The 71,332-nt window shown below is 44.6% G+C and overlaps 2 protein-coding genes across 3 annotated transcripts in view; both read left to right on the top strand.

Annotated features, from left to right (window-relative positions):
* Positions 1-29,278: 29,278 nt before the first annotated feature.
* TERF2 (telomeric repeat binding factor 2) lies at positions 29,279-61,384 on the top strand. 2 transcript variants are annotated; one of them, XM_023210292.3, is made up of 10 exons: positions 29,279-29,694; positions 29,802-29,897; positions 30,563-30,693; positions 42,890-42,976; positions 44,608-44,754; positions 46,880-46,986; positions 48,172-48,564; positions 53,869-53,954; positions 59,699-59,739; positions 60,204-61,384. In XM_023210292.3, the coding sequence occupies exons 1-10, from the start codon at positions 29,316-29,318 to the stop codon at positions 60,360-60,362; spliced, it is 1,626 nt and encodes a 541-aa protein (XP_023066060.1). In that variant the 5' UTR covers positions 29,279-29,315; the 3' UTR covers positions 60,363-61,384. The 2 variants fall into 2 exon arrangements, with proteins under 2 accessions (XP_023066060.1, XP_023066059.1); XM_023210291.1 differs by having other exon boundaries at positions 29,316-29,694; positions 59,696-59,739.
* A 3,039-nt stretch (positions 61,385-64,423) lies between these two features.
* TMED6 (transmembrane p24 trafficking protein 6) overlaps positions 64,424-71,332 on the top strand; it is an 8,493-nt gene continuing 1,584 nt past the window's right edge. The window contains exons 1-3 of the mRNA XM_023210290.1: positions 64,424-65,361; positions 67,319-67,445; positions 68,966-69,114. Coding sequence (XP_023066058.1) covers positions 65,149-65,361; positions 67,319-67,445; positions 68,966-69,114 — 489 coding nt within the window. The 5' untranslated portion in view covers positions 64,424-65,148. The remainder of the gene's footprint in view (positions 65,362-67,318; positions 67,446-68,965; positions 69,115-71,332) is intronic.

Below are 71,332 nucleotides of genomic sequence, written 5' to 3'. Positions count from 1 at the left end.
TATTTTATTTTATTTTATTTTATTTTTATTTTTGAAACAGAGTCTTACACTGTCGCCCAGGCTAGAGTGCAATGGCTCAGTCTTGGCTCACTGCAACCTCTGCCTCCCAGTCTCAAGCGGATCTCTATCCTGCCTCAGCCTCCCAAGTAACTGGAACTACAGGCACACGCCACCACGCCTGGCTAACTTTTGTATTTTTAGCAGAGGACCGGGTTCCACCATGTTGGCCAGGCTGGTCTCTAACTCCTGACCTCAGCCTCCCAAAGTCCTGGGATTACAGGCATGAGCCACCACGCCTGATCATTTACTGTACTTTAAAAAATCACTTTATTAAGATATCATTTTTTGGCCGGGCATGGTGGCTCATGCCTGTAATCCCAGGACTTTGGGAAGCCAAGGCGGGTGAATCACCTGAGGTCAGGAGTTCAAGATCAGCCTGACCAACATGGTGAAACCCAGTCTCTACTAAATACAAAAAATTAGGCCGAGTACGGTCACTCACACCTGTAATCCCAACACTTTGGGAGGCCGAGGCGGGTGGATCACAAGGTCAGGATTTCGAGACCAGCCTGGCCAATAGAGTGACATCCCGTCTCTACTAAAAGTACAAAAGTTAACTGGGCGTGTTGGCACACACCTGTAAACCCAGCTACTTGGGAGGCTGAGACAGGAAAATCACTTGAACTCGGGAGGTGGAGGTTGCAGTGAGCGAGATTGTGCCACTGCACTCTAGTCTGGGCAACAGAGCGAGACTCCACCTCAGAAATCAATCAATCAATCAATCAAACTCCACAGCTGGCCAAAATTACCCTTAAAACTAGGGGTAAGGTGAAGTGTTAAAAATTGGAGGCAGGCCGGGCGCGGTGGCCCAGCACTTTGGGAGGCTAAGGCGGGCAGATCACCTGAGGTTGGGAATTCGAGGCCAGTCTGACCAACATGGTGAAACCCCATCTCTACTAAAAATACAAAATTAGCCGAGTGTGGTGGCGCATGCCTGTAATCCCAACTACTCAGGAGGCTGAGGCAGGAAAATTGCTTGAACCCAGGAGGCGGAGGTTGCAGTGAGCCAAGATCGCGCCATTGCTCTCCAGCCTGGGCAACAGGAGTGAATCTCTGGCTCAAAAAAAAAAAAAAAAAATCTGGAGGCAGTATGTTGTACCGCCACCAGGCTTTTAGAGATGTTTACTGTAAGCCCCTTAAGGCAATGGATCCTTAAAGCCAGTCACATAGGCTTTGGATGTACTATGTCAAGCAGAACCTGCATCAGATCCTCATAGAAAAGGGAAAATAAGCTAGGACCTCCCCTTTCGTTCTTTCTCCTCTCCCTTTAAATAAAACAAGGAGCTGGGCGTAGTGGCTCATGCCTGTAATCCCAGAACTTTGGGAGGCCAAGGCAGGAAGATCGCCTGAGCTCAGGAGTCTGAGACCAATCTGGGCAACACGGAGAGATCCCACCTCTTCAAACATTTTTAAAATTAGCTGAATGCGGTGGCACAAGCCAGTGGGCCCAGCTCCTTCGGGAACCGTGGCAGGAGGATTGCTGGAGCCCAAGAGGTTGCGGCTGCAGTGAGCCATGTTCACGACACTGCACTCCAGCCTGGGCAACAGAGCAAGACCTTGTCTCCAAACAAAAAAGCAAAAAACAAAACAAGGGTTTGTGAACACTGGACTTGAGTGCACAGAGCGCCTACCTTCCTTTACCAGGAGCAAAACACTGAGTGGTCTTTGTAACCTCGGCCTCCCAAAGTTCTGGGATTACAGGCGTGAGCCACGGTGCCTGACTGTAACAGTCTACACATCTAACCTTTTGCACTGTCAGATCCAAAGGGAAAAAACCTGATGAGTTGTGATGAGTTGTTTGGGGAAGTGGCATGGGCAGACCACTCACTGTAGAGGGCCCAGCATATCACAGAGGACTGAAGGGTCCAAGGCAAGGGAGAGGTTGGGCGGAAATGTGTTACACACCAATCCCTCAACTCTGGTGAGTCTGTGCCTTTTCTGATACCACCAGCAGAAAGTCACAGTCCTTTCCTTGCAAATAACGTTTTAGAAATGTCCTGGCTGGTGTGGTGGCTCACCCCAGTAATCCCAGCACTTTGGGAGGCTGAGGCAGGAGGATCACTTGAGGCCAGGAGTTCGAGACCAGCCTGGGCAACATGATAAGACCCCGTCTCTACCAAAAAAAATTCAAAAATTAGCCAGACATGGTGGCAGTTGCCTATGGTCCCAGCTACTCAGGAGGCTGAGGCAGGAGGATTGCTTGAGATCACTTGAACCCAGGAGGTTGAGGCTGCAGTGAGCTGTGTTCATGCCTCTGCACTCCAGCCTGAGCAACACAGCAAGACTCTGTCTCAAAAAAAAAAGGAAAAGAAAAAGAAAAAGCAATTAACTTCTGGAGCTCACTCCCACCCCCAATCCACTCGGGCATCTTGTGTTTCGAGTCAAGGTTGTAGCAGGCCCCGCCCCACTCTGGAGCACAGATCCGGTGCAGCCTTTTGAGAGGCATCTTCAGTGCTTCCACACCGCTGAAGCCCATACCCATGGAGCACATACCATTAGTGAGCACGATGGCACCTGCAGTTCTGCGCAACAGCTTCATAGCCTTTTGTTTGAAGTGCTGCCATAATGACGTTCACATTATTGTAACGCCGATGATTCAGATATGGCCTTGTCTCCTTTCCAACGCACACAACTTGTGTTTTTCATTTTAGGTTCCAGGGAGGGCTAGAAACATCCCCCTCTTCCCTCCTGAGGAAGAAAGTAAGCTTCGCAGTCTTTTCAGGATTTCTGAGGTTCACCTTATTCTCTAGTGTCCGTGTTTTATACTTTGTCACTGGGAGAAAAGGTTGGAAACAAAAGGGAATGAAATCCACCTCCACTTTCTTCTTAATAGAAAAACAACTTTGGGATTAGTTTATTTTGCCACCACTGTCAACGTGCAGAGTTTTAGAAAATCATAGAAAATGTGAAGCCTTGTTTCCTTTTTCTCACTCTCTCCCTCCCACCCTCCTCCAAAAAAAATACAATTTTGCTGTATTTTCCTCTCGGAAAATGCCAACCAGGCCTCAAGGTAGGAGGACCAAACAGAATCGGTCATGTTGCTCCTTTTCTTCCATTTCTTTCAAACTTCCATGACACCAGCTTAAGAGAGAAGGCCTGGGTGGTGGATAAAAATGCAATATTCAAGCAGCTATCAAGGGGTGTTGGGATGGTGAGCCACGCTGGGGCGTCAGGGGCAGCCCTCCATCACTTGAGTATGGTGGAGGCCCACGGGGCTCTGGTCAAGGTGGGCACAGCTCCTTCAGAAAGTGAGGACACCTGCCCCCTTACGCTGAGCCTGAAATCAGCGGCTGTCACTAGCCAGCATATGTGTCTCCAAAATGGCTTAATTTCTTTTTATTTTTATTTATTTATTTTTTGAAATGGAGTTTTGCTCTCGTTGCCCAGGCTGGAGTACAATGGCAGGATCTCGGCTCACCGCAACCTCTGCCTTCTGGGTTCAAGCAATTCTCCTGCCTCAGCCTCCTGAGTAGCTGGGATTACAGGTATGTACCACCATGCCCAGGTTTCACCATGTTGGTCAGGCTGGTCTTGAATTCTTGGGTGATCCGCCTACCTCAGCCTCCCAAAGTGCTTTGATGACAGGTATGAGCCACCACACCCGGCCTCAGGATGGCTTAATTTCTATATGTCAAGCACAGGCCTGTCTTGGAGGATTTTCCCTCTGCCGGAATGGTCTCCCCAACCCCTGCTTCACATTACAGACCTTATTCCAATGTCAGTTTAAACGTCATTGCCTACCTGAGATCATGGCTCACCATTTCCTCCTAAGTGGTTACCCAGTGTCTCTCTAACACATCATTCTGTTTTCTTTATTCTCCATTTGCTCATGGCTACATGACACTTTCTTTTTCTTTTTCTTTTCTTTCTTTCTTTCTTTCTTTTTTTTTTTTTTTTGAGATGGAGTCTCACTCTGTTGCCCAGGCTAGAGTGCAGTGGCGCAATCTCAGTTCACTGCAACCTCTGCCTCCCAGGTTCAAGCGATTCTCCTGCCTCAGCCTCCCAAGTAGCTAGGATCACAGGCACCCACCACCATGCTCGGCTAATTTTTGTATTTTTTGTAGAGATGGGTTTCATCATATCGACCAGGCTGGTCTCAAACTCCTCACCTCAAGTGATCCTCCCACTTTGGCCTCCCAAAGTGCTGGGATTATAGGCATGAGCCACCGCACCCAGCCTACATGACATTTTCTGATTTGTGTGTTGATTGATCTGTATGCTTTCTGTGTCCTCTGTCCAACATCATGCATTGCACACAGTAGGTGCTTGATAACTATCTGCTAAATAGATAAATGCTCAGCTTCTGGGGTAAGGAAAAAGGGGTAAAGCTTCTAAACAGGGTTTTTTTGAAGTCGGAGTGTGGGAAAGGAATTTGGCCTTGCCGCTGGGTTGAGAATGCCTACAGGCAGCTCCAAACCTCGATGCTTTCTTCTTAAAGCATTTTAACTTTGTGCTAACTTGAGCAGTGGACATGAGACCCACCCCCGGTTAAGTTCAGGTTAGGTTTGGGACACTGGGATATTTTCTTTCATCCATAATCACTGGATCAAGTCCTATAAATCAAACAGTTGAAACACAAAACACAAACAAGGTCGTAATTTGTTTCTTCCTGCCCTCTGTTTTTCTTGGCGTGGAAAAACTCAAGCTTTTCCTGACTAAGGATGGGTAATGACATTGAGGGGTGATTCATTAAAAGTGGCCTAAGTAACTGGCCTTTTATTTCTTCTCATTCTTTCCCCATATTGTCCCAAATTCTGTAAGGAAACACATTGAATAAAATAATTCTTCTGTTGATAAAGAACTTTCCCTTGACTCTTTGTTCACTTGCAGCTGTATGTTCCCAGAATCAAATCCTTTGAATTGGAGAGGCCAGTGTGAGTACGGGTAAATGTGATGGGTATTTCTCTGGTAGAGAAAAAAAGGCCAAGAGCCCTGGCTTATGGAAGCCACTTCTCTTACCACCTTTTCTTTCTTTCTTTTCTTTTCTTTCTTTCTTTTTTTTTTTTTTTGAGACAGAGTCTTGCTCTGTTACCAGGCTGGAGTGCAGTGGCATGATCTCAGCTCACTGCAACCTTCAACTCCCTGGTACAAGCGATTCTCCTGCCTCAGCCTCCCATGTAGCTCAGATTACAGGCACGCGCCACCATGCCCAGCTAATTTTTGTATTTTTTAGTGGAGATGGGGTTTCACCATGTTGGCCAGGATGTTCTCGATCTCCTGACCTTGTGATCCGCCCGCCTCAGCCTCCCAAAGTGCTGGGATTACAGGCATGAGCTACCGCGCCCAGCCTCTTACCGCCTTTTCTTAACCAAGCTGCCTATTAAGTAAAGAAATTGTTCCTGTCCCCAGGGATCCTGGACACCCAACCAAGAGTGGGGTGTTGCTGTGGCTGAGTCTGGGAGCCTCAGTTCCTCAACTCTACAACGGATGTCATAATATGAGTACCTTCTTCTCACATGAGTGCCATTTCTTTCTTTTCTTTTCTTTTCTTTTGACAGAGCGTCTGGCTCTGTCTCCCAGGCTGGAGTGCGAGTGTAGTGGCATGATCTCAACTCACGGCAACCTCCACCTCCCAGGCTCAAGCCATCCTCCTACCTCAGCCTCCTGAATAGCTGGGACTATGGACACAAACCCTCACACCTGGCTAATTTTTTGTATTTTTTGTAGTGATGGGGTTTCACTGTGCTGCCGAGGCTGGTCTTGAACTCCTGAGCTCAAGCACCTACCACCTTGGCCTCCCAAAGTGCTGGGATTACAGGCATGAGCCACCTCGCCCAGCCATGTGTGCCGGTATTTCAACCATTCCTGAGGCCAGGAAAGAGAAAAGGACGTGGTGACAACAACAAAAATTCCATGTAATAATGCAACTACATCATAATATTAGGAGAAATAGCAGAATAAACCATTTTCATCTTCTACATTATGCGCTTCTATATTATTTGAGCTACTTTTATAAAATTTTTAAGGAATATGATGAAATTTTAAAATATGTACAGAAAAAAGGCTGAACAGTAATAAACTCAAAGGTTAACAATAGCTATCTCAGAGTTGAGGGCTTGGAGCTGACTTTAACTTTTATCTTTATACTTTTCTATGCTTCTCTATATCTTTGTTTAGTTACTTCAAAGATTGTATATTACTTTTATAATGAAAAAGTAATAATAATAAAATACTGTGTTATTTAAACTGGTGTGTATGCACCGAACTCGTGCTTCTCTCTGTGGAAGTGGAACAATCTATTTTCCAAGAAGTGGGCGTAAAAGGATACAAGTGGGTTGGGCGAGATGGGGGACAGATGTGACTGTGGTCCCAGTCAGGGTGAGGCTGTGGAAAAATACCAGGGATGCCACACCCTGCACGTGGTTCTGATGAAGTCCACTATTAAATCGTTGCTCCGTTGTTCCCCGCCCTGCTCCATGTGATATAATCCATTTCCTCTCACCTGCAGTTGTAAGTAAATCTAACTTTTCTACCTTTCTCGTAATTTCCCTCTGAGGCTACTTCTAGCCCTCCACTATCTCTGTGGATTCCCAAGGAGAACAGCTTCTTCTCCTGGGGCTGGGAACACAGCAAGGAGGGGGAGAGGTGAGAGGATGAATCTATGGGTCCCTGATCCTCTAAGTTGGTGGTTCTTGATAACCTTTGAGAAGGGATTCAATAAATAGCAGACTCAGCCTGGCCAACATGGCAAAACCCCATCTCTACTAAAAATACAAAAATTAGCCAGACGTGGTGGCGCACGCCTGTAGTCCCAGGTACTTGGAAGGCTGAGGCAGGAGGATCACTTGAACCCTGGAGGTGGAGGTTGCAGTGAGCCAAGATGGCTCCACTTTACTCCAGCCTGGGTGACAGACTGAGACACTGTCTCAAAAAAAAAAAAAAATATATATATATATATATATATATATGTATGTATGTAAGTATCTCACACTTCCTCCCTACTCAGGCTCTAAATCAATTGAGGGGGCAAAAAAAAAGTCAGAAGATGGATAATCTTCTGATAAAGTGATAAAGGCTATAGGCTGGAGAATGTGGCTGAGTGTGTCCTTGTATCCTAATAAGACAGACTATCCCATCAGTCCCAAGCAGTAGTGGACCGGAGCACCCTCCCATGTGGAAGGAGAGAATTTATGCTCCCTTCTTGGTCCTCAGATACCAGGAAGAGGAAGACACTGCAACTCATGCCCAGTTTCTCCTAATGCTCTCCTTTCCCAATGTGCAGGAGTAAGGACTGAAGAGGAGGCTGGAGCGTTATGGTAGTTGATGGCCCTCCACACCGAAAGAAATTTCTGGAGTGGGAAGAAGCATTTTCTTCTCCAAAAATTCTTAAAAAAAAAAAAAAAAAAGCCCTTGCTTTGTCACCTAGGCTGGACGGCAGTGCAGTGGTGCAATCTGAGCTTACTGCAACCGCCGCCTCCCCGGTTGAAGCGATTCTCCTGCCTCAGCCTCCCAAATAGCTGGGATCATAGGCACCTGCCACCATGCTCGGCTAATTTTTGTATTTTTAGTAGAGATGGGGTTTCACCATGTTGGCCATGCTGGTCGTGAACTCCTGACCTCAAGTGATCCGCCCACCTCGGCCTCCCAAAGTGCTGGGATTACAGGCATGAGCCACCGCGCCTGGCCCCAAAATTCTTACTATTTATTGGATTATACAATAATTTTGAGTATGTGAAGCAAGCTATGAACCACCATCCAAGGAAAATGCACATAGGTCTTCTCATGGACTTTTGTATCCCTTTCCGTCTTCTGATTTCTGTAGCTCCAATTTTTCTTTTAGGAACTGCTCCTCTTCCATTCTATGTGAAGTAGTGGTGCTGCCAATCAGTATGCTCCACCTCCCAGTGATGACAAGGGTTGGGCATATGATCCACTCTGTCTAATCAGAGAAGCCTATTTTCCTGGCCCTATTGTTTCCTGAATAGGCAGGTGATTTAAAGCAGCCAATGAGGGAAAGACAATCCAGGGAGGCCTGACATAACTTTCCTCAAGAATACTAACCCAGCAGGGCACGATAGCTCACGCCTGTAATCCCAGCACTTTGGGAGCCGCAGGAGGGCAGATCACGAGGCCAGGAGTTCGAGACCAGCCTGGCCAACATGGTGAAACCTCATCTCTACTAAAAATACAAAGTTGCCCGGGTGCGATGGTATACACCTGTAGTTCCAGCTACTCAGGAGGCTGAGGCAGGAAAATCGGTTGTACCCGGGAGGTGGAGGTTGTAGTGAGCGGAGATCATGCCACTGCACTCCAGCCTGGGCAGCCGAGAGAGACTCCATCTCAAATAAATAAATAAATAAATAAATAGGACTGGGCGCAGTGGCTCAAGCCTGTAATCCCAGCACTTTGGGAGGCTGAGGTGGGTGAATCACCTGAGGTCGGGAGTTCGAGACCAGCCTGACCAACATGGAGAAACCCCATCTCTACTAAAAATATAAAATTAGCTGGGCGTTGTGGCACATGCCTGTAATCCCAGCTACTCAGGAGGCTGAGACAGGAGAATCGCTTGAACCCGGGAGGTGGAGGTTGCGATGAGACGAGATCATGCCATTGCACTCCAACCTGGGCAACAAGAGCAAAAACTCCATCTTAGAAAAAACAAAAACAACAACAACAACAAAAAAAAACTAACCTGGAGAAAAAGTAAAGCTTAGACTCTCTGTAGATGCTTTTTTCTGACAAGTAGAAAGAATCAGTCTGAAGAATGGAGCCCAATAAAGCAGAAATATGTCTAAGGATATTAGTGAACACTTGAATCTAGTCATCAATGAATCTGGTCTTCTGGTTACTTGAGCCACTAAATTCACCTTTGCTTTTGCCCAAGCTGCTGGAGATAGGCTCCTGTTCTTTGGTATGTGCACACACAGAACTCGGCCTCTACTTTCCAGAAGTGCTATGAGCCCAGACCTGCCTTGGATGTTAAGAGCCCCCTCTGTGAGCGGTGCCCGTTACGAATTTGAAATATGATCAACTATTCTAAAACATTCAAACACATCCTGCTGCTGCATTTGGGGCAGCAATACTTGCTTCTTCATGTTGGCACCGTTTGGCACCGTTTCTGCGTGTCAGCAACTTGAAAACCATACTGAAAATACAGGCCGGAGGGCATGTAGCTTAAGAGAAAACAAGTCTCATGGGTGTGTTACAATGTAGGAAATGCTCCCGAAAGTGTCTACCAGAGGATAGAGAGGTTATCTTAAAGTTCAGCCACCCTCTTTTTCTTTATATATATAATAGGTGAGAGTTGGAGGTGGGAAAGGGAGAAAGAGAATCCCACCCAAACCAAAGAGGATGTTTGGACAAGTTAACCTGTGGAAAGCTCTAGAAATTTGACACAGGGTGATGAAAAAGCTGTGGTATGATAGCATCTGGTGTTTGATTAAGCCTTTCCTCTAGGCTGGATGTCGTACTAAACACTTTACACACATTATAGCAATTCTAGTGGGTACTATTGTTATTCCCATTTTACAGATGGTGAAACTAACACTGAGAGGAGTTAGAAACTTGCCCAAGGGTCCTGCAGCTGGTAGAGCCAGGATTTGACATTGGGGCAGTCTGAACCCTATATTTGCTAACCACCATGCCCTTCCTTTCTAGCTAAAAACCTGAGTTTGAATCTAGCTCTGTCACTTGCTGGTTGAGTGACCTTGAGCAAATCAACCTCTTTGAATCTGTTGCCTTATGTAGAACATTCAGGGATTAGGCCAGGTGTGGTGACTCACGCCTGTAATCCCAGCACTTTGGGAGGCCGAGGCGGGCGGATCACGAGGTCAAGAGATCGAGACCATCCTGGCTAACCAACATGGTGAAACCCCGTCTCTACTAAAAATACAAAAATTAGCTGGGCATAGTGGCGCATGCCTGTAGTCCCAGCTACTCAGGAGGCTGAGGCAGGAGAATCACTTGAACCCGGGAGGCGGCGGTTGCAGTGAGCCAAGATCACGCCACTGCAGTCCAGCCCAGGCAACAGAACAAGACTCTGTCTGAAAAAAAAAGAAAGAAAAGAAAAGAAAGAAAGGAAAACTCAGGGATTATAGTAAGTAATTTGCTTTCTCTCTTTTAACTCTAACATTTCAAAAATTATAATACCCCCAATCTCCCAAACTAGGATTTGTATTCCTGGCTTGAACTTTTTTCACTCAAGACTCTCTAGATTGGTTTTCCCATGGATTTCGGATCAAAAGCCTCCTTTGGGTTATGTGTTCCTTTGAAACGGATTCAAAGGCAGGGGGATCTGTAAAGAATTCATCCTTGCTGAGTGAATCAGCATCCCGTGAGCACAGGTGACAAGTTCTGACCCATCCCTTCACTGTCTGATAAGCCCAAAGGTCATGCTCTGGACTCAAACCTGCTTTTCCTTCTTCCTGCCCATTTTGTGGGTTTTCTGATAAGGTGCTGCAAGTCAGCTAGCTGTCACACTGTTTTCTCTCCCTACAAACACAGTCCCCAGGGCATGCACTCTGCCTGCAAACTTCCCAGCTGCTTCCAGCTCTCCCTCTGCCCACGGCCCTTTATTGCTGCATTCCAACAAATTAGCCATGTGACAGATTATTTTTAACTTCAATAGAGCAGCTCCCTCTCTTTTAATATATCATGCTTGGCCCACATTCCCTCGGTGAAAAGGGCACCGTCGGCTGCTTCTGAGAACTTTTAATTACTCCAATTGTTTGCAAAACTCTCTTAGAAGCTTGGGAAAAAAATACTGTAAGCTACAGCTCTGATTAAAAAGAAGAAAAGAAAATACATTTCTTTCTCCGTTCCCTTCCAGTCCCCTTCCTCCCCAGTTTTCTTATTTAGTGGAGACCTGGGAATTTTCCAGGTCTTCCCAAATCCCCTCTACCCCCCTGCCACCCATTATCTAAGAGCAGGTTTTTTAAAGTGTAAATCCATCTCGGAAAAAAGCTAGAGAAAAAAAGTAATAAAGTGCAAATCTATTTGGGAAGAAGGGAGGGCAGGTTCCTGAGTAACAGAGACCCCCACCCCAATCCCACACAGAACCCCAGCAGGTGAAGGATGGCAGCTCCTGAAGCGCTGAATTCCAAGACTCTTCCTAAGTCTTGGAAGTCACCAAGAGAGTCCTGGAGGTTGAGCTTGACACTGAGGTTGAACCTTCTATCTTGAAGTAAACTGCACAGTAACAATGAGCATCTCAGTAACCACCACATGAGCCAAAGGCCCGTCTCCAATTTTTCTGAACTTTCTAAATCCCAGATACTTCTCTAATTTCTTTTTTTTTTTTTCTTTTTTGAGATGGAGTTTCGCTTTTGTCACCCAGGCTGGAGTGCAATGGTGCCATCTCAGCTCACTGCAACCTCTGCCTCCCAGGTTCAAGTGATTCTCCTGCCTCAGCCTACCGAGTAGCTGGGATTACAGGCACCCGCCACCACGCCCAGCTAATTTTTGTATTTTTAGTAGAGACGGGGCTTTCACCATGTTGGCCAGGCTGGTCTTAAACTCCTAACATCAGGTGACCCACCCACCTCGGCCTCCCAAAGTGCTGGGATTACAGGTGTGAGCCACCGCACCTGGCCCGTATAGTGTTCTATTGCTAATGTAAAATAAAATAAAGGAGGAAATAAAATATGTGTTATTTTATTTTAAAATCTTTTTTTGCAGACAATCTTATTCTGTCATCCAAGCTGGAGTGCAGTGGCATGATCTCAACTCACTGCAATTTCCACCTCCTGGGTTCAAGAGATTCTCATGCCTCAGCCTCCCAAGTGGCTGGGACTACAGGCATGCACCACCACACCTGGGTAATTTTTTGTATTTAGTAGAGACGGGGTTTCACTATGTTGGCCAGGCTGGTCTTGAACTCCTGAGCTCAGGCAATTTACCTCTGCCTCCTAAAGTGCTAGAATTACAGGCATGAGCCACTGTGCCGGGCCTGTAAAGACAAGCCTGGCCAACGTGGTGAAACCCTGTCTCTACTAAAAATATTTAAAAGTGATAGAACTGGGGAAGGGAACTGGGCAACTGGACAACATGCATGGGGAAACAAATTTCACTTTATACCTTTTGTATCCTCTGAATTTTTAAATTATGCGAATGCACAACCTAAGCCAGTATAATTACATTTTTTTTAAGTTGAAAGGAATATTTGGCAGTATTTCCAAGCACCTGGGCCCTTGAGTTATGAGAAACGCCCACCATTTATGAATTGGGGCAGGAGGAAAGGGCCAGATCCCAGCTGTCACTCACTGTAGTCATGAACCGAAGGCATAGCATCACTCTAGTAAGATAAAAGAGGTACCAGGAGGACAGGAGGAAACAAAATCAGTCTTGAGTCACATACGGGCATCATGGGTATTTATAAAAGGCTTACACGGTTCCTTCCTAAATTTGAATTTATGTCAAGAGAGAACCATTTCAGGAAGTGTGAGTTCCTCTCTTCAAACTGTTTTGGACAATCCCATTCTGACATGAGCTGCATAGAGCCAAGCTCATTTAAAGGGAACATCTGTGTGGGAGGAAGTGTGGGATGGGAGCGGGTAGAAAAGAAACCTCCTGAAGCTGAACTTGGACACCGCTTGTCTCTTTTCCTGGTTTCCCTTAAGCTATGCATTTGCTTGTTCATGTGACAAGGAAGGTCTATGAAACTTTTATGGTCCATTACATGGGTTTATGCATATAACATGGAAAAGTGACACGTGGAAGAGGAGCTTCACTGAAATCTGCACTCTTTTTGTGAATGTCTGTGTTCCAGAAGGTTCCTAGAGTTGTTGGATGATGGCTCTGATTACTGTCTCCTTGTGACCACTAGTCAGCCAAAATGAAAAAAAAAAAAAAAGTTTGGCTTTGAATAACAAGTTTATAATTACTCATCTTATTTCACAGTAAGTTACCCCTTTAAAATTCTACCATTATTTTTCTTGTATTTTTATTAGCATTTAATTACTAGTGAATATATGGTAATATATTCTAACTTTTTGAAAAAAATTGGAGAATTGTAGACAAAGTTTAGGTTCTCTTTAATCACTCCCCACAATGCCAGTTCCTTTCTCCCTTCCTCTCAAAAAAATCATTTCTAGGAGTTTTGAGGCTATCCTCACTGACTTCTCAGTATACTTTTACATACATATAAATGTACTCATAGAAAATAAATATGCAGTATTTTTATATGCATGTTTTTAAGAAAACAAATTATATTCTATATATTATTCTACAGTTTGATTCTTTTCACTTAATAATATAATATTGAACACTTTATACGATTTTTATAGATAGTCATTCTTTTTTTTTTTTTTTTTTTTGAGACAGGGTCTCCCTCTGTCACTCAGGCTGGAGTGCAGTAGCATGATGTTGGCTCACTTCATCCTCCACCTCCGGGGCATGAGTGACCCTCCTGCCTCAGCCTCCCAAGCAGCTGGAACCACAGTCACATGCCACCACACTCTGCTAATTTTTGTATTTTTTGCAGAGACAGGGTTTTGTCATGTTCGCCAAACTGGTCTCAAACTCCTGGGCTCAAGCAATCTGTCTGCCTTGGCCTCCCAAAATGGTGAGATTATAGGTGTGAGCCACTGTGCCTGGCCCTTTTTAACTTTTATACACTGTTCCATTGTGCTTGGCTATTTCTCTTTTGATAGGCATTTAGATTAATTCTAACCTTTGTCTACTATAGACAATACTTCAGTAAACATTCTTGTACAGTTCTCATCATACACACGTACAAGTCCCTTGTAGTCAATAAACATTCGGTAGTGCAAATAAAAAGCCAATATGCAATCTTAGAATGAAGTTCAGGGACAACGAAACTCTAAATTTACCAATTAAAAATTGTCATCATCGTGGGCATTTTGCACCTCTAGATTATTATGGTGTGGCCCTGAGGCTGGGGCTTGTGGAAGAACTGACTGAAGATGTTTCCTCAACCAGGGAGAGAGAAAGAGAGAGCTATAAAAGACCCTTGTGAAAGGTAGGGCTGGGATACTCAAGACTGTGCTATCTAACACAGTAGCCACTAGCTGCATGTGGTTATTTAATTTTAAACTTAAGTTTGTTCAAATTAAATCAAATTAAAAATCTGGTTCCTCAGTTATAGAAGTCGCATTGTAAGTGCTCAATAGCCACATATAGTCAGTGGCTACCATATTGAGTGCAAATACAGAACATGTCCATCATTAAAGAAAGTTCTGGCCGGGGGCAGTGGCTCATGCCTGTGATCCCAGCCCCTTGGGAGGCTGAGGCGGGAGGATCACCTAAGATCAGTAGTTCAAGACCAGCCTGGTCAACAAGGTGAAACCCTGTCACTACTAAAAATACAAAAATTAGGCCGGGCACGGTGGCTCACGCCTGTAATCCCAGCATTCTGGGCGGCCGAGACGGGCAGATCACGAGGTCAGCAGATCAAGACCACCCTGGCTAACATGGTGAAACCCCATCTCTACTAAAAAAATACAAAAAATTAGCTGGGCATAGTGGTGGGCGCCTGTAGTCCCAGCTACTCGGGAGGCTGAGGCAGGAGAACGGCGTGAACCTGGGAGGCAGAGCTTGCAGTAAGCCGAGATGGCGCCACTGCACTCCATGCACTCCAGCACTCCAGCCTGGGCAAGTGAGCAAGACTCCGTATAAAAAAAAAATTCAAAAATTAGCAGGGCATGGTGGCGGGCGCCTGTAATCCCAGCTACTCAGGAGGCTGAGGCTGAAGAATCGCTTGAACCTGGGTGTGGAGGTTACAGTGAGCCGAGATTGTGCCACCGTACTCCAGCCCGCGTGACAGAGTGAGACTCTATCTCAAAAAAAAGGAAAAAGAAAAAAAAAAGTTCAAGTCAGGCTCAGTAGCTCACGTCTGTAATCCCAGCACTTTGGGAGGTCACTTGGAAGGTTGAGGCAGGAAGATCACTTGAGCCCAGGAGTTCAAGCCTGCATTGAGCTATGATGGCACCAATGCACTCCATCTTGGGTGACAGAGTGAGACTTTGTCTCAAAAAGAAAAAGAAAAAGAAACTTCTATGGGACAGTACTATTCCAGAAGTTATTTTATAAGGTCTTATTTAGCAGCCAGCTTAAAATTTCCTTTCCTGAAATGTCATTACTTCCATTATTACTAAATCTTTGATAAAGTATTTTAAATAATAGTAACAGCTAATATCTATTGAATGTATGTATTGGTTAGTTTTCTTTGAAAAACAGATTTTACTCTTGCTAATTTAAGCACAAAAAGATTTATTAAGGGGTATGGATAGCTCGTGGAATCATTAGGGAAGTTGAAGAAATAGACCCTAGGATAAATATCCAGGAATGACTTTCAAAGTTACACTGTGGTTGGGCACAGGGGCTTATGCTTGTAAACCTAACACTTTGGGAGGCCAAAGCAGGAAGATCATTTGAAGCCACTAGTTTGAGGCTGCAGTGAGCTATGATTGTCCCACTGCACTCCAGCCTGGGTAACAGAATGAGACCCTGACTCAAAAAAAAAAAAAAAAAAAGAATTGCTAAGCAGCCACCACAGCTGTTGGCTCCAGAATAGCATTGCTTCTGCCCTGACCAGTGCCAGCAAAATGGATGCTTCCTGCTCTGTCTCTCCCTCCACGTGACTCATAGTTATCAAGTCTCACACAGTAGAATCTAAATCATAAACAGAACCAGAGCTGCAAGGGTGTTTGAGAAATGTCATATTTAGCTTTCCATCCTCTGCAGTCCAGGAAGTAAAGCTAGAAAGGGGTTGGGATGAGTTTTGAGTGACCCAGTCCAAAGCATCTGCCACAACTTGCCAGGTGCCAGGTCCTGGAAACATGCCTGATCTGATTTCATTCTTACAAGAATTCAGTGAGGCAGGGACTATCATCATCCCCATTTGACAGATGAGGACATGACAGTCATGGTGGGGTGCACAGTATGACCTTAGTTGTGCATTGGAGAATTAAAAGAGGACTGGCTGGGCACAGTGGCTCACAGCTGCAATCCTAGCACTTTGGGAAGCTGAGGCGAGAGGATCACTTGAAGCCAGGAGTTCAAGACCAACAACATAGCAAGACTCTGCCTCTATTTTATTTAAAAAGAAATAGGCTGGGTGTGGTAGCTCACACCTGAAATCCCAGCACTTTGGAAGGCCGAGGTGGGCGGATCACCTGAGGTCAGGAGTTCAAAACCAGCCTGGCCAACATAGTGAAACCCCATCTCTACTAAAAATACAAAACTTAGCTGGGCGTGGTGGCAGGCACCTGTAGTCCCAGCTACTTGGGAGGTTGAGGCAGGAGAATCGCTTGAACCCGGGAGGCAGAGGTTGCAATGAACTGAGATCGCACCACTGCACTCCAGCCTGGGCGACAGAATAAGACTCTGTCTCAAAAAAAAGAAAATAAAATAAAAGGAAAGGAAAGAAAAAGAAAAAAGATGGGCAACATAGCAAGATTCTGTCTCTATTTTATTTAAAAAGAAAAAAAAAAGAAGATCTTCTTGTCCACTCTTGGAGAGAAGTAACATAAAGAGAAGAGAAAGCTGCCTGGAGAAACTGAGATGACCCACAGGAAGAAAGCGTCGATCCCAAGGTGACAAAGGACAGCCAGGATGAATCTGGGCGCTCATGAGCAGTGCTGTTGAATGCGTTCACGCCAGACAGATTCCAGAGTCCCTGCTCTCTCCCTAAAACCATGCTGCCCCCAATGGAAAGAACCAGAACTTAGACACCCATAGCAAAGACAGAAGGACACGGGCCTGGCTGCATTCCCACAACTCCACTTGCATCTGTGGCACAGAACACAGTGCGAAAGTGAAAAAACTCAACAGGGTAGGCTTCCAGAAGGAGGTGAGTTGTCAGTCGCTTTTAGAAGAGAAGTGAAGTGTCAGGCTGTGAGAAAGCAGATAATTTCAGATGGAAGAATTCACATGCCCTCATGCCAGGACTCAGAAGCTGAGAGGGGCAGTCACTATAGCAAATCAAAGCAATGCCCTTGACTGAGGATAAAGGAAGTGAGTCAGTGTTTGGGAGAAAACAATAAATAAACTGGTGGGGAACAGGGGTGTGCAGCAGAATAAGATCACGTGAAACCCTTCCTGTGATTATAGTTTTATGAAAATATTAAACTATGTATTGAAATTCAGTTTGGAACAGAATGAAAATCTTGGAGACTGGGTCCTGGAAACTTTTTAACAAATGCCCCCAGGTGATTGGTTGCCTGTCTTGGCTGTCTTGATTTGCCTGTTCTGAGGTCTAGTCTCCATGTCAGCTCTCCTTCGATGGGACCTTGCCCAAGCTTTTGGGGCTTGGCAGGTGGGGCCTCTTTGCATCATTCTCTACCGAAGACATTCTAATATGATCAAAAGATAACTATCGGCTGGGTGGGATGTCTCACACCTGTAGTCCCAGCTGCTTGGGAGGCTGAGGTGGGAGGATCTCTTCAGCCTGAGAGGTCAAGGCTGCAGTGAGTCATGATCGAGCCACTGCACTCCAGCCTGGGCAGCAGAGCAAGCTCCTGTCTCAAAAAAGATAACCGGCCAGGCACAATGGCTCATGCCTGTAATCCCAGCACTTTGGGAAGTCGAGGCAGGAGGATCACGAAGTCAGGAGATCAAGACCATCCTGGCTAACATGGTGAAACCCCATCTCTACTAAAAATAGAAAAAATGAGCCAAGCGTCATGGCAGGCACCTGTAGTCCCAGCTACTTGGGAGGCTGAGGCAGGAGGCTGGCGTGAAACCAGGAGGCGGAGCTTGCAGTGAGCCGAGATTGCGCCACTGCACTCCAGTCTAGGTGACAGAGTGAGACTCTCTCTCTCAAAAAAAAAAAAAAAGATAACTATGTCAGGGGAAGAATACATTTCTTATAAAAATATAGGAAATGAATCTTTTGGTGCTGGAATATTCTGAATAATTTGAGAAGGGTTGTCTACACCCCAGAAATGTGGCAGTATGTATGATTCTTATTTTGCTTAAGCTTTATTAAACAATATTATTAACTCAACTTTTAACAAGTCTTTCCAGTTGCCAGGTCCCATGCTAAGCAATTTGATAATGCATGATATCATTTAACCCTCACAGCAATTAACAGTCTTAGAGGTTTTTGGTATCCCCATTTTACAGATGAGGAATCCCGAAGTGCTGGGATTACATGCATGAGCCACCATGCCCGGCTGATGTATATATTATAAAAGTAATAGATTAGTGCATTCTCAGAAGAGTCCTCTCGCTAGAGTAACCAGAGCTCTCTGACCTTCTCAAGGCCCCTCCTAGTGAGAAAGACTGAGCAGCAAGAACAGAGACTTGTTGTGGTTAAATGTTAACTTGTGTTTATTTCTCTACAACTGCCTGTTGTTTAATTTGGCCAAGTCAGTGAAGATTCTTTCGTAAGCCTGTATGTAATTTCTGAACACCAGACCCGCGACCTTTATACACATGCTAAACATTTATAGAGTGGGAGAGTTCTTTTTTCTCCATCAGTGAGTTAAGTAAATACCAACATCCTCCCCCTTGAAAAAAAGTATTCTTTGATCTACACCAAAGATAAACCAGCAATAATTCACTGACCAGCTGAGGGTTTTAAAGCAGATTATTTGATAAACCTGTTAATTTCAGAGGGCACTGGGGCTTGTTTCTTCCTGATGCTGGGTTTTAAGTCATAAAGTCTTAGCATTCCAGAGATGGAAAGAGAAATTTTAAAATGATCTCATCAAACCCCCTCAATTTAATGGATGAGAAAACTATGAACTCCAGAGAGAGAAAAGGCAGTTTAACTCATAGATGTGTTAACAAAGAACCATACAGAAATGTTTTCTTACACAACAATTCCTGCGGCATTTTAAGCCTTCTGTGGTTATTGCGTTTTGTTTCCTTTATGATCTGGTGATGCAAGGATAGTATTTGGGCCTGGAAATGGAAACCTGTGGACACTAATCCTCAGCTTTGTGCTGACGTCAGAGATATTTGAGAATCGTTGCTGCCCCCTGCTGGAAGTTTAAGATTTAACGGGCTCTCAAGATTATATGGAATTGGCCGGGCGCGATGGCTCACTCCTGTAATCCCAGCATTTTGGGAGGCCGAGGCGGGCGGATCACGAGGTCAAGAGATGGAGACCATCCTGGCTAACACGGTGAAACCCCGTCTCTACTAAAAATACCAAAAATTAGCAGGGTGCGGTGGCGGGAGTCCTGTAGTCCCAGCTACTTGGGAGGTTGAGGCAGGAGAATGGCGTGAACCCGGGAGGCAGAGCTTGCAGTGAGCCGAGATCACACCACCACACTTCAGCCTGGGAGACAGAGCAAGACTCCCTCTCAAAAAAGAAAAAAAAAATTATATGGAATTTTTAGGCCAGGTGTAGTGGCTCACACCTGTAATCCCAACACTTTGGGAGGGCTGAGGTGGGAGGATCAATTGAGGCCATGAGTTTGAAGCCAGCCAGGGCAATATAGCAAGACCCCCTCTCTACAAAAAATACATAAAAATAAAATAAAATAAAAATTTGAACCAGCCTGAAAGGTATAAAGAGAAAAGCAAAATCTTCCCTTCCTAGTTCCATTTTCTAGTTATATATTGCTAGCAATTTTTTAACATTCTTTCACAAATTTTCTATGAATGTATATCTATATGCATATGTATATAATTTTTGTCCATGAGTAGGATAATACTATATACCCTGTTTTGAAAGTTGCTTTTCTTACTTTCTTTCTTTCTTTCTTTCTTTTTTTTTTTTTTTTTGAGACAGAGTCTTGCTCTGTCACCCAGGCTGGAACGCAGTGGCGCAATATCTGCTCACTGCAACCTTCTCCTGGGTTCAAGCGATTCTCCTGTCTCAGCCTCCTGAGTAGCTGGAATTACAGGTGTGTGCCACCACACCTAGCTAATTTCTGTAATTTTAGTAGAGACAGGGTTTCACCATATTGGCCAGGCTGGTCTCGAACTCCTGGCCTCAAGTGATCTGCCTGCCTCCCCCTCCCAAAGTGCTGGGATTACAGGTGTGAGCCACTGCACCCAGCCAATACTAGCTTTTCTCTTTTTTCTTTATTTTATTTTCTTCATTTGGAATAGGTAATACATTCGAAAGATTCCTAAGTTTAAAAAATTGTCTTTTAAATCTTGTCAAAGCAGTATTTAGTGACAAACCTCATTCCTTTTGATGGAGACATAATATTCCATTGCTTGGGTGTATCATACATTATTTATTCAGTTCTCTTTTGATGGATTAAAAAGTACATCTCTGTAAGAATAGGGACTTTATTATAGATAATTGGTTTTTGCTATTCCTGGTAGTGGGACTATGTCAACAGAATGTGTCTAATGAATGAATAGATATTTGCCAACTCTCAAATATTTGTCCATTTCAAAAATGCTGCATTGTTGGGATCTCAAACCTAAGCAAAAGAAAAAAATTGCTGCCCTGAATATCTTTGTGCCTATATTGTTAGCATAGGATGGAGCTAGGAGAAAGCATAGGTTCAAAATGCATGTGAATTTTAAGTTTTAATAGATACTGCCAAATTGTTACTTTTGATAAGGAATATAGTAATTTGATCATTTCCTTACCTGACAGGGCATCAAAACCAGAATCTCCCAGAGAGTTTAATTTAAAATAGCTCCTTTCTGCACACCCCACTCCATGCTAATTCAGCAGGTAGGGGAGGAATCAGAATAGATTCCTAATTTGGCAGTTAGGAGAAGAATCAGAAATACACAAATTTCCCATCGCTGGGGAATCTGTATATATAACGACGCTCCCTCAGGACTGGGAAGGGCCGCATAATCTACCCATTTCTTGCCATGCAGTAGCAGATGGGAATGTGCTCATATAGCCTCATCTTAATAGGGTTACTTACATGTTATTCATTCTATGCTGACCGACTGCCTGCTGAGTGCAAGACCCTTTGCTCCCTCCCAGAGGCAAGACAGAACTGGGGGTGTGGTGTGGATTTCTCCACTCCCATGGGTGGCGATGCTGGGGTGAGTGAGTGAGTTGCTGTACCTGCTGGCCCCTGGCTGGGGGTTGGGAAGGAAGCAGTGTGTGGGTGAAACTCAGGAATCCTGCAGCACTCCAGTGCCCAGAATTTTTTAAAGGCCCAGCCCTGCTCTCAGGGACACGTATCCATGTCTAGCAGAAACGAAGCTGGCACCCCTGCTGGATCTTCTTGGGTGACTTCTACCAGGGGTTCCCTGAAAGCTGGTATGTGAGACAGGGCACAGACCTCTCCCTCTGGGCCCTACTAAACCAGTTAAAATATGCAGATAAAACCCACATGCAAAATGCGCCATCGACAGTCAACAGATGACACTCATAAAAAGAGATGACAGATTTCACCATCATTCACGACCCACCCAAATGTCACATCCTCTGGGCTCTTTCCAGGGCAGCTCCTGTTCCAAGTGGGTGTTGTTTCCATGCACTGCATGGCACTGGAAATACAACAACAAAAGAAAAAACATACTACCTCTGCTCCCAGAGGCTTACTATGTAAAGTGTCTCCTGGCTGCTTTACTGCATGATTCCATCTGATGCTCCCAACCAACAGTGCAGGAAACTCAGAGAATTTAAATAACCAGATAAAAGCCACGCAATTTGTTTAGTAGAGTGGTCTTCACATTTTTTTGCTTACATATTCCATCAAATAATTTTGAAAAACTCTATGTCCCTAGAAACAGGTCTACACATATACAGTTACTTAATTTATAACAAAGCTAGCCCTACAGAGAGTAGGGAAAAGAGTTATTTTTCATAAATGGTGCTAGGATAGCTGGATACCTATATAGAAAAAAAAATGAAATTGGACTCTGCTTCATATAATTTGCAAACATCAAATTCAGGTGGATAAAAGACTAATACGTGAAAGGCAAAAATCTACAACTTTTTAGAAGATAACATAAGCTAATATCTTCATGACTTCTGAATAAGAAAGGATTTGTTAAACAAGCAACTAATAGCACTCACAATGAAAGAAAATGATAGATTCAGCCGGGTGCAGTGGCTCATGCCCATAATCCCAGCACTTCAGGAGGTTGAAGCAGGAGGATCCCTTGAGCCCGGGAGGTTGAGGCTGCAACAACCCAAATGTCTATCAACAGGAGAATGAGTAAATCAATTGTGGCTTTTTTTTTTTTTTTTTTTTTTTGAGATGGAGTTTCGCTCTTGTTGCCCAAGCTGGAGTGCAATGGCACGATCTTGGCTCACTGCAACCTCTACCCAGGTTCAAGTGATCCTTCTGCCTCAGCCTCCTGAGTAGCTGGCATTACAGGAACGCACTACTGCACCCGGCTAATTTTTTTTTTTATTTTTAGTAGAAACAGGGTTTCACCATGTTAGCCAGGTTGGTCTCAAACTCCTGACTTCAGGTGATCTGCTGGCCTCGGCCTCACAAAGTGCTGGGATTACAGGTGTGAGCCACCACCCCCGGCCTAAATTGTGGATTTTTTATACAATGGAACACTACTCAGCTATAAAAAGGAACAACATAGATGAATCTCAAAAACAGTTATGCAAAAGAAGCCAGACACAAAGAGTACCTAGTGTATGATTCTGTTTCTGTGAAGTTCAAGAACAGACAAAACTAACCTAATCTCTGTCATTCTATCTTGGTTAATATCAAATAGATCTGGATTTTAAATCTGATTCAGGCACGTTGGGCGAGTCACTTAACTTTCTAAAGCCTCAGTTTTTTCTTCTCTAAAACTGGCACAATGGCCGGGTGTGGTGGCTCATGCCTATAATCCCAACACTTTGAGAGGCCTAGCCAGGTGGATCATTTAATTCCAGGAGTTCGAGACCAGCCTAGTTAACATGACAAAACCTCATCTCTACAAAATATACAAAAATTAGCTGGGTGCAGTGGCATACACCTGCGGTCCCAATTACTGGGGTTGGGGGGTGCTGAGGCAGGAGACTTGCTTGAACCCAGGAGGCGGAGGCTACAGTGAATCGAGATCATGCCACTGAACTCCAGCCTGGGCAATAGAGGGAGACAAAACAAAAGCTGGCACAGAATTACCTCTTTGTAGGATTTTGGTGCAGACTAAATGAAATAAAGGATGTAAGGCACCCCAGCACACAGTAAGTGATATATAATAAATGTTCTCACTCGCACTCGCTCTCTGCCTTTCTCTCTCTGTGTCCACACCCCCCGCCCCTGCGTGTGTGTGCGTGTATGTGTGTGTGTTTAAGGTAGGGTTTTGCTCTGTCACCCAGACTGGAGTGCAGTGGCGTAATCATAGCTCACTGTAACCTCAAAATCCTGGGCTCAAGCAATCCTCCTGCTTATCAGAACTGAAAAGGTCTGATAATAAAATTATTAAGTAAATCGTGGTTTGTTCATCTTAAGGAATTTTATTCTGTTATGAAGATTTTCCGACCAGCCTCTCAAGTAGCTAGGACTGCAGGCCACCACCATGCCTAGATAATTTTTTATTTAATTTTTTTTTTTTTTTGAGACGGAGTCTCGCTCTGTCGCCCAGGCTGGAGTGCAGTGGTGCGATCTCGGCTCACTACAAGCTCCGCCTCCCGGGTTCACACCATTCTCCTGCCTCAGCCTCCTGAGTAGCTGGGACTACAGGTGCCCGCCACTGCGCCCGACCAATTTTTTGTATTTTTAGTAGAGACGGGGTTTCACCGTGGTCTCGATCTCCTGACCTCGTGATCTGCCCGTCTCGGCCTCCCAAAGTGCTGGGATTACAGGCGTGAGCCACCGTGCCCGGCAATTTGTTAATTGTTTGTAGAGACAGGGTCTTGCTATGTTGTCTTGAACTCCTGGCCTCAAGGAATCCTCCTGCTTTGGCCTTCCAAAGTGCTGGGATTCTAGGTGTGAGCCACCACACCTTGCAAAGAATATATTTTATATAATATATAATTTTATATAATCGTTATTTGCATAAATTTGTGGTTACACCATTATGTTTCTATCTTTTTTCTCCTCTTATATCTTTTATATCTTTTTTATGCTCTTATTATATCTTAAGCATGGAATAATCTTTGGGTACATAGTTATGTATTTATTCTTACTGAGAGGAGAAAATCTTTATTTTATTTTTTTATTTTTATTTTTATTTATTTATTTTTGAGACGGAGTCTTGCTATGTCACTCAGGCTGGAGTGCAGTGGCCGGATCTCAGCTCACTGCAAGCTCCACCTCCTGGGTTCATGCCATTCTCCTGCCTCAGCCTCCCGAGTAACTGGGACTATAGGCTCCCGCCACCTCGCCCGGCTAGTTTTTTGTATTTTTTAGTAGAGACTAACCCGGTTTCACCGGGTTAGCCAGGATGGTCTCGATCTCCTGACCTCGTGATCCGCCCGTCTCAGCCTCCCAAAGTGCTGGGATTACAGGCTTGAGCCACCGCGCTCGGCCATTTTTATTTTTGAGACAGAGTCTCCCTCTGTTGCACAGGCTGGAGTGCAGTGGCACCATCTTGGTTCACTGCAGCCTTCACATCCTAGGTTCAAGCTATTCTTGTGTCTCAGCCTCCTGAGTATCTGGGATTACAGGTGTGCACAACAACTCCCAGCTAATTTTTATATTTTTAGTAGAGATGGCGTTTCCCCACATTAGCCAGGCTGATCTCGAACTCCTGACCTCAGGTGATCCACCCGTCTTGTCCTCCCAAAGTGTAAGCCCATTACAGGCATGAGGCACCACACCTTGTCAGAAAATCTTCATAACAGAATAAAATTTCTTAATATGAACAAACTATGATTTACTTAGTTATAATAAAATTAACTATTTAATAATAATAAAATTATTATCAGATCTTTTCAGTTCTAGTTTTTTCTACTTTATAAGTAATTATGTGATAAAAATCCTTGTACTTACAACTTGTTACTTATTTGTGATTATTCCTGCACGATGACTTTCTTAACAATGGAATTCTTATGGCTGTTGCTGATTTTTTTCTGGATTGCTCTTTAGAAAGGTTGTACTGATTTAACACTCCCACCAGCGCTGGCTGAAAGGGCCTGCTTCACAGTACCTTCCCTGACAATCGGGATTATTAACTTTTTTTTTTTTTTTTTGAGATGGTGTCCCACTTTGTCGCCCAGGCTGGAGTGCAGTGGCACAATCTCGGCTCGAGTCAAGCTCTGCCTCCTGGGTTCACACGTCTGGCCGATTATTAACTTTTAAAACCTTGCTAGTGGAGGCTGGGCACAGTGGCTCACGCCTGTAATCCCAGCGCTCTGGGAGGCCGAGGTGGGCAGATTGACTGAGGTCAGGAGTTCGAAACTAGCCTGACCAACATGGCAAAATCCCATATCTATTAAAAATATAAAAAATTAGCCGGGCGTGGTGGTGGACGCCTGTTTGAGACTCTGTCTCAAAAAAACAAAACAAAAAAACAAACAAACAAAAAAACCAAAAACCTTGCTAGTGGCCAGGTGCAGTGACTCACACCTGTAATCCCAGCACTCTGGGAGGCTGAGGCAGGTGGATCACCTAAGGTCAGGAGTTTGAGACCAGGCTCACCAATATGGTGAAAACCCGTACCTACTAAAAATACAAAATTAACTGAGCGTGGTGGTGCATGCCTGTAATCCTAGCTACTCAAGAGGCTGAGGCAGGAGAATCGCTTGAACCCAGGAGGTGGAGGTTGCAGTGAGCCGAGATCACACCATTGCACTCCAGCCTGGGCAACAAGAGCGAAACTCCGTCTCAAAAACAAAAACAGAAACAAAGAAAAAAGACAAAAAAAAAAAAAAAAAAAGCCTTGGCAGGCCGAGCTTGGTGGCTCGGACCTGTAATCTCAGCACTTTGGGAGGCCTAGATGGGAAGATCGCCTGAGCCCAGGAGTTTCAGACCAACCTGGCCAATATGGCAAAACCCTGTCTCTACAAAATAATAATAATAATAATCATTAGCCAGGTATGGTGGCATGTAACTGTAGTCCCGGCTACTCAGGAGGCTGAGGAAGGAGGATCGCTGGAGCCCAGGAGGTTGAAGGTCAAGGCTGCAGTGAGCCATGATCACACGACTGCACTCTAGCCTGGGTAACAGAGCAAGACCCTGTCACAAAAAAAAAAAAAACCTTGCTAGTTTGATTGGCATGTGTTAGGCAATTTTTTTTTTTTTCTTGAGACGGAGTTCCACTCTTTTCGCCCACGTTCTTGGCTCATTGCAACCTCCACCTTCTGGGTTCAAGCGATTCTCCTGCCTCAGCCTACCAAGTAGCCAGGATTACAGTTGCCCGCTACCATGCCCGGTTAATTTTGTATTTTTAGTAGTTATGCGGTTTTACCATGTTGGCCAGGCTGGTCTTGAATCCTGAACTCAGGTGATCCTCTCACCACAGCCTCCCAAAATGCTGGGATTACAGGCGTGACCCACCGTGCCCGGCCAATTGTTATTATTATTATTATTTTGAGACAGAGTCTCACTCTATCCAAGCTGGAGTGCAGTGGCACCATCTCAGCTTACTGCAACCTCTGCCTCCCAGTTTCAAGTGATTCTCATAGCTTAGCTTCCCAAAGTGCTGGGATTAAAGTCGTGAGCCACTGCACCCAGCACTGTCAGACGTTATTTACAGACCTTATTTCATCTTTATTTTTGAGACAGAGTCTGGCTCTGTTGCCCAGGCTGGAGTGCAGTGGCGCGATCTTGGCTCACTGCAACCTCTGCCTCCCAGGATCAAGCAAAGCAATTCTTCTGCCTCAGCCTCCTGAGTAGCTGGGATTACAGGCTTCCGCTACCACACCCAGCTAATTTTTGTATTTTTAGTAGAGACAGGGTTTCACCATGTTGGCCAGGTTGGTCTCCAACTCCTGACCTCAGGTTATCCACCCGCCTTGGCCTCCCAAAGTGTTGGGATTACAGGTGTCAGCCACAGCGCCCGGCTGGTGTAAGCTGTTTTTATTAACTCATCCAGGACCTGCCTAGAAAGTCTCCTACTCCCCTCTATCAAAACAAACAAACAAACAAACCCCCTCATTTTTCTTTTATTTTTTCAAAATTAAGGTATGACTTACATAAAGTGCACAAATCATAAGTATCCTGCTTGACGGATTTTCTCCTCATTTTTCAAAGTCCCATCATCCTCTGATTATCCCAAACTCATTCTCTTCTTTATCTACCACAAATACCCAACTGTCTCTTTAAGGGAACTTCTTTGAAAGCCGTAAGTGCTTCCTGCTTTTCTGTAATCCCAGCTACTTGGGAGGCTGAGGCAGGAGAATCAATTGAACCCAGGAGAGGAGGTTGCAGTGAGCCGAGATCGCACCATTGCACTCCAGCCTGGGCGACAAGAGCAAAACTCCGACTCAAAAAAACAAACACAAACAAACAAACAAAAAACAGCTTACACTTACTGAGCCATTACCACAAGCTGAGCTCTTCACTAAAGGCATTAGAAATAGCAATTCATTGACTTTTCATATAATTTCCAAGAGGTACCTTCATTATTTGTGCTTGACAGATGTGGAAAGAGGCACAGAGACAGTTAAGGGATTTGTTCAAGGTTACGCAGCTAGCAAGTAGAAGAGTTAGAATTGGCTGGGTTCAGTGGCTCATGCCTGTAACCCTAGCACTTTGGGAGGCTGAAGTGGGCGGATCACTTAAAGCCAGGAGTTCGAGACCAGCCTGGCCAATGTGGTGAAACCCCGTTTCTACTAAAAATACAAAAATTAGCCAGGTGTGGTGGCACACGTCTGTAATCCCAGCTACTCGGGAGGCTGAGGCAGGAGAATCACTTGAACCCGGGAGGCAGAGGTTGCAGTGAGCCATGATCGTGCCACTTCACTCCAGCCTGGGCAACAGAACAAGACTGTCTCAGAAAAAAAAAAGAAGTTAGAATTGAAAGGCAAGTGATTTGGCACCAGGCACAGTAGCTCAACCCTGAAGTCCCCAGCATTTTAGGAAACCAAGGTGGGAGGAGTGCTTGAGGCCAGAAGTTTGAGATCAGCCTGGGCAACACGGCAAGACCCCTAACTCTACAAAAAAAATTTCAAATTACCCAGGCATGGTGGCACATGCTGGTAATCTTAGCTACTTGGGAGGCTGAGGCAGGAGGATCACTTGAGCCCAGGAGTTCAAGGCTGCAGTGAGCATGATTGTGCCACTGCACTCCAACCTGCATTACAGAGTGAAACTGTCTCAAAAAAATTAAAATAAAGGCAGGTAATTTGGCTCCTGGTTAAGGCAAGCAGGCTGGAATGGAAAAGCAGCCATGATCACCAAAGATCAGTCAGACCTAGAGGCCTCTTCTCTCATCCTGGAACGTGGACCTCATGGAACTTTTGGCTTTCCAGGATACTATACATATTATGGTCCTGATATAATTAATTCAAAGGTTCAGCATGGGATTCACATCCTCAAGGACATGGCCATCTACCCTTCTGAGTTGTCTTTGAGTGGCCCCAAACTGGATCTTTGCTGGTTCCAGACTAGTGGGGCTGGTAGGACAACCTTTGAAGCTAGACCAGTTACTGGGCCTCTCAGGAAGAGGCACCCACAACCACCATCCTGAACTAAAGTCTGTGCTGGAGGTTCTCCATTTGGTCAAGTGCCCGTTGGTGAATTCCAAGAGTATCAGACATACCTGAAAGTGACTCAGACCCTCTATGGGACTATGGGTGGTCCTTTTGCTTATTTTTCTAATTGTTCTACAACAAAATGTGTTATTTTTGTGATTACAAAGAGTATATGTCTAGAGGTTTCTGGGTTGCCAGGTGCATTCTATTTCTTGGTATCACACTGGTCTTTGCTTTATAATTATAGTATTTGTTAAAATGCAAATTTGTTTAAAGACTTTCCTCTGTGTATGCTCTTTTCCACAATTTTCAAAGTGTTTAATAAGTTGCACATGTTTGTTTGTTTGTTTGTTTTCTTTTCTTTTTTTTGAGATGGAGTTTCGCTCTTGTTGCCCAGGCTGGAGTGCAATGGCGCGATCTCGGCTCACCGCAACCTCCGCCTCCTGGGTTCAAGCGATTCTCCTGCCTCAGCCTCCCGAGTAGCTCGGATTACAGGCATGCGCCACCACGCCGGCTAATTTTGTATTTTCAGTAAAGATGGGGTTTCTCCATGTTGGTCAGGTTGGTCTCGAACTCCCGATCTCAGGTGATCCACCCGCTTCAGCCTCCCAAAGTGCTGGGATTACAGGCGTGAGCCACTGAGCCCGGCCTGTTTTTCAGTCTCTAATACTCTGTTCCTCGTCCCTAGCATAGTAGCTGTTTTCTGTAAATTCGGAGCCAAGTTGACTGCAAACCCCGCCGGGTTCACGGGCCTGGGCGGCGTGGACTTCAAGCCCCAGGAGGCATTGCGGCCGGCACATCGGGAACTACGGCGTCTGAGAAGGGGGCCGGGCCCTCCGGTCCTTTCCCTCCCAGAAGCCCGCGGGCGGCTCGGAACGCTGTTCCTATCATGGCCGCGGGAGCCGGGACGGCGGGCCCCGCTTCCGGCCCGGGCGTCGTGCGTGACCCGGCGGCGTCACAGCCGAGGAAGCGGCCCGGCCGGGAGGGCGGGGAGGGCGCGCGGCGATCGGACGCGATGGCGGGAGGAGGCGGGAGCAGCGACGGCAGCGGGCGGGCAGCTGGCAGGCGGGCGTCCCGCAGTAGCGGGCGGGCCCGGCGGGGGCGCCACGAGCCGGGGCTGGGGGGCCCGGCGGAGCGCGGCGCGGGGGAGGCACGGCTGGAAGAGGCAGTCAATCGCTGGGTGCTCAAGTTCTACTTCCACGAGGCGCTGCGGGCCTTTCGGGGTAGCCGGTACGGGGACTTCAGACAGATCCGGGACATCATGCAGGGTGAGGGCCGGGCCGGGGGAAGGGGGTTGGAGCGCCGGGGAAGGGGGTCGGGGGGCCCCGAGGGTCGGGACTAGGGGTCGCCCAGCCAACGATGTCTTCTTTGCCAGCTTTGCTCGTCAGGCCCTTGGGGAAGGAGCACACCGTGTCCCGATTGCTGCGGGTTATGCAGTGTCTGTCGCGCATTGAAGAAGGGGAAAATTTAGGTATGGCTATTTTTGTGTTCTTCTCTGGGCTTACTTGCGTAGCGTTTTGTTTTCAAACTTATATCTGGAACTGAAGGATTCCAGGTTAAAGTGCGATAGTTTCCATCAGAGTGGTCTTTTCCATTCTACGATGGGTCTGTTTTCTGGCTCTAGTTTTCTCCGGTTAAGGTTGTCTTGGCTGCTTTTCTGTGTTTTTTTTTTTTTAATCTTCTCCCACCTGTTAATTGCTCACCCCAACTTTGCTCATATCTAAAGTGAGTTATGTTTATGTGGACATCTTTTTTCCCCCATGGTAGAGTGTTTTTCAGAGTAGAAGTACATTTTTCCCCTCTGAATTTAACTTGAAAGCTATTTAACTGTTGTCAGTTTCTTGCCACTCGTATCTGAGGAGGATGGGTGTATTCTGAATTTGAGAGGTAAATGCATGTATTTAAAAGTAATTTTTTTTGCCTGTCTTGACGGGTGTTAAAAAATGGTCACGTTAAATTCATTGATTTGAATTTGGACCCTTATCGTGTATGTCAACCTGTAGCAAATGTGTCAAAAAATTAAATGCAAATCTTACCATATTTGCATGCTCCAGTTCCATAAGTATATATAATTTTTGGACATAACTTTTTTGCTCTTAGAAAAGAGCTTAAAATGGAAACTGTGCTTTGTCCTAGACTGTTCCTTTGATATGGAGGCTGAGCTCACACCACTGGAATCAGCTATCAATGTGCTGGAGATGATTAAAACGGAATTTACACTGACAGAAGCAGTGGTCGAATCCAGTAGAAAACTGGTCAAGGAGGCTGTAAGGCTCTATTTTTATTTCTTTTTTCTTTGACCAAAAATCAGGGGTCTTTGAGGATACAGCACTTACTCTTTCCTGTGTGAGGTAGAGGAAAACAGGAATGGGGAGAGATTGAGCAAGCAAGAAAGCACACACACAGACGTTATCTCTTCAGGTGACCCCTTTCCCAGCCAGGCTTGGGAAGTAATGGCAGGTGCGCAGCTTTTGTGATTTGGGTGGTCTTCCTTGTGGCTTTGGCATTGAAGCACTGACATTTTGGAGGTTATTGCACCATTCGGGAGCACTCTGCAAGGGCCTTAAGTAACTCTGGCCTGGGGTTTGGTCACCCTTGTGTATAATAAACCAAGGAGATAAGCTGGGGCCTTGGAAAATGTGGTACTGACTTTGAGTTCTTTCTGTCTGCAGAAAGAGGGGCTTAGAGAACTTCCCTTTTGAACAGAAAGATTAGAATCAGAGGTGCTGAGATAATGAGCCAGCTAGCAAAATAGTAATGGTAGAAGAATGATAGAAGGTTGGCACAGGCAGTGTTCTTGAATTCAAGGAAAAAGCTAATGGAGTGTCTAGGAATTTGGGATTGTCACTGTGTTGTGGCTCAGGTAGCTTCAAATGGTAGAACTTACTTTAATTTAAAACATAGAAGTGGCTGTGGGAACCAGTCAGAAAAAGATTTTTCTTCCCCCAAAACCAAGGCTGGGGGGTGTGGAAGCAGATGCAGAGGTGAAGATGGAAAACATCAGCTAAGCATTGCCCTGGTGGTAGAAAATAGGGAAATGGTTAAGAAAAGAGCACCCCTAAAAGGATGGAATCCCAAAGATGGGGGTGGGGGAGGAAGAGAAAACCTTGCTTAGCAAGGAAGACTTTCTGTCTCTTGGCTGTGTACAAAGTACTTGGGTATCCTATTGAAAAACAACTGATGTGCATGAGGTGCACATAGTTTTATTTATTCAGTTAAGGACCTTGGGCAGATACTACTTTTATAAGCATTTCTTATAAAAAATGCTTAGATATTAGTCATTTCCAAAGAAGAATAATTCCAAGAATACATTTTTGGTATAGGAAATTCAGGTTTGGGTTTGGGGGGCATATGCCAGAAAAGACATTATCAAGGGAGGAGAAATTCATGCCAGCTTTCAGGATGGTTAAGGATCTTTTGAATGGATACCTGTTCAGAGTAATTCATTTCACTTCTATTAAGTACAGATTGAGTATCCCTCATCCAAAATGCTTGGGACCAGAAGCATTTTGGATTTCAGATTTTTTTCAGATTTTGGAATATTTGCATTAAATTTAGGTTGAGCATCCCAAATCCAAAAATCTGAAATCCAAATGCCCTCAAATCTGAAACTTTTTGAGTGCCAACATGGTGCTCAAAGGAAATGCTCATTGGAGCATTTCAGATTTTGGATTTTCAGATTTAGGATGCTCAACCTGTAGCAACTCCTTTAGACTCAAAGGCTGTAGATTTGCCATCTGACCCCTCTTCTGGAAGAGTCTTTGTGGGCTTTCATCTTTCAGCTGCATATTTTTTATTATTATTATTTACACTCATAGATCTCCTTATTTGGTTGGTTTATTAGGAAAAATCTATTAGAAAAATCTAAGCTCTCTTAAAGTAGTCAGCCATTTTCTTACGTTGACTCTGTTCTGCTTTTCCAATCTCCACCGGGTACTAGATCTTATGCTTATTGTTACTGGGGTGTAACAAATTACTCCAAGACTAAGCAGCTCAAAACAGTTAATATTATCTTTCAATTTCTGAGGATCAGGAGTCTGTTAGTGGTTTAACTGAGTGGTTCTGGCTCAGGGTTTCTCATGAGGTTACAGTCAAGCTGTCAGCTAGGTTTGCAGTCATTTCAAGACTCAACTGCTTCCATACTCACATGGTTGTTAACAAGACTCACTTTCTTACTGGCTGTTGGCTAGACACTTCAGCTCCTGGCCTCTCCACAGATGGGGCTGCTTGCAACATGGCAGCTTTCTTTTCCTAGAGCAAATCATGCAAGAGAGCAAGACCCCAAGGGTGAAGCCTCATTCTTGTATAGTCTCATCTTGGAAGTGACACATTATCTCTTCTGCCATATGCTCTTGGTCATACAGACTAGACTCACTCTGATAGTGTGTGTGAATGGGACTCCGCAAGAGGTGAGGCACATTGGGGGCTGCCTTTGAGGTTGGCAAACACAATTACCTTGATCTCCTAGTTGTTAAATGATATTATGTCATCCACCTCTTCAATTTACTTTGTATAAGTTTCTCATTTAGAGTCACAGAACCTGTTAGTGGTCGTCCTCCTCCTCGGGAAAATTCCACAGACGCCTAGGTTCAGTGAGCCTTATTGATGCATTTAAGCTTTGTAAAGTGCCAAAACAATTTATTTAAAAGTATATTGAATCTTTCGCAAAGTGTATCAAGGAAGTTATTTGTTAAGTTAGAACTCTCAGTGCGTGGTCTAGGGATCTCTGGAGGTCTCCAGGACCCTTTCAGAGAGGCCATGAGGTCAAAACTGTGTTCATAAACAGAACCAAAACATTATTTGACTTTTTCAGTTCATTGGCATTTGCATCGATGGTGCAAAAAGCAAGGATGAGTAAAATGGGTGATTACTTAGCATGATCAAGATGGTAGTAATTGTACTAGTAGTCATTTTATTCTTCACTGCCATAATTTTTTAAAAACCACCGATTTTAATTAAGAATGTTAGTTACAGTTGGCCGGGTGCGGTGGCTCAAGCCTATAATCCCAGTGCTTTGGGAGGCGGAGGCGGGTGGATCACGAGGTTAGGAGATCGAGACCATCCTGGCTAACGTGGTGAAACCCCGTCTCTACTAAAAATACAAAAAATTAGCTGGACGTGGTGGCGGGCGCCTGTAGTCCCAGCTATTCTGGAGGCCGAGGCAGGAGAATGGCGTGAACCTGGGAGGCGGAGCTTGCAGTGATCTGAGATCACGCCATTGCAGTCCAGCCTGGGCAACAGAGTGAGACTGTCTCAAAAAACACAAAAAACAAAAAGCACAAAGTGTTAGTCATAGTTGTTTAAAAGCCCAGAACTCCCATTAAAAAAAAATTTTTTTAAACAGAAAGAATGTCTGTGGTAAAGCGGCAAAAACTGGATTAATTTTATTAACGCTGGAGCCATGAGTAAACATCTTTTCAGTATTTTGTGTGATGAAGTAGAAAGTATGGGCCAGGTGCAGTAGCTTATACCTGTAATCCCAGCACTTTGGGAGGTTGATGTGAGCGGATTGCTTGAGCCTAGGAGTTCCAGACCAGCCTGGGTAACACAGTGAAACCCTGTCTCTACAAAATTACAAAAAATTAGCCAGGTGTGGTGGTGTGCACCTGTGGTGCCAGCTACTTGGGAAGCTGAGGCAGAAGGATCGCCTGAGCCCAGGAGATGGAGGTTGCAGTAAGCTGATATCACACCACTGTACTCGAGCCTGGACAACAGAGTGAAGACCCTGTCAAAAAAAAAAAAAAAAGAGGAAGTATGCCTAAAATGTTTCTGCCACATACCAAAACATGATGGTTACCAGGAAAAGTACTTGTGTTGTTATTAGAGTTGCATGCTGAACTAGCTGCTTTTTTTATGGAATACTATTTTACCTGAAAGAACAACTGACAAATTATAGTTGTTCACACTTGGGTATTTGGCAGTCATTTTCTTGAGAATGAGTAAAGCAAACCTATCACATAAAACAAGTGACAGTATTTGTTGCCAATGATAAAGTTTAAGCTTTCAAGTGAAAAATAGAATTTTGGAAAACTTGTATTTGTGTGCTTGATAGCTTCCCAATACTTAGTCTTTTCTGAAGATTGGCAATATTAACAACTGACATTTAAAAAATATTTTTAGACTGGGCATGGTGGCTCATGCCTGTAATCCCAGCACTTTGGGAGGCCAAGGTGGGTAGATCACCTGAGGTCAGGAGTTTGAGACCAGACTGGCCAACATGGTGAAACCTCATCTCTAGTAAAAATACAAAAAAAATTAGCCAGGCATGGTGATAGGCACCTGTAATCCCAGCTACTCGGGAGACTGAGACAGGAGAATTGCTTGAACCCGGGAGTGGGAGGTTGCCATGAGCCAAGATCGTGTCACTGCACTCCAGCCTGGGCGACAGTGAGACTTCATCTCAGAAAAAAAAAAAATTAATGAATGTGCCAACATTTGAAGATCTTCGTAACTCAGTGAACCGGTATTTTCCAGATGACCAATGCATGCTATTACAAAATCATTCATAGATGAAAGATCTATTTAAACTACAAGATAGACTGATGAATTTATTTTTTATTTTTTATTTTTTTTGTTTTGAGACGGCGTCTCTCTCTGTCACCCAGACTGGAGTACAGTGGCACGATCTTGGCTCACTGCAAGCTCTGCCTCCTAGATTCAAGCAGTTCTCCACCTCAGCCTCCCGAGTAGCTGGGATTACAGGCGCCCACCACCACACCTGGCTAAGTTTTGTATTTTTAGTAGAGATGGGTTTTCACCATCTTGGCCAGGCTGGTCTTGAACTCCTGACCTCATGATCTACCCACCTTGGCCTCCCAAAGTGCTGGGATTACAGGAGTGAGCCACCACACCCGGCTGACTGATGAATTTTAATGTGACAGATTAAGAAAAGTTTACTTACTACGGTTTTGTGTAGAATCAAACAAGAGTAGCCACTGTTTTCTGAAAAAGCTATTAAAGTACTCCTCCATTTTCAACTTCATATGTGTATAAAGCCAGATTTTTAAAAATGCCTTTACCACGGGTGGGGCATGGTGGCTCACGCCTGTAATCTCAGCAGTTTAGGAGGCTAAGATGGGTGGATTACTTGATGTCAGAAGTTTGAGGCCAGACTGGCCAATATGGTGAACCCTGTCACTACTAAAAATACAAAAATTAGCCAGGTGTGGTGGCACGAGTCTGTAATCCCAGCCTCTCGGGAGGCTGAGGCATGAAAATTGCTTGAACCCAGGAGGTGGGGAGGCTGCAGTGAGCTGAGATCACACCACTACACTCCAGCCTGGGCGACAGAGCAAAACTCTGTCTCAAAAAAAAAAAAAACCCTCTACCGAAACAACACATCACAACAGATTGAGTACAGAAGCAGTTATGAGAATCTAGCTATCTTCTATATTAAACCAGATATTAAAGAGATTTTCAAAATGAAAAACAATGCTACTCTTCTCATTAAACTTTTATCTTAGTAAATGCCGTAATTTTTCATAAAGATGTCATTTATGTTACCCTGTAATGAGTTATTGTTATTTTTTAATGAATTAATAAATATTTAAAATTTTCTGTTTTATGTTTCTAATACAGTGAATATCAACTAATATAACCTACATAAACAGAAAGCTCTTTGAAGGTCTGCATTAACATTTTAAGAGGAACATAAAAGAATCCTGAGACCAAAAATTTGAGACCTGCTTTTGCAAGCTGTTAATTATATCAAGACTATATTTGTTTTCTCTTCATAACTAAAGGAGAGATTGATCAATTAGGTTTCTTTGGAGAACAAGGGATAGCAACACATATAGCATGTCCATGAAGCATTTACTTGTTGCTTTTTACTGTGCAATATTCTCCCCTGCACCTTTGACAACAGCAGCTTGATGTTCTTTGAGGGCCTTACTGCATTTGGGGTGCTTGTATATCAGATACACTCTTTTAGAACTTTAATTTTTGAAACAAAAATATTTGTTGAGGCTTTTTAAACATTGCTACTTCCCAGAACAGCCTTGCTTCTTTTTGCATCTTTATTCTTCAGTTCTTTGAGTTTTGGTCGTCTTCTCTTCCTCTGTTAATATATGTGCTTTCTGTATTTCTTCCCAACATAAACCTACCTCACCTATTTTGAAAATCTTTTATTTAATTTACCCAGAGACCACTGATCTTGCTTATTCCTTAAAAACCTTAACAAATACGTAAGAGAAGAAACTATACTTAATCTTTTTTTTTTTTTTTTTTTTTGAGACAGAGTCTTGCTCTTTTGCCCAGGCTGGAGTGCAGTGGTATAATCTTAGCTCACTGCAAGCTCTGTCTCCGGGATTCACGCCATTCTCCTGCCTCAGCCTCCCGAGTAGCTGGGACTACAAGTGCCCGCCACCACACCCGGCTAATTTTTTTGTATTTTTGGTAGAGACAGGGTTTCACCGTGTTAACCAGGATGGTCTCGATCTCCTGACCTCGTGATCCCCCCGCCTTGGCCTCCCAAAGTGCTGGGATTACAGGCGTGAGCCCCCGCGCCCGGCCTGAAGCTATACTTATTTCTGAGAATTGCCAGGTGAAAAAGCAGTGATTCATCTTTTTAAATTTTTTCCCCCACAGGAAACTAATAAATAGTTTTAAAAGATAAGCTCATAGCACAACCTTTGAAGCAGACTTCTGCATTTCAATTTGAAAGCATTCATATTTCCTTTCTTGTTTCACACATTAAATATAGAAGGATATGTGTTCCAATTCTGGGGAACATAGAGTAAACATACTCTCTTCTGTCTCTCCCTCTTAATGTAATTATAAGTCTTGGACAGAATGCATGGAGTAGCTATCTGAGGATTCTATCTGGAAATAGGCATATGGGGAAGGAGACCAGAATTTGAAGTTCCACCAAACCAGTGATGAATAGTTTACCATTTTTTCCTTCTCTGGTATCACCCAGCCCAGCCTCAAAGGCAATCTGAAACCTGGAAATTCTCTCCAGATGTGAACGGAAAGAGCACCAAGAGAAGCTTTCTCTTTCTGGTCTGAGGGGTAAGGAAGGATCTCTTAAGGGTCAGAGATGGTGAAAGAAATCCCAATTTTTTCTCTTTTTTCCCTTCTTTCTTGCCCTGGCCCCCAGGCAGTACTATCCTGGTGGCAGCAGCTGCCTAGCAATGACAGTGGCAACAGGGAAGGCACCTAAAACTGAGGGAGGAGAACTCTTTTTCTCACCAAAGGGGCTGTGATTCCCAGAACATGGAACAAATTCCATAGCCTTCTTCCATTGTCTGTCCTGCTGCTTGGCCCTGGATGCAGATGCAGTTAGTGTGTGACAGAGTGGGGAAAACCAAAGTCCAGGAATGCAAGGCTGCTTCACTATATTTGAAAATCAATCAGTGTAGTCCACCATATTAAGAGAGAAACCGTATGATCGTATAAATTGATGCTGAAATTAACAAAATTCAACATTAGTTCATGATAAAAACACTTAGCAAACTAGGAATGAAGGGAACTTCCTCAACCTGATGAAAGGTGTCTACAAAAAGCCCACAGCTGATGTTCTTAATGGTAACAATTGGAGTGGTCACCACTTGTATTCAACATCATACTGAAAGACCTAACCAGTGCAATAAGGCAAGGACGAAAAAGCATACAGAATGGAGAGGAAATAATAAAATTATTTCTTTTTGCAGATGGCAGGACTATGTAGAGATCCCATGAAGTATACAAAAAAAAAAAAAAAAAAAAATCCTGTAAGTTTAGCAAGACCAACCCGAAAATCAGTCATAACATCACATAAAAACAGCATTTTAAAGTAAGAAAGGAAAAGTCAGTCATATTTCCATATACTAGCATTGATCAATTCAAAATGAAGTTACCAAAACATTGCCATTTACAATGGCTCCAAAACAGAAGGAAAAATAAATACATGTAAGTCTAGCAAAATGTGAAGGAACTGTATGTGGAAACATGTAAAATGCTGATGAAAGTAAGGCCAGGCATGGTGGCTCACACCTGTAATCCCAGCACTTTGGGAGGCTGAGGTGGGCAGATCATGAGGTCAAGAGATTGAGACCATCCTGGCCAACACAGTGAAACCCTGTCTCTATTAGAAATACAAAAATTAGCTGGGTGTGGTGGTGTGCGCCTGTAATCCCAGCTACTTGGAAGGCTGAGGTAGGAGAATCGCTTAAACCCGGGAGGTGGAGGTTGCAGTGAGCTGAGATTGCGCCAGTGCACTCCAGGGTGGTGACAGAGGAAGACTTCATCTCAAAAAAGAAAAAAAAAGAAATTAAGACTGAATGAAAAGACATACCATGTTCACGGATTGGAAGACATGAATTAAGATGTCACTTATCTCCCATTGATCTATAGAGTTAATACAATTCTAGTCACAATCTCAGCAGGATTTTCTTTTCTTTTTTTTTTTTTGAGATGGAGTCTTGCTCTGTTGCCCACGCTGGAGTGCAGTGGCACAATCTCAGCTCACGGCAACCTCCATCTCCTAGGTTCAAGCGATTCTCATGCTTCAGCCTCCTGAGGAGCTGGGTTTACAGGTGCGTCCCATGACACCTGGCTAATTCTTGTGTGTTTTTAGTAGAGATGGGGTTTCACCATGTTGGCCAGTCTGGTCTCAAACTCCCAACCTCAGGCGATCCGCCCGCCTCAGCCTCCCAAAGTGCTGGGATTACAGGCATGAGCCATCACACCCAGCCTAGCAGGATTTTCTTTTCTTTTCTTTTCTTTTCGAGACGGAGCCCTGCACTGTCGCCCAGGCTGGAGTGCAGTGGCGCGATCTTGGCTCACTGTAAGCTCCACCTCCTGGGTTCACACCATCCTTCTGCCTCAGCCACCTGAGTAGCTGGGACTACAGGCGCCTGCCACCGTGCCTGGCTAACTTTTTTTTTTTTTTGTATTTTTAGTAGAGACAGGATTTCACCGTGTTAGCTAGGATGGTCTTGATCTCCTGACCTCATGATCCACCTGCCTCGGCCTCCCAAAGTGCTTGCTGGGATTATACATGTGAGCCACTGCACCCGGCTAGGATTTTCTTTCTTTTCTTTGTCTCTCTGTGTGTGTGTGTGTGTGTTTTTTTTTTTTTTTTTTTTTTTTTTTTTTTTTTTTTTAAATAAGACAAGGTCTCACTCTGTCACCCGGGCTGGAATGCCGTGGCATGATCATGGCTCACTGCAGCCTTCACCTCCTGGGCTCAGGTGCTCTTCCTACTTTACCCTCTAGAGTAACTGGGACCACAGGCATGTGCCACTTTGCCTTGCTAATTTTTTTTGTTTTTGGTAAAGATGGAGTCTCCCTATGTTCCCATGTTGCGCAGTCTGGTCTTGAACACCTGGGCTCAAGTGATGTTCCTACCTCAGCCTTCCAAAGTGCTGTGATTACAGATTTGAGCCACCCTGTCTGGCCTCAGCATGATTTTCTATAGATGCAGAATGACTGATTCTAAAATTTGTATGGAAAGGCAAAGTAATTAAAATAACCAAAAAGTGTTATATTGAAAGGAAAAGTTGAACTCATACTACCCAATTTTAAGAATTATGAGAAAGTTACAGTACTTATGACTATAGAGATTAGTGGAACAGAAGAGAGCATGTAAAAACAGACTCACACAAATATGACTAATTGATTTTTGACAAAGATGTGAAAGCTATTCAATGGGAAAGGGATAGTCTTTTCAACAAATGTTGTTGAAACAATTGAATGTCCATATGCAGAAATGAACTTTGACGGTAAGCTCAGATCTTGTACAAAAATTAACTCAAAATTATAATCTAAATGTAAAATGTGAAATCATAAAACTTAGAGGAAACATGAAGGAATCATTATGTCCTGGAGTTAGGCAAAAAAATCTTAGATAAGAATTTAAAAACATTCCTAAGAAGAAAAATTGATATATAGGACTTAATCAAAATTTTAAACTTTTGCTCTGAGAAAAACACTGCCAAGAGAATGGAAAAGCAACCTATAGGTTGGGAGAAAATATTTACAAATCACACCTGACAAAGAACTGGTGTCCAGAGTATATAAAGAGCTCTCAAAAGAAATGAACCTATACAACCCTAGTTTTAAATGGGCAAAAGGCTCACCAAAAAGAATATAGATGACAAAAAAAAAGTTACGTGAAAAGATGTTCAACATTATTTACTCATTAAGGAAATACAAATTAAAACCACAGTAGATTCAAATACTGATTAGAATGGCTGAACTTTAAAAAATGCTGATAGTGGGACCTGGTGTCACATGCCTGTAATCCCTACTACTTGGGCACCTGAGGTGGGAGGATTGCTTGAGGCCAAGAGTTTGAGTTCAGCCTGGGTGATATAGACCCTATCTCAAGAAAAATCAATAAAAAAATACTAACTCTAAAAAGTGCTAGTTACATATTTCAAAACATCGTGTTGTATATAAGTATGTACACTTTTTGGTTGTTTTTAAAATAGAGATGGGATCTCATTATGTTGCCCACGCTGGACTTGAACTCCTGGGCTCAAATGATCCTCCTACCTTGGCCATTTAAAGTGCTGAGATCATAGGCATGAGCCACCACACTCAGCCTATGTTTTAAAAAGCACTAGTGAGGATGTGGAACAACTGGAACTCTCATACATTGCTGATGGGAATGCGAAATGATACAGCTACTCCAGAAAGTAGTTTGGCCATTTCTTATTAACACATTTTCCATAAGACCATGCAATCCTATTCTTGGGTATTTACCTTAGAGAAATGAGAAGTTCTATTCATATCAAAACCTGTACATGAATGTTTTAGCATCTCTATTTATAATAACCATAAATTGCAGACATCTCAAATGTCCTTCAGTGGATGAATGTATAAACTATAGTACATTCATGGAATGGAATACTGCTCAACAACAAGAAAAAGTGAACTATTGACAGCGCACCAACATGGATGGACCTTAAAGGCATTATACAGTGTGAAAGGAGGCAAGCTCAAGACTACATCCTTTAAAAAAAAGTCCTACATACTTAGGGCTTTTTTGTTGTTGTTTTTTGAGACGGAGTCTCTCTCTGTTGCCCAGGCTGGAGTGCAGTGGTGCAATCTCGGCTCACTGTAGCCCCGCTCTCCCAGACCCAAGTGATGCTCCTACCTCAGCCTCCTGAGTAGCTGGGACCACAGGCACACACCAACATGCCTGGCTAGGTGGTTTTTTTGGGGGGAGAGACAGAGTCTCCCTGTGTTCCCCAGGCTGGTCTCAAACTCCTGAGCTCAAGTGATCCTCCCACCTTGGCCTCCCAAAGTGTAGGAATCCAGTTGTACAGTTGTAAGCTACCACACCCAGCCAGCTTGCCTTTTTTTGTATGGTGGTCTTTTTAAAGAATCTGTGTCTCTCTCAGACAGGATTTGAGGTAGCTGCTTTATTCTATCATATAACTATAGATACTCCCAATTTTTTCTTGGCTCTTCTAATTTTTAAAAATGTTCATGTATGTTATAACTTCCTTGTAAATGTTCAGTCACTGTTATTTTTCCTCTGTATATTCTCTTGAGGTTTCTTTATGGAAGGACTCCTCTTTCTCTCTGAGACTGATGACACCTTATCTTACCTGGAACTTTGCCCTTTTTATTTGCTGCTTGTGAATGACCCGGGTTTGTTGGCTTCAGTAGTTCCCTAGGTGCTTTAATGGAAGTTGCCAGCTGGGGTTTATGGTACTAAGGGGTTGTCCTTTCATTCTCCTACAGAACTGGCCTCAGGCCTTTCCAGAATGGAACTAGCAGAACTCTGTAGTCAGCAAATCCCTTTTTTTCCCCCTACACTATATCCTCCCTCCCTCATCCCCCCCTTGCTTTAAAGCTTTTGCATCCAAAAAGAACAGAATCAATTGTTCTGGGGACCTGAAATTACTGGGACCTAGAATGACTCCTGTCCATTGCGTCTTTCCTCAGGAGTCCCTATTGAAATTGGTTAAATGGTCTGTAATCCAGGGGATCAGATTTTGCTCTATCAGCCATGTAACAAAAGCCATTGTATTGTTGAAAAGCGACTACCTTACAAGCAGAAAGAGACAGCTTCCAGTGGTTCACAACACTTGAACAATAATTGTTAGGTAGTTTTTTGTTTTTTTTTGAGATGGAGTTTTGCTCTTGTTGCCCATGCTGGAGTGCAGTGGCGTGATCTCGGCTCACTGCAACCTCCACCTCCCGGGTTCAGGCAATTCTGCTTCAGCCTCCCGAGTAGCTGGGATTACAGGCATGCGCCTCCACACCCAGAAAATTTTGTATTTTCAGTAGAGATGGGGTTTCTCCATGTTGGTCAGGCTGGTCTCGAACTCCCGACCTCAGATGATCCACCCGCCTTGGCTTCCCAAAGTGCTGGGATTACAGGTGTGAGCCACCGTGCCTGGCTTAATAATTGTTAGTTTTTAAGTACAGGAATTTGATATAATGTGAAAGAAAGTTATTTTGATGTTTGATATTCTGATTACACCTGTCATTACAAAAGTAAAAAAAGGTTTTTCCCCTCCTTTTTAGGCTGTCATTATTTGTATCAAAAACAAAGAATTTGAAAAGGCTTCAAAAATTTTGAAAAAACATATGTCCAAGGACCCCACAACTCAGGTAAATTTGATACATTTTTGCTCCTGTGACTTACATTCATCTCATTGCTTTTTAGGGGGAAGCAAGGAAAGGGTTCTTGGTCAGGAATATTACCTAAATATTCTCCTTTCAACATGTAACACCTGCAGCAAGCTATCTTTTATATCCAAGATAACTCACTATAAGATTGACTTTTCAAAATTTAGTTTTCATTAGAGAAATTTACATAAATTCTTCACTTGCCTCATTTCTCTCTGGTTTATAACAGACCATTGATTTAAATGATCAGCACCAGGTATGGAGCTGACAAATGTTGTAATGCTTCTAACTTTATTTACATTAAATGTTGATCCTGCAGATGTGAGGAAGCTTCTTTGGTGAGGACATAGCACCTGTTTCCTGGTGTCAAAAGTTCTGTTGGTCCCCTGCTTTTATTTTTTCTTCTTCCTTTTTATTCATTTTTTAAAAAAATTTTTTTGAGGCAGAGTCTCGCTCTGTTGCTCAGGCTGGGGTGCGGTGGTGCAATTATAGTTCACTGCAGCCTCAACTTCCTGAGCTCACGCAGTTCTTCCACCTCATCCTCCCCAGTAGCTGGGTTCACAGCTGCATGCCACCACACGTGGCTAATTTTTAAATTTTTTTATAGAGACAACGTCTCTTTACGTTGCCCAGGCTGGTCTGGATCTCCTGAGCTCAAGTGATCCAGCCACCTCGGCCTCCCAAAGTGCTGGGATTACATGAATCATCATGCCCAACCATTTCTTCTATATACTTTTTTTTTTTTTTTTTTGATGGAGTCTTGCTCTGTTGCCCAGGTTGGAGTACAGTGGCTCAATCTTGGCTCACTGCAACTTCCATCTCCCAGGTTCAAGCAGTTCTCTTGCCTCAGCCTCTGGAGTAGCTGGAGTTACAGGCGTGTGCCTTCATGCTGGGCTAATTTTTTTGTGTTTTTAATAGAGACGGGATTTTAGCATGTTGGCCAGGCTGGTCTCAAACTCCTGACCTCAAGTGATCCGCCTATCTCAACCTCCCAAAGTGCTGGGATTACAGGTGTAAGCCACTGCACCTGGCCTCTATATAAATTTAAATTTTATTATTTGAAAAGGTAATACATGTACATAATACAGAATTCAAAAGGTATAACAAAAGAGTTTGGTGAAAATTCTCTCTGACCCTCGGCCATCTTCTTCCCTTCAGAGGCAACCAGTTTCTTCTTTTTTTTTTTTTCTTTTATCCTTTCAAAGATCCTCTATGCATATGCAAGCAAATTGTGTGTGTGTCTGTGTGTATACAGACATCCACGTATATCCATTTTCCCCATTCTCATACACACACATCATAGCATATCCTACACACTAATGTGAACACTTTTCTAAATTGCTTTTTTCACTTAATATTGTATCTTGGAATCATTCTGTGTTAGCACATGAGGAACTTCTTCATCTGTCTTTTATAGCTGCGTAGTAACCTGCTGTGGCTGAACCTGATTTATTGACCAATCCTTTGTGTTGGGCTTCCCTTCCTGTATGTGTGCCAGTGATTTGCGTTGACGGCATTGCAGAAGTTCTCATAGTGTCTGTCTCATCTCATCATCATTGAATTTTTACTGGAGTTCTGCTTTCTCATGTTGCAAATATCGGTCCATTGTATAGAAGCTGAGAAATGACCTCCTGAATATTATTCGAGAAAAGAACTTGGCCCATCCTGTCATCCAGAACTTTTCCTACGAGACCTTCCAGCAGAAGATGCTGCGCTTCCTGGAGAGCCACCTGGATGACGCCGAGCCCTACCTCCTCACGGTGCGCCTTGGCCCTTCTCCCATAACCATGGTGTGCCCTTGAGGATGTGCAGGGAATCAGAATATCTGAAGTGGAAAGAGTTGATGTGTGAAAAAGACATTGAATTGTGTGTGCTAGCTTTCTTAATTAAATGCCTTAAAAATGCAAAAGCAGGCCTGGCGCAATGGCTCACGCCTGTAATCCCAGCACTTTGGGAGGCCCAGGTGGGTGGATCACCTGAGGTCAGGAGTTCGAGAACAGCCTGAACAACATGGTGAAACCCCATCTCTACTAAAAATATAAAAATTAGCTGGACATGGTAGCAGGCACCTGTAATCCCAGCTACTTTGGAAGCTGAGGCAGGAGAATCGCTTGAACCCAAGAGATGGAGATTGCAGTGAGCCAAGATTGCGCCATTGCACTCTAGCCTGGGCAGCAGAGTGAGATTCCATCTCAAAAAATAAATAAATAAAAATACAAAAGCATAGATACTGGGAGAGGCAAATGGAACACACCTGGTCTCCCTCATCTGTCATTTTTATCTCCTTTATACATGGTTAATCTGCCATGCCTGAAGTAGAACATTCGCTTACAATCGATGGTGGTTCCCAAAGGCGATGACTTGTGAACTAAGTTTGGAGGAAGAGTGGTTTGGTAGATGTGGTACAATGGAGTTGCTAACAGGAAGAAGGTATGGTGTGGGGAGAGGTGTCACTGAAAGTAGAAGATCAAAAGAAGCCAAATGAAAACATTCTTGAATTGGATCAAAGAGATAAAAGAGTGGAAGCAGTGAGGCTCAGGACAGCATAGGGAACAACTAGACTCAGGCTGTCATAGATGGGAGGCTGTGATGAAGGAACACTGAGTGAGAGTGGTTTTGTTTTGTTTTTGAAACCAGGACTTTGGCTGAGTGCAGTGGTTCACACCTGTAATCCCAGCACTTTGGGAGGCCAGGGCGGGCAGGTTGCTTGAGCTCAGGAGTTCAGGACCAACCTGGGCAACATGGTGAAACCCCGTCTCTACAAAAAATACAAAAAGTAGCCAGGTGTAGTGGCGGGCACCTGTAATCCCAGCTACTTGGGAGGCTGAAGTGGGAAGATCACTTGAGGCTGCCAGTGAGGTGTGGTCGTGCCACTGTACTTCAGCCTGGGCAAAAGAAACCAGGACTTTGAGAATGTGGAAAATATTCTGTTTCATAACAGATCTGCCAGGCCCATATTAGGATAGCGTCCGTGATCTTAGCAGTCGTTTGGCAAATCTCAGATTATTTATAAGCAGGTAGTTTGGGGTATTCAGGGAGCAGGTGTCAAGATAGTTGAGCCTGGCCTAGGGTCCTTTCCTTTCCATTCCACGTAACTGGAAAATATCCTGCTGCTGTCTGTGTGTGGACAGAACTCTTGGCTTTTAGGACACCACACATTACAGATAAACATAACTGAAACTGAATGACACTGGACTGATTGGAAATGTCTAAAACTTAAGCCAGAGGGAGACAGATGAACCGATGGAGTTAGAGCAAGATTAGCCTACGCAGGGCTCTTTGTGTTATATGGATAAGGATTCTCAAACAGTTGTTAATAAGACAACACATTTGTAGAAACAGTTATAAAAAATTCTATACACAAACTGGAAGATATTAGTGTAAACATTTATTGCCAGGCATGGTGGCTCATGCCTGTAATCCCAGCACTTTGGGAGGCAGAGACAGGCAGATCACTTGAGGTCAGGAGTTCGAGGCCAGCCTGGCCAACATGATGAAACCCCGTCTCTACTAAAATGCAAAAATTAACCGGACATGGTGGTGGGCCTATTATCCCAGCTACTTGGGAGGCTGAGATGGGAGAATCGCTTGAACCCAGGAGGTGGAGGTTGCAGTGAGCCGAGAGTGCACCACTGTACTGCAGCCTGGGCGACAGAGCAAGACTCCCTCTCAAAAAAAAAATTTATTAGTTATCTTAAGTTTAAATAAAAAAAGCTTGATTTATAAGTCTTATAAGTTCTCTCCCATTTTATGTCCTTCGTTTTATGCCTAGATTGGATTTGTAAGTGAACTTGTTTGCATATTGAGTATATTCTTGGTGAAAGAAGCAGAGAATTAATGCAATTCTGTGGCCTCTTCTTCCTGATGACATCCTTCCTTCCCCAGATGGCCAAAAAGGCTTTGAAATCTGAGTCCGCTGCCTCAAGTACAGGGAAGGAAGATAAACAGCCAGCACCAGGGCCTGTGGAAAAGCCACCCAGAGAACCCACAAGGTAAGAAGATGCTCTCTTGTGATCCTGGGTAAAACACTGGGGTGGTCGCTGGAAGCAGTCTCCTCCTTAGAGCAGGATCAGTTCCTCTCGGCGATCTGACCTGCTAACGTGTTACGAGGTTACTCATACAGGGCACTGTGGGAGACAGCACACCCTGGGAAGATGAGGAGACAGGACACCTGGGGTCCCTGACAACTTCCTCATTGGCCGTTCCTCAAAGGCTCTTTCACCATTTCTCTCTCCTTGCCTCGCCCATATTGACTCAGTACTTCCTTGTGGACTCCTAATCTCTTCATACATTCGGGAAGCACTGTTCAGATCTGTGAGTCGAATCCCAAAACCAGTTCCTAAAGCAGGGCTTACAAGCTTAGATGCCCTTTCAGGGCCCAGTAGGAAACCTAAAGGAACAAAGTAGACCTAGGCTGAGAGTGTGGGGCCAGGAACCAGGGGATTTGCTTTTCCGCTTCTTGTGGTGGTGGTTCTGTGGGAGTATCCAAGAATGCTCAGGCTTAAGGTGCTCAGATTTTTATATGAGATGTCCAGGGTTTTCCGTGAGATTTCCCAGTTTTTGGATGTTGACAGTTGATCCACTTAAAAAAATTTTTTTTCATGTGGGTTAGACTGCAAGACAGACTGCCAGCTGGATTTGGCCTGCAGGCTGCCAGTTTGCCCCCCTCCTAGCAGTTTTTCCCTAAAGCATACTAACTGTTCCAAGTGATAGATGAACTTTGTTTTTAAAAGGCAATTTCTCATTGTTCCAAGACTGTGTGGCATGTCTTTTACTCTGAGAATTCTCAAGATCCTGTTCATAAGTGTGTTGTAGGCCAGGTGCGGTAGATCACGCCTGTAATCCCAGCACTTTGGGAGGCCGAGGTGGGCAGATCGCTTGAGCCCAGGAGTTCTAGGATACAGCGAGCTGTGTTCGTGCCACTGTATCCTATCTCTCTGTCCTATCTACTGTCTAGGACAGACCCAGACTCTATTTCTAAAAATGAGAAGTAAAATAAAGGTTCTCTAACTTGGAGTTTTAAATTCGTAATACAACTTACATATTACATTTAAAGCCTCCTCAACTGGAGGAGTCCTGTATCTAATTTGAAGCTTCAAACGTCAAAAAAGTTGTGGCCATTTGGATGAACATCAGCAGTGGTGGAAACGATCTTTGTGCCTGTGCTTTATTTGCAGGCAGCTACGGAATCCTCCAGTCACCATTGGAATGATGACTCTGAAAGCAGCTTTCAAGACTCTGTCTGGTGCACAGGATTCTGAGGCAGCCTTTGCAAAACTGGACCAGAAGGATCTGGTTCTTCCTACTCAAGCTTCCCCAGCATCACCAGCCCTCAAAAACAAGAGACCCAGAAAAGATGATAATGAAAGTTCAGCCCCAGCTGAGGGTGAGGGTGGCTCGGAACTGCAGCCCAAGAGCAAGCGCATGACAATAAGCAGATTGGTCTTGGAGGAGGACAGCCAGAGTACTGAGCCCAGCACAGGCCTCAACTCCTCCCAGGAGGCCGCTCCAGCGCCACCATCCAAGCCCACCGTTCTCAACCAACCCCTCCCTGGAGAGAAGACTCCCAAGTATGAAGACCTTCTTTGTAGAAATTTTGGGGCTGGTTGGTGGTCCTGGTTGGGCCTGGTATTACTTCCGTGAATGAAGTAACTTTCAGCTAAGTTACCACCAAGGCTTGCTCAGACTGCTAGAATGTGACGCAGGAGCGGGCAGTGACGACGTAGCCATCCCTGCCGGTTCTGAAGCCCCACATGTGGGCTTCCAAGCCTTGCACTAGGGCATGAGTGGGGATGGAAAGGTTTCAGAGCCTCCTACTCATCGCCGCTTTCATTTTTAGCAAACATCTGAGTGTCTTGACTTCTAAACATTAGTCTTGTGTGTTAAAAGAAATTTCTTTGCATTGGGCCACATTATACTTTGACCCTTAAAAAGAGACTGATGAATATGTATAATTTTGCACCCTTCTGAGCATTTGAGACTTGGCAAGTTCAGTAAATACTTACTAATCTCCCATATCCTGCTAGGTACTGTGGGGCAGTGGCTAGAATACTTTAATTTTGCTCCCCATGGTGATTCTCATCCTGGCTTTGAGTTTTGCTTCCCTTTGTGTCCTGTGGCGGATCCTGCCTCCAGGCAGACTGGCCTGCTTGCTCTCTGGAACACGTTACTTGTTTCTACCACTGTACTTTTGCTTCCTCTCATTCCCCACAGTGAACCGTCATCCCTCCATCATTGCTTGTCCAAATGCCATTTGTCCTTGAAAGGGAAGAAAAGCCGTTGTTGATGAAGTGCTTTCTGGGGGCAGAGCACTTTCATGTACCATCTTACTGAGTCGCTACAGTCCTCACTCTGTGATGTGATATATTAGCACCGTTACACAGAGGAGAAAGGCTCAGAAAAGTTCTTAGCTCACCTGAGGTCACACAGCTAAAAGTGGCAAAGATGGGCTTTGGGAGTTTTAATCCAAGTCAGTCTTGACAGAAAAGCCCATGGCCTGTATACCAACAAGTTGCCTCTCTTAAAATTCTCCTTCCTCAGGCTGGGTGTGGTGGCTCACGGCTGTAATCCCAGCACTTTGGGAGGCTGAGGCAGGCAGATCACCTGAGGTCAGGAGTTCGAGACCAGCCTGGCCAACATGGTGAAACTCCATCTCTAGTAAAAATACAAAAATTAGCCAGGTGTGGTGGTGGGCACCTGTAGTCCCAGCTACTTGGGAGGCTGAGGCAGGAGGATTACTGGAACCCGGGAGGCAGAGGCTGCACAGTCAGTCTAGATTGCACCACTGCACTCCAGGCTGGGCAACAGAGTGTGACTCCATCTCAAAAAAAAAAAAAGGAAAACAACAAAAACAACTTCTCCGTCCTCCATAGACTCCTCCCTGGTCAGCGCTTCCCTGCTGTAAGTGATCTACCTCATGGATTTCCCAAGGCCACCTCTGCCACTGCTCTATGTTGTATTATTTGGGGACCTGTGCTCTGGCATGCATTGTTCTCGGTGCCCCAAAAGGCTGTGGCATCTGATAAGTGATTTATCCTCAGGTACAGATTTGCACTATGTCACCACTACTAGTATTTGGAAGTGAGTCACCGACTGGCAAATGGGCATAGCTGCTGGGCAGCAGATGCAGCTCCACGCACGTTATTCTCATTTGATACAGGATGTCATTGGCTTCTCACAGCAATCTTGTGCAGTATAGGTATTGCTCCCGGGAACAGATGAGGAAACGGGAGAGTGCGGGATTACAGTAATTTTGTAAATGGGAGGATTCGTGAAGGTTTGAGACATACATCCTATCTCATATGTCAAGGATATGAAGTCTAATGAGTCCCCTAAAGCAGCAGGGGTTGGCAAGCTGTGGCCCTGGGGCCAAATCTGCCTGCTGCCTGTTTTTGTAAATAAAGTTTTATTGGAACACGGTCACACCCATCATCAATGTATTATCTAGGGCTGCTTTCTGGTCAGTGGTAGTTTGTTGTGTAATCACAGCAGAGACAGTAAGGCTTGCAAAGTGAAAATACTATCTGGCCCTTTACAGAAAAAAAGAGTCAGTGTCCCTGCTCTAAAGAAGTATGTGTGAGGTGCCCTGGCTGCTTATGGGAAGAAAAGCTGAGCCTACTCAGCAAGGTTTTAGGTGGCTCAGATCTTTTAGAGGAAAACAAACATTGAGCTGGCCTGGGAAGAATGAGCAGAGGGTCATCGAGCATGTTGGGGGCTGGGAACTCCTTACATACAGGCATGAGAAAGCCTGGTGTGCCCCTCAGAGTGTCATGGAGCCTATGGTAGGAGAATACGGTGCACAGGAAAGAGTGAAGGGAGGAGAGTCTGCATGCTGGATGGGCCAGGCCTGGGATTTCTTTTGTCTGGTATGTCAGACAGGCTCTCAAGCTGGGCTTCATGATACAATGACCTGTGGAATGCTAAAAAAAATACATATTTCCAGGCTTCTGGCTACTGAATTAGAAGAGACAGGAGAATATTCTTTAATCTGCTTTTTAAACTATGCCCCAGATAATTCTAATACAATAAATTGGAAGGTCTGATGAGACCCCACTCAGGGAAAGGAGGGAAGGAGGGAGACTGGAGACTGCTGCCAGGGAGCAGGGAGGGGCAGTGGGATCAGGAGGGAAGGCAGGGTTGGCGGTGTCACCTGGAGGACAGGGCCACCATGCCCCTATCTTGTATCTCCCACAGCACCTTGCACATAGCACGTGCTTACTAGGTACTTATTCACCAAATAAAATAAGGATTCTTTGTTCTTGCATTTTAAGGAGTGAACCCAAAACATCTGTAAAAAGCCAGCAGAGGGTAATATTTTTAGGCGTTTTGGGCCACATGAGTTGTCTGTCTGCTCCATATTATTTTCTTGTTTTTTCTTTTTCTTTTTTTCTTGAGACAGGGGCTCGCTCTGTCACCCAGGCTGGAGTGCAGTGGCACAATCTCGGCTCACTGCAACCTCTGCCTCCCAGGTTCAAGTGATTCTCCTGCCTCATCCACCATCCCCACCCCTATCCCAGTAACTGGGACCACAGGTGCGTGCCACCGCACCCAGCTAATTTTTGTATATTTTGTACAGATGGGGTTTGACCATGTAAACTAGGCTGATCTCGAACTCCTGGACTTAAGCGATCCACCTGCCTGGGCCTCTCAAACTGCTGGGATTACAGACGTGAGCCACTGCCCCGACTGTCTTTTTTTTGTTTTTTGGTAACAACCCTTAAAAAATGGGCTAGCCATTCTTAGCCCAAGCTTCATGGTACACAAGCCAGCAGCCACAGACTGTAGCTTGCCAACCCACGCTAGACCATTGCTCTTCACGTTCAAACTGCCAGTCAGGAGCACAAGGACGAGGAAGTGGCCTGACTTGGCCAGGACCACTCAGCCCGTGACAGTTAGGAGGAGCAGCCAGATCTCAGGCCTGTCCACATGGGAAGTCAGGAAAGGCAGTGAACACATCACCTGAAAGTCAGAGGTCTTGCAAAATCACCACCAAAGCATATATTTGTACAGGTAATAGTGCTGAGAGTTCAACAGAGGACAGGGAGAAGGTGACCTGTGAAGACTGCAGGGAGGAAGGACAGCCACTCAGGAAACATGACGGACCAGCCGGGGACTGAGGTTCCAACTGGTTTTATTCCAGCACTGGGATAAGCAGATAGAAAACAAACAATAACCCCATCTGATTTTTATTTATAAATAGTCATTAACACAAGAATATCCTGAGAAGGAAACACCTCCTATAAAATGTTTTCACTTTGTCTCAAGCAAATTATTCTCAAGTAACATTTGGGGATAAGATTCAATGTAAAAATGAGAAAGGTCTACCATTTGTCTCAGCCACTTGGCAATTTCATAGAAAACTTATGGAACTCCAGGAATTTTTTTCAAGCCTATGTACTTACTCATCAATTTGCTTTTATTACTCATTTGCAGAATACCCAAACGGCATTAAAAATAAGTTTGTTCTTCATGGCGGGCGAAGGATACAGAAATTTGTCTCTACTCTTGGTTAACTTTTGCGGGTCATTTGATTTATATAAATTCCTCGAGACTTTGAATTCAGACACTTTCCATGTTTGTAAAAGATGTTATAATTCTGAGGTCAGATTTGTGCTTTGCTCTGTTCCCAGGGCAGTTATTAATCAGGTAAATGCAAAGTTGATTAGAAGAAATGGACTATAATTTACATTGAATAATTTGGGTTTGGAGTTATTTTCAGCTTTTGTACTTTTTTTTTAGCCACACCCAAGCACTTAAATGTTTCATGTTCACAGGGAGGATTCTTACTTGCTTTTTACTCTAATCTTTGATGGTATAATTCCCTTGTGGCTCTCTGACAATCCCAATGTTAGTTCAGCTAACATGTCTCCAGCTCACATTGGGATCTGCGTTACTGTGCTGGGTGTGCTATGTGTTTGGGATGGACAAAGGAAGATGTGGCCCCCACCTTCAAGATGGTCCTGGTTAGGGGCACACTGCAAAGTGACAGTTGGTATGGTAGAAACGGCGCTGCAGGCCAGAGGGGAAAGGCTTTCTGTGTGTGTTGGGGTTGGTAGTTAGAGAAGGCTTCATTGAGAACCATGGCTTGAAAGATGGATGGGATGTCACTTAGCAGGGAATGGACTCCCAAGCAGAGGGACTATGGAGAGGCAGGAAAATACAGAGCTTATGGGAGGAAGAAAGAGCAGAACAGTGTGACTGTGCTGTTTGCACAGGTGTGGGCATCATGGGGTGGTTGGTTAGAAACTGATAGGCCAGACTGGATGGTCTGGACTCCCCCATACAGGCATATAGACGCCATTGTTCAGGCAGAGAGAAGCCATTAGGGAATAGAGGAGGCATGTGGTAATTTTAGGATGATTGTCCTAAAATCATCTTTGGCTTTGGAAGGGGAAGAGGCTAGCGACAGAGACTCCAGTTAAGAGGCTAGTGGAATACTGATGAAAGGCACTGTGAGCCTGAACAAGGGGGAGTGGAAACGGAAAAATCAGTCCAGATATAGGAAGAAGGCATGTCCAAGGAAGAGAGGGAGGTTTGCAGGTTCCAAATCAGAAAATACTGAGACCTTTAATAGAATCAAAACCAAACAAGCCAAAAACTAGGAAAATGAACAGATTTGTAGAGGGTTAGTGATATATTTGATGAATCAGTGCTGAATTTGAGGGGTGTCCGACAGCCTGGGGGGTGTTATGCGGAGATGCCTGGCCAGCCGGGAGAAAGGACAGTGGCTTTGGGAGGTGCATGCAGGCAAACCTCGATTGTGGTCACAACGGGACAGGAAGGAATACAGGGCCAAGAGTGAGCCAAGGCCAGAATCTGGGACAGTCCAGGATGAATTTGTTTCACACCTTGTGCTCTCCTTGATCTCCCTTCAGAGTACCCAAAGGCAAGTGGAACAACTCTAATGGGGTTGAAGAAAAAGAGACTTGGGTGGAAGAGGATGAACTGTTTCAAGTTCAGGGTAAGCAGGAAATTCTCCTTGGCCTCTTCTTGATGCTTGCTGAAGTACAGATGCATGTTACTGTCATGTTAATATTCCAGAAGCTGCTTGTCTCCAAACTAGAAAAAGTTCAGTAAGTTCCCAACCTCATTTTAATTCATGAAGAATCCGTTTTGTTTTGTTTTTTCCTTTTTCAGACAGGGTCTTGCTCTGTCATCCAGGCTGGAGTGCAGTGGTGTAAACATGGCTCACTGAGCTTCAACTTCCTGGGCTCAAGTGATCCTCCTGCCTCAGCCTCCCAAGTAGTTGGGACTACAGGTGTGCACCACCACACCTGGCTGTTTTTTTCACTTTTTGTAGAGATGGGGTCTCACTTTGTTGCTCAGGCTGGTCTCAAACTCTTGGGCTCAAGCAGTCCTCCCACCTCAGCCTCCCAAAGTGCTGGGTTTACAGATGTGAGTCCCTGTGCCCTGGTCAAGGAGTCAGTCTCATGTCCTCTCCCATTAAATAGTGGAGACAGTCAGAGTAACACCTTATGTTTAAAGAAAGTTCTTGGTTTTGTTTTAATAATGCCTATGATATTTAATTATAGTTGATGGTCTTCCTAAAATACTTCAATTAGATGTGGTAGTAGGGGGTCATTCTTTGCATTTCTTGTTTAAGAAAAAAAAATAACAGTTTATATAAATCCTTTTTTTTGTTTGTTTGTTTTTTGAGACAGGGTCTCACTCTGTCATCCAAGCTGGAATGCAGTGGTGTGATCTTGGCTCACTGTAGCCTTGACATCCTGGGCTAAAGCAATTCTCCCACCATAGCTTCCGGAGTAGCAGGGACTACAGGCCCTTGGCACCACGCCCACCACATGTTTTTTTGTATTTTTAGTAGAGACAGGGTTTCACCATGTTGGCCAGTATGATCTTGAACTCCTGGGCTCAAGTAATATGTCCACCTCAGCCTCCCAAAGTGCTGGGACTATACCTGTGAGCCACCATGCCGTGCCAAATTTTTTTTCTTTTTCTTTTTCTTTTTTTTTTGTTTTGAGATGGAGTCTCACTGTGTTGCCCAGGCTGGAGTGCAGGTTGCTCATTGCAACCTCCGCTTTCTAGGTTCAAGCGATTTTCCTGCCTCAGCCTCCCGAGTAGCTGGGATTGCAGGTGTGTCTCACCACACCCGGCTAATTTTTGTATTTTTAGTAATCGGATTTTTACCATGTTGGGCAGGATGCTCTCAAACTCCTGACCTCGAGTGATCTGCTTGCCTCAGCCTCCCAAAGTGCTAGGACTATAGGCATAAACCACTGTGCCCAGCCCAATTTTTTTTTTCTATGATAAGAAACTTTTCTGGCTAGGCATGGTGGCTCACGCATATAATCCCCAGCACTTGGAGAGACTGAGGTGGGAGGATTGCTTGAACCTAAGAATTAGAGACCAGTCTGGGCAATATAATGAGACCCCCTAGCAACAAAAATAAAAACAAAAATTAGCCAAGCATGGTGTCACACACCTGTAGTTCCAGCTGCTTGAGAGACTGAGCCCTAGAGGTTGAGGCTGCAGTGGGCAGTGATCATACCATTGCACTCCAGACTGGGAACCGAGTGAGACCTTGTCCCAAAAAAGAAAGAGACAGAGAGAGAGAGAGAAACTTCATAATTAATAACTTCGTAGCCTTTGTGTTAGAATCTCTTCCCACCACATTTTGTGTTCTAATGGAAATAATCTAAGTGCTAAACCTTGATTTAGGGGGTTATGAAGACTTTTGTAACATAGCAACAATAATCCTTTGCCAGTCCCAGAGGTTTTGTCCTTGAAAATTACCTTCATTGGCAAAAATGTAGTTGGTAAGATAAGATCATGTGGAAAGTGGGGGAAGGAACAGAAAAACAAGAAAAAATGACATTAAATATTTAAAAACAACAGGATATAAAAGTTCTAGAAGCCAGGCACAGTGGCTCACACCTGTAATCCCAGCACTTTGGGAGGCTGAGGTAGGCAAATTACTTGAGGTCAGGAGTTCGAGCCTAGCCTGACCAACATGGAGAAACCTCGTCTCTACTAAAAATGCCAAATTAGCCGGGCACGGTGATGCACACCTGTAATACCAACTACTCGGGAGGCTGAGGCAGGAGAATCACTTGAACCCGGTAGGTGGACATGGCAGTGAGCTGAGATCCCACCATTGCACTCCAGCCTGGTAGACAAGAGCGAGACTCTGTCTCAAAAAAAAAAGTTCTAGAAAACAGCAATTTCTAATGCAGTCCAGATTTGTTAGCTTTAGAAACCTGCTTTCACTGTAGTATGAAGTAGTTCATAATAAAAGTAATCTGTTCCTGGCCAGGTGCAGTGGCTCACGCCTGTAATCCCAGCACTTTGAGAGGCTGAGGAGGGTGGATCACCTGAGGTCAGGAGTTTGAGATCAGCCTGACCAACATGGTGAAACCCCATCTCTACTAAAAAAAAATACAAAAATCAGCCGGGTGTGGTGGTGCATACCTGTAATCCCAGCTACTCTGGAGGCTAAGGCAGGAGAATCGCTTGAACCTGGGAGGTGGAGATTGCAGTGAGCCGAGATTGTACCATTGCACTCCGGCCTGAGTGACAAGAGCGAAACTCTGTCTCAAAAAAAATAAATAAATAAAGATAAAAAATTAAAAGTAATGTGTTCACGTCAGTGTCCCTTTTCCAGAGCATCTTCCATTGTTTAGGAGATACTGCTTAGGACATTGGCATCTGCTGAGGCAGACATTCTAGCAGGTTTCGTGTTTATGTAATGTTGCTTTTTCTTTTTCTTTTTTTTTCTTTTTTTGAGACGGAGTCTTGCTCTGTTGCCCAGACTGGAGTGCAGTGACGTGATCTCAGCTCACTGCAACCTCCGCCTCCCAGGTTCAGGTGATTCTCCTGCCTTAGCCTCCCCAGTAGCTGGGATTACAGGCACATACCACCATGCCCAGCTAAGTTTTGTGTTTTTAGTAGAGACAGGGTTTCACCATGTTGCCCAGGATGGTCTCTATCTCCTGACCTCATGATCTACCTGCCTCGGCCTCCCAAAGTGCTGGGATTACAGATGTGATTCACTGCGCCTGGCCCTTACAACTTTTTAATTTCTTCCCATTGGCTTGAAATGGCATGTCTTTTATACTTGTATACCATCTCCCATAGCCCTCTGGTCTTTTCTTTATTTATATATTTTATTTTTATTTTTATTTTTTGAGACAGAGTCTCCCTCTGTCACCCAGACTGGAGTACAGTGGTGCGATCTCGGCTCACTGCAGCCTCACCTCCTGGGTTCCAGTGATTCTCTTGTCTCAGCCTCCCAGGTAGCTGGGACTGCAGGTGTAATCTCAGCTCACTGCAACCTCTGCCTCCCAGGTTCAAGCGATTCTCCTGCCTCAGCCTCCCCAGTCCTGGGATTATAGGCATGTGCCACCACGCCCAGCTAATTTTTATATTTTTAGTTGAGACGGGGTTTCACCAAGTTGGCCAGGGTGGTCTTGAACTCCTGACCTCAAGTGATCCACCCGCCTCGGCCTCCCAAAGTGCTGGGATTATAGGTGGGAACCACCTCCCGGACCCAAATTGTACTTCTATAAAATGAACAAGGACTTGAAAATTCCAGGCTGGGCGTGGTGGCTCATGCCTGTAATCCCAGCACTTTGGGAGGCTGAGGCGGGTGGATTCCTTGAACTCAGGGGTTGGAGACCAGCCTGGGCAAGATGGCAAAACGATGTCTCTACAAAAAATACAAACAAAAAAATGTTAGACCAGGAGCAGTGGCTCACGCCTGTAATCCTGGCACTTTTGGAGGCTGAGGCAGGCGGATCACAAAGTCAGGAGTTTGAGACCAGCATGGCCAATATGGCGAAACCCTGTTTCTACTAAAAATCCAAAAAATAGCCAGGCCTGGTGGCGGGCACCTGTAGTCCCAGCCACGCAGGAGGCTGAGGCAGGATAATTTCTTGAACTCGGGAGGCGGAGGATGCAGCGAGCTGAGATTGCACCGTTGCACTCCAGCCTGGGAAAAAAAAAAAAAAAAAAATGGGAATGATAGTAAGAGGAAGATTAAAAAATGAAAAAAAAAATTTTAGTACAAAACAGCAAAACTATATAATTTCTTTTTTTTTTTGTTTTTGAGACAGTCTCGCTCTGTCACCCAGGCTGGAGTGCAATGGCGCGATCTTGCCTCACCACAACCTGCACCTCCTGGGTTCAAGCGATTCTCCTGCCTCAGCCTCCCAAGAAGCTGGGACTATAGGCCTGTGCCACCATGCCCAGCTAATTTTTGTATTTTTAGTAGAGAAGAGGTTTTGCCATGTTGGCCAGACTGGTCCCAAACTCCTGACCTCAAATGATCTGCCCGCCTTGGCCTCCCAAAGTGCTGGAATTACACGCATGAGCCACCGCACCCAGCCAAAACCATGTGATTTCAAAGCAATGGTTAGCAAGGGGTTATAATGCAGAAATTATATATACAAACACACCCATAGTCATGTGCCACATAACGAAGTTTTGGTTAACGATGGACTGCATATATGGTGACAGTGGTCCCATTAGGTTGTATGTAATAGAGCTCAAAAATTCATATCACTTAGTGACATTGTAGATGTCATAGGCATTGTAACATTGTAGTATAATGCATTACCTTGTCTATGTTTAGATATGTTTAGATACACAATATTTACCATTGTTTCACAGTTGCATGTCACATGCTGTACAGGTTTGTAGGGTAGGAACAGTAGGCTACACCATATATCCTAGGCATATTCCTTTTTTGCAGAGGTTGGCTAAGGTAATAGTAATCGGTAAGATTAAGGGGATTAGGACTGTTATAGCAGTGGAAGAATACATGTTTATTACTTTTATTTGAAGTTGCACCAATGTTTTTGGTTCCTAAGTCCAGTGGATGACTCCAATCCTTTAAAAGTTGAGAAAGCCATGTTGTTAGACATGGGGGCATGAGTTAGGGTAGGTAAGAAGTTGCAGGCTAGAGCCTAGGCTTTACCATCTAGGTTTGTATAAGTCACAGAAGGATGAAATCACCTAATGATTCATTTCTCAGAACATATCCCCATTGTTAAGCAACATACAACTGTATATACATACACACACTAATACCTATATGTATATGTAGGGTTTTAAATATGATGTTCCCTCAGTAATTTTAGAAAACGATGTTGGGACCAGGCGCGGTGGCTCACATCTGTAATCCCAGCACTTTGGGAGGCCGAGGCGGGCGGATCAGGAGGTCAGGAGATTGACACCATCCTGGCTAACACGGTGAAACCCCATCTCTACTAAAAATACAAAAACTTAGCCAGGCGTGGTAGCGGGTGCCCGTAGTCCCAGCTACTTGGGAGGCTGAGTCAGGAGAATGACATGAACCTGGGAGGCAGAGCTTGCAGTGAGCCAAGATCGTGCCACTGCACTCCAGCCTGGGAGACAGAGCGAGACTCCGTCTCAAAAAAAACAAAAAAACAAAAAAAAAGAAAACAATGTTGGTTTTACTGAAGAGCTTGAAACCCATCACTAGCCAGCATTTATAGATGCCTGTTTGTAAAGCACTTGCATTGTACAGGTTCTCATAAGCTAAAGTGCCTGGTGTTTGCAAACAAAGGAGAAAAAGTAAATTATCCTTTAGTGATATCCTTTCTCTTCTCAATGCTTGTGAAATTTGAAAGTTTTCCCTTTGGGGACATTCTGTGTCTTTTTCTTGTGGTTTGTGCAGAGAAAGGTGAACTCTGAAATGAGTCTACTTTTAATGTTTTCCAGCAGCACCAGATGAAGACAGTACAACCAATATAACAAAAAAGCAGGTAATTTAAAATTCTCTTTTCTGATACTGGTTATGTGGGTAGAGCAGAGGTAAAATAAGCCCCATGTCTCATAGGCATAGACTGCTTATGTACCCAGTAAAAACCTTTTTTTGAGATTTTTCAGATAATCGAAACTAAGTTAAAGTAATAGTTATCTTCTGAAAGAAAAGCTTAGGAGGACAGAGGACACATTTTCCGGATCATGAATGATGTAGATATGTTTGCATTTTGGAATGCAGAAATGATTGTTGCTTGAGGATCAAATGGCAGGACATCGAGAGTCCTCAATGTCCAGATCCACAGTGCTCATATCCTGTCCATTCCATGTTTTAAAAACATAAGCTGTGCTTTCAGGTTCGGATGATTCTCCTGGGATTCTTGAGTTTACCTTATCACTACACTGGAGAAAATGTAAGTAAGTGGAGAGGAAAGGTGATGATAAATCTTTTGGTTTTCTTTTGCAGAAGTGGACTGTAGAAGAAAGCGAGTGGGTCAAGGCTGGAGTGCAGAAATATGGGGAAGGAAACTGGGCTGCCATTTCTAAAAATTACCCATTTGTTAACCGAACAGCTGTGATGATTAAGGATCGCTGGCGGACCATGAAAAGACTTGGCATGAACTGAAACAGGCTTTCATTTCCACAGAATTCACAGGAGCATGGTTCCTAATAATAGCCCCTGATAGTCTGCTGTTTCTTTCAGAAGCTGGGCTGGGATGAGAATTTTGGGCAACCTCCTTCGATGTGGGGGAGGTCCCAGTTCCACTTCATCACTGTTGGAGATCATGGAGCTAAGAAGCAGAGCCAAGTCCACCCATGTCCTTGGCAGAGATGACAGGCACAGAGCTTGTGCAGTGCCAGAATATCATTAGTGTTTCCCTTCTTTAGTGGTTTGCTTAAATTTAAATCCCTGGTAATCTGTAGAACCTTCTCCTAGGAAATGGTGAAGTCTGTTAGGAGCCACTTGTGACTCCATGACCTGTTAAAACCAGCAATGTGAGTATTATTTGGAGTAAATTTTTTCCACGTCAAGTTCTGGCCTTCTGATGGCAAATGCAAAGGAACTTAGTCTGTTATGAACCCAGGTTGATGAGAGACCAGTCCTTGTGGAATAAGATTCCCTTTAAAAACTCTTTAGCCAGTTGTGACATCAACCCTAGACCTGTCTGCCTTGGCATTTGCTCTCAACATCTGCTGGGCTATGTAGGCAGGTTTATCCTCCACGTCTTATGTGGTTGAACCAGTGTGTTTTTTGGTAAAATGGTGATTGTAGATAAGCTTAGTTCCCCCACCCCCTGCCCCCTGTCCCCTGCCTCTTTTCCCAATTCCCTTCCTTATGCTGGACTTTTAAAGCTTAAAAAAAAATCCTGATTGAATATAAATGCCTAATTTCATTCTTTATGAAATGGTTGCTTCCTTCTGATTCCCTAATTGTGCTGTGTTCGTGTCTTGCACTGGAATTCAACATTCCCTTCTCCTTTTGTACTGTGTTGTGCTTGCTGTCTCTCCCAGAAACCCTTAAAGACTGTCTTTTTAGCAAAAAATTTCAGTAAAGTGTTTTCTGTAATCTTTTTTTAAAAGATGAGAACTAATTATTGTCCATACTTGTAGCATTCTTCATTAAAGTCTTGCTTCTCTCAACTGTAAGTAGCTGTTTAATTGCAGCACAGCATGTATTCACAGAAGGAGGTAGCAAAATGTTGAACAAACCTTGCTGAACTATTTTGATCAAGAAGCTGATGTCAGACTGTGTTGAATGTTTTAATCCTTGGAAGCTATGTCAAACAGATGACGTGGAAGTTTCCTCTTAACCTGTCAGTTTCCTCATATATCATTTCTGGGGACAAAAGAATTCCCCCTTTCTCACTTCTGAGTGAGTGAAAGGCAAAGTTTAAAAAGAAATGCTAAAGTTTTAAAATTCATCCATTAGGCCAGGCATGGTGGCTAATGCCTGTAATCCCAGCACTCTGGGAGGCTGAGGCAGGAGGATCACTTGAGGTCAGAAGTTCGAGACCAGCCTGGCCAACACAGTGAAACCCTATCTGTACTAAAAATACAAAAATTAGCTGGGTGTGGTGGTGGGCTCCTGTAATCCCAGCTATTCAGGAGGCAGGAGAATCGCTTGAACTCAGGAGATGGAGTTTGCAATGAGCCAAGATCTTGCCACTGCACTCCAGCCTGGGCAACAGAGTGAGACTCTATCTCAAAACAAAACAAAACTGGCTGGGGACCATGGCTCACCCCTGTAATCCCAGCACTTTGGGAGGCCAAGAAGGGTAGGATCACCTGAGGTTGGAAGTTCAAGACCAGCCTGGCCAACATGGTGAAACCCTATCTCTACTAAAAATACAAAAACTTAGCCAGCCATGGTGGCGGGCACCTGTAATCCCAGCCTCTCTGGAGGCTGAGGCAGGAGAATTGCTTAAACCTGGGAGGTGGAGGTTGTGATGAGTCGAGATGACGCCATTGCACTCCAGCCTGAGCAAAAAGCGAAACTCCTCAAAAAAAAAAAAAAAAAAAAAAAAAAAAATTAAAGTTTAAAAATTTAAAAAATACAAAATTAGCCGGGAATGGTGGCAGGCGCCTGTAGCCCCAGCTACCCAGGAGGCTGAGGCAGGAGAATTGCTTGAACTCGGGAGGTGGAGGTTGCTGTGAGCCAAAATTGCACCACTGCACTCCAGCCTGGGCAATGGAGTGAGACTCCATCTCAAAAAAAGTTAAAAAAAAAAATTCATCCATTAGTTACAAGTGGGAATCTTTATACAGCTTTATTACCTATTAACTGCATTTTGGGGTTTAGTACCTGTTGTTGTTCTATCAACCAACCCCAACTGACACCACAGGGAGAAGTTGAGAACTTGAGTTCCTTTTGGGCCAGCTGCCTTCTGCCTGCCGCTGGTTTGGTCTCCCTCTGAACCGGATTAGAATCCAGAAGCTTTTCTCCCCTTAACTCTCATGTGATTCAGTGGCGCTCTCCAGGTAGAAGAGTGAAACTGATGCATTTAGGGAAACAAAAGATCCTAATCAGTGTTTCTTTTTTTTATTTTTATTTTTTGAAATGGAGTCTCACTCTGTCACCCAGGCTGGAGTGCAGTGGCACGATCTTGGCTCACTGCAAGCTCCACCTCCGGGGTTCACACCATTCTCCTGGCTCAGCATCCCAAGTAGCTGAGACTACAGGCGCCTACCACCACACCTGGCTAATTTTTTGTACTTTTCATGGAGACGGGTTTCACCGTGTTAGCCAGGATGGTGATCCTGACCTCGTGATCCGCCCGCCTTGGCCTCCCAGAGTGCTGGGATTACAGGTGTGAGCCACCGTGCCCGGCATCAGTGTTTCTTAAACTTGAGAATGCCTGTGTTCGTTAATATTTTTTCACATAATTCAGTGTTGTTTTTATTATAGTTACTGAAATGTGTACAAAGATAAAACTATGCTTATAGCTTCTGTAGAACTATGAAACTGACTATGAACTGATGATTGTTTCGCCAAAACCAAGTCACTGCTTATGACATGACCAGTGCTAGGACTGTGATGGTGGTGCGACTTGGGTGGGGGGTGCCTGTGCCACGTGTGCTGATAGAAGTTCCCAGACTCTTCTACCTGTCACTTGAGCGAGACTGCCACAGAGGCACTGTGCTCCCAGAGTGCTGTGATGTCGTCTGGCCTTTGCTAGAACTGAACAACACATATAGTCTGTTTTCTGCTTAATTAGCTTGTGACACTTTGAGTCAATGCAAATAATTGCTGGAAGGTGTTGATGCTGTTTTGTTTTTTGTTTTTTAAGATTATGACCAAGGCTAGGCGTAGTGGCTCACACCTGTAATCCTAGCACTTCGGGAGGCCAAGGCATGGGGATCACTTGAGCCCAGGAGTTTGAGACCAACCTAGGCAACATGGCAGAACCTCGTCTCTACAAACAGTACAAAAATCAGCCAAATGTGGTGGTGCACTCCTGTGGGTCCAGCTACTTAGGAGGCTGAGGTGGGAGGATCATTTGAGCTCAAGAGGGTGAGGCTGCAGTGTCTGTGCCACTACACTCCAGCCTGGAAGACAGAGTGATGCCATCTCAAGGAAGCAAAAAATATAGATTATGACTAAAAAATGTTTAGGTAGTGTCAGAACTCAGAGACTGACAGCTTGAGAATGAGAAACACTGTCCTGCTTGGTGGTTAAGAGCATGAGCCCCCACCGGGGACCCAGCTCTGCCAGGTGTGCTTGTGGGATGGTGAGCCATCACTGGAATCTCTGAATGTCTGTGTCCTCATCGCTAATGCCAGAGCTCACAGCACCTCCCTTGTAGGGCTATGGTGAGAATAAAATAAGATGCAGGTAAATCTTAGCTCAGTGCCTGCCATGAAGGAGGTGGGTGTTGAAATCATGAATAAAGAATGAAAAAAAGAATAAAGATTAAGGATGTGAATAATACAATTGTCTTTAAGTGGGTTCTGGATAGCTTTTTCCCCCCATGGGTGCTGAAGAAGACCTGAATAAAAGAAAGATCAAGGCTGGGCGCGGTGGCTCATGCCTGTAATCCCAGCACTCTGGGAGGCCGAGGCGGGCAGATTACTTGGGGGTTCAAGACCAGCCTGGCCAACATGATAAAACTCCGTCTCTACTAAAAATTCAAAAATTAGCCAGGCATGGTGGCAGGCACCTGTAATTCCAGCTACTCCGGAGGCTGAGGCAGGAGAATTGCTTGAACCTGGGAGGTGGAGGTTGTAGCGAGTAGAGATCGTGCCACTGCACTCCAGCCTGGGTGACAAAGCTACACTCTGTCTCAGAAGAAAAAAAAAGGAAAGATTGAGGCTTTGGATAATCATCTTTCATTGGGTTTGGATAGCTTTCAGTGACTGTTAGGTGGAAGGCATCAGGACAAGCACTGTCGGTGGAGGGGTCTGAGCACCATCCTGGCACTGTATTCATCCACTTACATCTTTGCCCACACATGCTGTGATTTGCTCTGAGCTGCAGCACTGGGCAGAGAGAAGTGTTGCCCCATCTGTTTATAGGAGCAATTTGATATAAGAGAAGAGTCTCCCCAGCCAATTTTTTGTCAGTGTATTCAGAAAGTTGTAAACTTACCCAGTATTATATCCCCAAGAAGCAGGAACTAAAACATGACAGCCCTAAGGAAGGGTGGAAAGACCTCTTCTGAGGTGGTAGACCTGTGTAGCACCCATGAAGTAGGTTTGGTAAGCCACTGAGTTTTTGAGGTGAAAGCAGAACTTCTTCCTGCGAGCCAAACATAGGAGTATCATGGCAGTTCTATTATGAATATCTATGTGTGGCCCTGAAATGGGCCTAAATGTGACTTGCAGAGTTAATCATTAGCCCAGCGGTTGTCTGAACGACTTGATTCCCCTGGGCTGCGAGCAGTTCACCTGCAGAGGAGGCTCCAGAAAGCAGCATGTCCCCCTTGCTCTTTGGGGCTGGGCTGGTCGTTCTGAATCTAGTGACGTCTGCCAGGAGCCAGAAGACAGAACCTCTAAGTGGCTCTGGGGACCAGCCACTCTTCCGTGGAGCTGATCGATATGACTTTGCCATCATGATCCCTCCAGGAGGCACAGAATGCTTTTGGCAATTTGCCCACCGGACTGGATACTTCTATTTCAGTTACGAGGTATGTGGGTGACTGGCCATACTGGGGGCTTTTTTTTTTCTCCTTTACTCATAAAGTGGGTCAGGTTTTAGGCCAAAACAAGGTCTGGTTGTTTTTATTATGCTGTGATTCCCCACCTGTTAATGAAATGGACCTGCAGTTAGAGGGAAACTCCAGCCAGGTGAATAATCATCAACAGGAGCTAAAACATATGGTTTGGCTTCTCACATCAGGGGCCATGCTCAAAGCCATGGGGCAGACGGGGTGCCTCTCCCTGAAGAGAGAATCATTACATGTACTCGGATTTGGGGATGAGAGGAGAGAGAATACACTTTTAATATATTAAAACAAAATGGATAATAGTGCTTTGGAGGCCGATCCAGAGATTTCAAAGAAAGCTGCTTCAGTTTATGGGGGTGGGGGAGTAAAGGCTCTGCTGCCTTTAGGAGCAATTCTGGCAAATCAGAGATTCACTAGCTCAAGTTTTCTGTATTCAGCCAGTTAATCCTATTTTTTTTAAGGACGGTAGGTGTTTTCAAGTTACCTATTCAAAGGTCAAGTACTTTTATCCATACTATGGCCTTAAACCATGCTGTCCCAGGATGGTGAACTCAATATGAAAGTTAGAGGCTGTTCATTTCCTTTGTTCTTTGTCTTAGAAATCTGTTAACTTTCTAATTTTTGTTTACACAGTAATAGACTTTGTTGATCTTACTCCATTTCACTGTAACAACATTTATTTTAAATAAACTTATCAGAGACTTTTCTTACCTCTGAATTTCTATTAGAACAGCAGCCACTACTAAGCTCACTGTGGCCTGGGCTAATCAAGATCTAGCTTGGGGGCGAGTGTCCCAAGATCTAGCTTGGGAGCGAGTGTCCACACCTACCTGCTTGCTGTAGGTGTGCACTGCCAAGCAGCAAATGCCCAAATCTGGGACATCATCAGGGAGCTCAACCACCAAGCAAGTTCATTCAAGAACTCTACAGCCAGGCCGGGTGCGGTGGCTCACACCTGTCATCTCAGCACTTTGGGAAGCTGAGGCAGGCGGATCACCTGAGGTCAGGAGTTCGAGACCACCCTGGCCAATATGGTAAAACCCCATCTCTACTAAAAATACAAAAATTAGCCGGGCTTGGTGGCATGTGCCTGTAATCCCAGCTACTTGGGTGGCTGAGGCGGGAGAATCGCTTGAACCTAGGAGATGGGGGTTGCGGTGAGCCGAGAGTGTGCCACTGCACTTTAGCCTGGGTGACAGGGCAAGACTCTGTCTCGAAAAAAGAAAATAGGAAATTCTACAGCCAGAATTGTACTTTTTTTTTTTTTTTTTAAGACAGAGTCTTGCTCTGTTGCTCAGGCTGGAGTGCAGTGGCATGATCTCCATTCACCGCAACTCCCGCCTCCCAGGTTCAAGCAATTCGCCTGCCGCAGCCTTCAAAGTAGCTGGGATTACAGGCACACGCCACCATGCCCGGTATTATTGTATTTACTTAAAAAATACAATAATTTTTGTATTTTTTAAGTAAAGACAGGGTTTCACCATGTTAGCCAGGCTGGTCTCAAACTCCTGACCTCGTGATCTGCCTGCCTTGGCCTCCCAAAGTGCTGGGATTACAGGCATGAGCCACTGCGCTTGGCCCAGAATCATACATTTTAACCGATCCACACCAACTGTGTGGTCCGAGCAAGACATGTCTTCTTCACACGGGTGCTGTTGGCATTCTGGGCAGTTCTTTGATCTGCTGTACTGTTTCTTACATTGCAGACGTTCAGCTATGCTGTGCCTCCTCCCCTTAACCCCATCACTGTGACCCCTCAGAATCCTCCAATCAGTTCCAAACCCCAGCAGCAGGTTGGGCAGTCCCACCCCAGACAGAGACCACTGTGCTGATGACTATGGGATGTCAGTCTTACCGCTCGGCTGGCCTCCTGGTGATGTAACTGGGGTTCTGCTACCTACTTAATGTGTCTTGGCAGGTTCAGCGGACAGTGGGGATGTTACATGACCGGCATGTTGCTGCCACGGCACATAACCCACAGGGATTTCTCATAGACACCTCCCGGGATGTTCGGGGTCAGATTAACTTCTCTACCCAAGAGACAGGTCTGTTTTCATTACCATGGCTATTATAATCATCATAGGGTTCTATGAAATTAGAGAAATAATGAGGAAGTATACAAAGATGTTTAAACAGTAGGAAAAAATTTCAGCCTTTAACACAAAAAACCAGTGTTCCTGGAGACTGCTGACCTCCAAGGATGCCAAGTGACAGCACTCCAGGTGAGCATTCTAACTCTAGAGTTCAGCAGCTGAATTTTATCTCGTTATCTCCAGTTGATCAGATTCTGGGAAAGTGAGCAAAAAACAGAGACCCATTTATAATACAAATTCCAATTAACAAATGTATTACAGGGAAGTATTTCTTTCCAGTCATCAGAATATTTGAGTCAGTTACTAAAAGCAGATTCAGAACAAAAGAAAATGCATGATATCCATGTGAGATATCCACACGCCACAACAAAGCACTCCTCCAGCCAGGTCAGGCCTGTCCCACTTTGGACAGCACCAGTGTCTTAACTGCCCTCTTTACTAGCCAGCTGCACTAAAAAAGACATTTTCTCAACAGGGTCATCAGACAGTCCTTCACTATAAAGCACAGGATATGTATCAATGTTAAAATATCTTGAATAGGCTGGGTGTGGTGGCTCACACCTGTAATCCCAGCACTTTGGGAGGCCAAGGCGGGCAGATCACCTGAGGTCAGGAGTTCGCGACCAGCCTGCTCAATATGGTGAAACCCTGTCTCTACTAAAAATACAAAAATTAGCCGAGCATGGTGGCGCTGCCACCTGTAATCCCAGCTACCCAGGAGGCTGAGGCAAGAGAATCACTTGAACTGGGGAGGCAGAGGCTGCAGTGGCCCGAGAGCGCGCCATTGCACTCCAGCCTGGGCGACAGAGAGAGAGACTTTTGTCTCAAAAAAAAAAAAAAAAAAAAATCTTGAACATCTTTGGCCCCTACATGCCAGTAGTGCCTTCCAATCATTTTGACTTTCAAACACCGCCACACCTTTCTAATCCCCCCCCACCGCATCTTCCACCGGTCCTCTCCACCCCCTGCACACACAGAGAAGCAACACCAGCCCCAACAGATATCCCACACCACAAGTCAATGCACAGACTGCCTTGGAGGCAATCACTCCAGGAGAGCTGCTTTCATGCACTATGATTCCATTTTTTTTTTTCTTCCCTAATTTCAAGATGGTGTCCCTAGCTCTAATAGTGTAAAAGGACCAGGCAAACACCCATGCTCTTAACTCAATCTGTTGAGCAGAGTTCCTTAATACAAGATGTGAGAATTACATGTTGGAAAAGAGAAAATGTTATTTGCCACTATCCAGTATGGAAAGGACTAGTTACTAAAATTTGGCCATACAATAAGTAATATTTAGTACGAGTTTAACATAAGGTCCATGTCTTCCGTGTCAAAAACGGGATCTTTGTACTTTCTAAGTAAAAAGAAGGTGCTGTAGAATTCCAAAACTACAGGACAGATACCTCCAGAGAATCCTTAACAAAGGGGAGGAGACCAAAGACTTGGTAATGATCTAAGAATTCCTACAGGTTTTTATCAGCTTTGTCTAAATAATCAGCATAATCACTTCGGTTCTGTACAAGTGTACCTCAACTTTGGAGTCTTCTATGAGGGGCCTGAGACTGATCACAAACAGAAGGAAAGAAAACAACTGAACGATACTCTGGATGCAATAGAGGTAAGGAAGTGTTTTGTGGAAGAGAAACATCTGTGGAAACTGATTTTAACTTCAGAGGGAAGAGGACTTCATTTAGGTAGAAACCAAATAGGCAAGGGGATGTGAATCTCTTAATAAACTATGACTTGACTGGGCGTGATGGCTCACACCTATAATCCCAGCACTTTGGGAGGCCGAGGCGGGTGGATCACCTGAGGTCAGGAATTTGAAACCAGCCTGGCCAACATGATGAAACCCTGTCTCTACTAAAAATACAAAAATTAGCCGGGCATGGTGGTGTGCACCCGTAATCCCAGCTACTTGGAAGGTTGAGGCGGGAGAATCGCTTAAACCCCAGAAGGCAGAGGTTGCAGTGAGCCGAGATCGCGCCACTGCACTCCAGCCTCGGATAGAGCGAGAGTCTGTCTCAAAATAAAATAAAATAAAATACATTATGACTTGAAGCTCTTGAAATTCCACCTTCGTTTTATACCAAGGGTTGGCAAACTATGTATGGCTCACAGGCCAAATCTGGCCCATTGCCTGTTTTTCTTTAAATTGAGATATAATTTATACACCATATACCATCTTCAAGTGTATGTCTGTGGTTTTTTAGTATATTCACAAGGCTGTGCAACTATCAGCATCTAATCTGGAAGTTTATCACCCACCCACCCCCAAAAATCCCACTACCCATTAGTCATTCTCCATTCTATTACCCCAGGTCTGCCTATCACTGTTCTACTGTCTCTATAGATTTACCTATTCTGTACTTAATTTTTGAGGCAGGGTCTTACTCTTGTTGTCCAGGCTGCAGTGTGCAGTGGCTTGATCACAGCTCACTGCAGCCTCAATCTCCTGCGCTCAAGCAATCCTCCCACCTCAGCTTGCCAGTGCTGAGATTACTCAGCATTTTGAGCTACTGTGTCGAGATTAATCAACAATTTGAGCCACTGCAGCTGGCCTCTATACGCTTTATTTAAATGGAATCATACAGTACATGGGGTTTTGTGACTGGCTTATTTTTATTATCATTTTTTGAGATGGAGTTTCGCTCTTGTTGTCTAGGCTGGAGTGCAGTGGCGCAATCTCAGCTTGCTGCAACCTCTGCCTCCAGGGTCCAAGTGATTCTCCTGCCTCAACCTCCTGAGTAGGTGGCATTACAGCCGCATGCCACCACGCCCGGCTAATTTTTGTATTTTTAGTAGAGACGGGGTTTCACCATGTTGGTCAGGCTGGTCTTGAACTCTTGACCTTGTGATCCACCCAGCTCAGCCTCCCAAAGTGCTGGGAATACAGGCGTGAGCCACCGCGCCCTGCCTGAATTGTCTTTTTATTGTTGAATTTTATTTATATATTCTGGATACAAATCCCTTCTAAGATAAGTGAGTTGCAGATATTTTCTCCCATTCTGGCAATGTCTTTTCACTTTCTTTTTTCTTTTTTGAGACGGAGTCTCGCTCTGTCGCCCAGGCTGGAGTGCAGTGGCGTGATCTTGGCTCACTGCAACCTCCGCCTCCCAGGTTCAAGCGATTCTCCTGCCTCGACCTCCTGAGTATCTGGGACTACAGGTGTGTGCCACAATGCCCAGCTAATTTTTGTATTTTTATTTATTTATGTATTTATGTATTTATTTATTGAGACATAGTCTTGCTTTGTCACCCAGGCTAGAGTGCAATGGCACAATTCTGGCTCACTGCAACCTCCATCTCCCGGGTTCAAGTGATTCTCATGCCTCAGTCTCCCAAGTAGTTGGGATTACAGGTGGGCACCACCACGCCTGGCTAATTTTTGTATTTTTAGTAGAGATGGGGTCTCACCATGTTGGCCAGGCTGGCCTTGAACTCCTGACTTCACGTGATTGCCCAACTTGGCCTCCCAAAAGTGCTAAGATTACAGGAAAGAGCCACTGCACCCAGCTATTCTTCACTTTTTCTTTTTTATTTTTTTGAGACAGAATCTCGCTCTGTCGGCCAGGCTGGAGTACAGTGGCACGATCTCGGCTCACTGCAACCTCTGCCTCCCGAGCTCAAACAATTCTCCTGCCTCAGCCTCCTGAGTAGCTGGAATTACAGGCATGTGCCATCATACCCGGCTAATTTTTGTATTTTTAGTAGAGACGGGTTTCACCATGTTGGCCAGGCTGATCTCAAACTCCTGACCTCAGGTAACCCGCCCACCTTGGCCTCCCAAAGTGTTGGGATTACAGGTGTGAGCCACTGCACATGGCCCACTTTTC

This window comes from Piliocolobus tephrosceles, chromosome 17 (genome assembly GCF_002776525.5).
Source record: "Piliocolobus tephrosceles isolate RC106 chromosome 17, ASM277652v3, whole genome shotgun sequence".
Taxonomy (NCBI): Eukaryota; Metazoa; Chordata; class Mammalia; order Primates; family Cercopithecidae; genus Piliocolobus; species Piliocolobus tephrosceles.
The sequence above is the reverse complement of the archived record's forward strand: the minus strand, read 5'-3'. Positions and strand labels throughout refer to the sequence as shown.

Coding starts and splice junctions, on each gene's coding strand:
- TERF2 (XM_023210291.1), top strand. CDS start 29,316: ATGGCCGCGGGAGCCGGGACGGCGGGCCCCGCTTCCGGCCCGGGCGTC. Junction 29,695..29,801: donor GATCCGGGACATCATGCAGG/GTGAGGGCCGGG, acceptor CTTCTTTGCCAG/CTTTGCTCGTCAGGCCCTTG. Junction 48,565..53,868: donor CCTGGAGAGAAGACTCCCAA/GTATGAAGACCT, acceptor ATCTCCCTTCAG/AGTACCCAAAGGCAAGTGGA.